Source organism: Centruroides sculpturatus, unplaced genomic scaffold (genome assembly GCF_000671375.1).
Source record: "Centruroides sculpturatus isolate CEXI.00-Female unplaced genomic scaffold, Cexi_2.0 scaffold2277, whole genome shotgun sequence".
Taxonomy (NCBI): domain Eukaryota; kingdom Metazoa; phylum Arthropoda; class Arachnida; order Scorpiones; family Buthidae; genus Centruroides; species Centruroides sculpturatus.
Window position 1 is genome coordinate 1 of NW_019386376.1, and position 54,222 is coordinate 54,222.

General features: G+C 37.7%; 7 protein-coding genes across 7 annotated transcripts; 1 reads left to right on the forward strand and 6 right to left on the reverse strand.

The window, feature by feature from the left end:
* Positions 1 to 10,352: 10,352 nt before the first annotated feature.
* Positions 10,353 to 11,744, reverse strand: LOC111614743. Its single transcript, XM_023356107.1, has one exon. It carries the CDS (start codon positions 11,742 to 11,744, stop codon positions 10,353 to 10,355), a length of 1,392 nt encoding a protein of 463 aa, XP_023211875.1.
* A 1,065-nt stretch (positions 11,745 to 12,809) lies between these two features.
* On the reverse strand, positions 12,810 to 13,577 carry LOC111614744. The gene has a single exon (XM_023356108.1). The coding sequence runs from the start codon at positions 13,575 to 13,577 to the stop codon at positions 12,810 to 12,812; it is 768 nt and encodes a 255-aa protein (XP_023211876.1).
* A 13,174-nt stretch (positions 13,578 to 26,751) lies between these two features.
* On the reverse strand, positions 26,752 to 28,955 carry LOC111614745. The gene has a single exon (XM_023356109.1). It carries the CDS (start codon positions 28,285 to 28,287, stop codon positions 26,752 to 26,754), a length of 1,536 nt encoding a protein of 511 aa, XP_023211877.1. The 5' UTR covers positions 28,288 to 28,955.
* Positions 28,956 to 32,968: 4,013 nt separating this feature from the next.
* Positions 32,969 to 34,216, reverse strand: LOC111614746. Its single transcript, XM_023356110.1, has one exon. The coding sequence runs from the start codon at positions 34,214 to 34,216 to the stop codon at positions 32,969 to 32,971; it is 1,248 nt and encodes a 415-aa protein (XP_023211878.1).
* A 5,434-nt stretch (positions 34,217 to 39,650) lies between these two features.
* On the reverse strand, positions 39,651 to 40,523 carry LOC111614748. The gene has a single exon (XM_023356111.1). The coding sequence runs from the start codon at positions 40,521 to 40,523 to the stop codon at positions 39,651 to 39,653; it is 873 nt and encodes a 290-aa protein (XP_023211879.1).
* Positions 40,524 to 47,814: 7,291 nt separating this feature from the next.
* Positions 47,815 to 49,919, reverse strand: LOC111614742. Its single transcript, XM_023356105.1, has one exon. The coding sequence runs from the start codon at positions 48,808 to 48,810 to the stop codon at positions 48,169 to 48,171; it is 642 nt and encodes a 213-aa protein (XP_023211873.1). The 5' UTR covers positions 48,811 to 49,919; the 3' UTR covers positions 47,815 to 48,168.
* Positions 49,920 to 52,407: 2,488 nt separating this feature from the next.
* LOC111614740 lies at positions 52,408 to 53,555 on the forward strand. Its single transcript, XM_023356104.1, has one exon. It carries the CDS (start codon positions 52,441 to 52,443, stop codon positions 53,515 to 53,517), a length of 1,077 nt encoding a protein of 358 aa, XP_023211872.1. The 5' UTR covers positions 52,408 to 52,440; the 3' UTR covers positions 53,518 to 53,555.
* Positions 53,556 to 54,222: the final 667 nt, after the last annotated feature.

Consider the following 54,222-nt stretch of genomic DNA (forward strand, 5'->3'; position numbering starts at 1 on the left):
ATACAAAATGATGAAATAATAAAAATATATAGGAATATTACGGACTAAATAATACTAGAATATACAAAATAAACCGTTATAAGTAGCAACACGACGAAATTAGTAACGAAAAATGGCAAAACAAACCGAAAATTTATAAGTAAAAATAAACAATTAAGTAAAATAATTAAGATTACTATAAAGAGCAAAATTAAAGCTATCAGACGGTATATTACACAAGGCTGTGCGACAAAAACGGCCCGAGAAAAGGCCGAAACTAACCGCCGAATTAGGGTCAACTAGAGTATTGACCCTGCCACGTGCTTAGGTCAATGACCTTTCACTTCTTTGTTCTCCAAAAATTTAAGAACGACCGTAGCTTTAAAACTATTATACATAACGGCACGAAAATTTAGACAAACATAGATATGTGTAATAAGAAAGAACTGCCCGAAGATTGAGAAGATCAACGGCCCGATCCGTAACAACTTTCGGTCGTTGTAAAACACGAACAAATCGACGGAGGAAAAAGCCGACTACGGCGTAAGAAAGCACGTGGAAAGGCGAAAAGAACGATATATGACACAACCACTTACGAGAAAAGACCACCCGGAAATGGCGGCCGGAAAACACAAAAATTCTGGAGCCCGTAACTCGTGAACCGCTAGTCCGATTTGGAAAATCTAGACATCATTCGATAGATGGTGACGAGACGATTCCAACGATGTATATTAATCCACAGATTGAGACACAGTAAGCCCGATGCGGCGATCCGAAGACAGAGCACACTCACACGTGTCTTAACAGTACCGCGACTCGGTTGCTATAGACATGCTACCAACAGAGGATGAAAACCCGGGACCACTCAGAGGTATTGCCCGGGTGTGAAAGGGGATAGTAAAGTTGAAGACTAGCAGTGGAAGGAGAAGGGGAAAGAAAAGCGAGAAAGGACAGGGGATGAAAGGGAAGTCTCAAGAGCGCCTGCATCGGGACTTTATTAACAGAAAAACCAAATACATAAACAGAAAAACAACAAGAACAATGAAAACACTAACGCGCGTACAAAATCGCAACTACTTGTTGCGAGTAACAGAAGAAAGGGTAGAATGACCCAATGAAAACCTCTCCAAACCGGAGAGTTACAAAGCAAATCTCTGTGAGTAACAATGCCGTACAAATACTTCAAAACCGACATATGAAAACAAAAAAAATTAAGCAATACATGGGTAACATGTCGAATACATTGCGTACTTAATTCTTATTTCTTCCTCCACTATATTTCTTGACATATTTTGCCCTAAACAATAGTTTTGTTCATATAACATTTCAATCATTTCTGTCTTTTCTATAGATTTTGACACTGACACTAGTTTGATCGTGGGCATTATTTTCTTCCTTTCTTGCGTTTCTAGTTCTTTTATTTGTTTCAGGCAATCTGTAAGTAAGCCCATGTCTTCGGAACTGCATACATCCACTGCTATTCCACCATTATTCACCTCTCTAACTCTTCGGACTCCGATCCCTAAGTCCTTCGGTTCGACATTTTTCATTAAAATTTCCCTAGTTTCCTTTGAAGTTTATTCTTTATTTTTACTATAGATTAAAACCGTGTTTTGCGGTGTCGGCGGTTGTAGGTTGACCTTCGGTTGGTTTTTCTCGAGTTTTAGTACATCACTATAAGTCTTTATTTCCTCTTTCTGTGTTTGTCGTTCAATCGGCGCGTCTTTTAATGCACTAATTTCTTTCTTTATTTTTGAAATTTCCTATATCGTTTTACTTGTACTTTCTTTCATCAACTCTTTGATATCTTGTTTTACTTTTTCACCTTGTCCTTCTACCTTAGAGTTTTTATTAGAGGCTATTTTTAACTCTTTAATTTCCTCTTTTATCTCTTGTATTGCTGCTAATGTTGTATCATTATAACATTTTATCATCTCTGTAAACTCCTCTTTGATTATCTCTTTCTCTTTTTCCCCATCTATATGTAATTTGTCTTTCATCGTTGTCTCTGCAAGGTGAATGATTCTAGTCATTTGCTCTATCATAAAATTTTTGTGTTCTTTAGTTGATAGTTTCCCTCCTGGATTCCATTTAATATGTTCTTTCACCTCTTCCACCATCTTAAAAGCTTCTTCCGAAAACTCGTCTATTATATTTTGTACTTCCGTTGTCATTATAAATATAAACTTATATCCAATTATATTTAAATACTAAGTTGGTTGCTATAGACATGCCTACCAACAGAGGATGAAAACCCGGGACCACTCAGAGGTATTGCCCGGGTGTGAAAGGGGATAGAAAAGTTGAAGACTAGCGGTGGAAGGAGAAGGGGAAAGAAAAGCGAGAAAGGACAGGGGATGAAAGGGAAGTCTCAAGAGCGCTTGCATTGGGACTTTATTAACAGAAAACAAATACATAAACAGAAATACAACAAAAACAATGAAAACACAAACGCGCATACAAAATCGCATTTACTTGTTGCGAGTTACAGAATAAGTAAGGGTAGAATGACCCAATGAAAATCTCTCCGAAAACCGGAGAGTTACAACGTATAACACCGAGAGAAACAATGCCGTACATATTTCAAAACCGACAATTGAGAGTAAAGAAATTAAGCAATACATGGGTAACATGTCGAATACATCGCCGAGGATTGTAGATCATCAGAAAAAGAACATATGCTGTAGCAACAGAGGAAGGCCACGACTTAGTGCCCGTTATTACTGATGTTTAATACCCCAATGTTCTGTATAAAAGTATATAGTTCTTTGAAGATCTTCTTATTACTTACCAGGATATCTGGACGACAGGGCCAATTATGGCCCTCAGTAAGAACCGTACGGAATAGCTGCATTCTTTGTTGGTCAAAAGTCTGACAATGAAATATGAGATGCAGATTGTCCTGGTTTGAGGTATTATCACAATCACAAGTCGGGGAGTCTCTATGGTGGAAGCGATGCAAATACGCCAAAAAGTTCCCATGTCCTGTAAACAATTGGCTGGAAATATGGTCGATTATAATGTACTTGTATTGTTGTCGTCGAAGAATATCAGGGAACAGCTGAAAAGTAACACATCCCGTAGTGTCCTCTTCCCAGCTGCGCTGCCATAATTGTGTAGAAGTGCTGTTGATAAGATGTTTAATTGCCTTCAATGGGAGATCGTGAAAGCATGGTTCCATGGTTCCCATTGCTGCCTGTTTGGCTCCTACGTCGGCTTCCTCGTTTCCTATGTTTCCCATATGAGCACGCACCCAACGGAATATAACAGTGCCTTGATTGTTGTTGATCTGTTGTATAATTTGACTACAAAGCTTACCATCCTTTGCCCCATTTGCAATGCAAAGGAGCGCGGATTTGCTATCTGCGTAAATGAAAACACGAGATTTAGATAAGCTCGCTGAAGTATTGATGTAACACAACGCCTTATAAATAGCAAGAAGCTCCGCTTGCATAATTGTACAGTACTTCTCAAGTTTAAAGATACACCTGTGAATAATATTCTGCTTGGTGCCATGCATATGGACAAAAGCAGCACCAACACCCTCGTTCATCTTAGAGCCATCTGTGTATATGGCGTGGCATGGGCCATGACTGTCACTATTCAGATTGAAGTCAATGTCGATCACAGTCCCAGGATGTCGGACTGGGGGAGTCACATTCCATATGTCAGTATTTAAGTCAAGATGAAAGAGATTGTCGACTCGCAGGTTTGGAAGATAACCTATTTGAGTGTATATAAGAAGCTCCCTAAAATCCTTCTCAGACATGTCTAGGTTAGCCAGATACCAAAGAGCCCGAGTGGCTCTGACCTTTATGTGGATAGGTGTTATGTTCGACAGTACTTGCATAGCTGAAGTTGGAGTAGTCCGGTATGCCTTGGTAATGTTTAGGAGGTTAATCCATTGCACTTTGAGTAGCGACCTCTTTATATGCACTTTTTCTGCAGCGTGTCCCCATATAGGTGCCCCATAGAGCAATATTGGCTCTACAGCCTGCGTGTAGATCGTGTTCAAATGCGTACTGTTGAGGCCCCAAGTCTTGCGAGCAATGAAACCAAGAAGGTTAGATAGCTTAGAAGCTCTGCTACATATATAGTCAATATGTTCGTTCCACTTTAGGCCCTGGTCTAATACAATGCCCAAATATTTTAATTTGTGTGTATACGGAATGCGAACATTAGCTATCTTGACAGACGGTGGCTTTTTTAGTTGAGCGCCTTTGCTCATCATCATGCAGGCAGATTTGCCTATATTAATCTCTAGTTTGTTAAACTTACTCCATTTATACACTTCTTGTAGGACCTTGTTTGCTTCAGCCTGTAGTTTTTCATTGTTTTTATCCGCAAGCATGACGAGTGTATCGTCAGCATATGCTTGGATACTCCATTTTGATTTGATATTGGGCATATTAAGCTTAAGTAGACCATCGTGCATGATAGCCCAAAGCCCCGGGCCAGAGCATGAACCCTGGGGACAGCCCCTATTCATTAGCTGAAGTAACGGTGTGTTAAGGTCGTAGATGCCCACCGTCCTGTCCCTCAGATAGTCTCTAAGCAGAAGGTAAAGATTCCTCGGACACGCAAATGTCTTCAATTGCTGAAAAAGCGCCGGCCACCATAGCGTGTTAAAGGCGTTCCAATAATCTATAGATATTAGCAGAACATGATGGTCCTTCTTCCATGCATTGCTAACGAACTGCATGGCACTGTGGAGTGCATGATTTGTGGATTTCTTGGGAATGAATCCAAATTGCTTACTATGAAGTAACTTCTTACTATATAAATGAAAATTGATCCTGTTAATTAACATGCGGTCTAAGACTTTGCCGAGGGAGGACAATAAGCTGATGGGACGAAAATCCGAAGCCGTGACATATTTTTCTTTGCCCACTTTGGGGATGAATTTGACCGAAGCTTCCTTCCAAATTTTTGGAAACTGAGATAGTAGTAAACACTTATTATAAGTAAAGTTGAAAGCAATTGGTATCGCCCTATATGCCTCCTTTATCATGCGAGCTGTAATCATGTCTGTACCAGGAGCTTTTTTGTTCTTTTGTGCGAATATCGCAGCTTCAACCTCCCTGAAGGTAAAAGGCTTGTCATCGTTTGTGTTAGGAGGAAGGGTGATGGACTGCCGTACCTCCCTTTGCTCCTCACTGTCATCATCCTGCTTATCTGCTGGAAAATGTGTGTCTAATAAGTGTTGATAGGTCTCCTGTAGACTAGACGTGCTGACACCATCTGCTTTTTTGAGAGTTGCTGGGATGATCACTTGTTTCCTTGGTCTAATCACTATTCTGTAAGGATCACTCCATGTAGTTTTATTACCGATATCCGTACAATAGGTACGCCAGGCCATAGTTCTGGCTTTGTTTATGTTAGTTTTATATTCATTAAAGTACCTAAGATACTCCCGTTTTTTTATTTCTTTAGTAGCATCATCTGTTGCTCGTCGGTAGCTCCTCAGATGCCTACGGACCTTCGATCTCTGAGCCTCCAACTCTGCGTTCCACCAAGGAGTATTGTTATGTCTGTACTGTTTAATGGTAGTAGACTCGTTAAAAGCAGAAATAATTGAGTTTGTAAGATGCTCAGCTAAGAGTTCTGCATCTACATTCTCAGAGAAGGTGAAATGAGTGGGTCTAGCCCAATTTAAGCTGAAGTATTCGTGAAACTGCTCCCAGTTGGTACTCTTGTAATAACCAATACCTCTATTCAAAGTATTGTCATTATGCTTGATAGATATTTTAATAAAACGATGATCACTCCCACCGTTCTCATCAATAGTATAACACTCATGTATAAGATGCTGAGCACTATCACTGGCTAAAACAAGATCGACCCAGCTTTCACCCCTTGTACAACTATATGTAGCAAGGGGGCTGGTGTTACAGGACACCATTTGCTTAGCAAAGATAAAGTCGCAGACCTTATGTCCTCTATCATCGTTGATCGGGCTGTGCCATATGGAGGACTTTGAATTAAAGTCCCCACAAATGACCCAGTGCTTACTACCTATTTTGACATCAATATCTTGCAAGTCATCCAGGAGTTCCTCAATTTCCTGAAACGGGGAGCAATACACCAATGAAAGATAAATATCCTTATCTTGAAGAGAGAGAAGTACTGTTGTAACCAGTGCCGTACTTAAGTCTGTGCAGAAATTAGCTTTTATGTTGGGATTCCTAATAAGGATACCCGTTTTAATAGTTGTACAGTCGACCCCCGTATAAGATCATTGATTATTCCGTTTTATATGAATTCCATGTTGTACGAGTCACTTAGATTTTACAAATACGTGTACCGGGCTGTGAACGGCTCACGTATTTGTAAAATTTAAGTGACTTGTACAACATGGAATTCATATAAAACGGAATAATCAATGATCTTATACGGGGGTCGACTGTANATTAAGTAAGGCTCCTGTATGCACACCAGATCCGCTGCCTGCTCGTCCACTATCTTTATAATCATGGTGGAGGCAGCCTTAGACCTCTGGGCATTGAAACTTAGCATAACTAAAGTATGACCTGAGCCAGATCTCTGTAAGTGGGAGTCTCCTTGCAAAGTGCCATGTTGGTAATTGTGGAACTGAGTGCGATTTCCGTTGAAATTAAATGCCATAATCAGTTTTTTGTACCGTTTGTGTTTTAATCCTCTGTAGGGTAGTGCATCGGCCACTAAACGCATTGTGATTTGTCAGTGTCTTCCTGCTAGGTGGTTGGTTCCTGTTAAATTTGTCACAGTTTATGCAGAAAGGTGGGTCATCCTTATGTGTACAGTCGACGTGTTTATGATTTTTTGTACAGCGACTACAAGCACATCGTCTGTGCAATCCTTCGCTTAATGCCCAAAACCGCAACAGCGGTAACATCTAAGAACCGGGATGTAATCATCCACGGTGATGTTAGCCCAGGAGAGGGCCACGTGACGGTGCTTGATGATAAGTGCTCTTAGTTCCGGCGTAACAGCCAAAACTATATGACGGCAGTTTGGTTTTGCCTTACCCCTATTGATGATAGTACTGATGCGGCAGGATTTTTGAAATTCCTCCCATTTGATCCTGTTAAACATGTCGTTTTGTCTGTACAGAGTATCAACAAGGATGCTTTCCTCAACAGAATTTGGCACGTGAAGCAGTATTAGCCTGGGCCTTCTTCCCTCAAAAGCAAAACACTTAATCTTATGTTTTATTTCAGGAATTTCCTGTATAGCTTCTTGTAACCTTGCACTTGCTTTGGTGTCCTGTACCCTAATACACAATCCATCTCCCTTCACTTTGCGAAAACCTTTCACACTAATGCCCAGTTCTTGAGGGCTAATCTCCCTCTTAATAGTATTAGCTATATCGTCTATATTGTAGTTCACTTCCGTATTAGGGTCCTCGTCAGCCTTAGGATAAACCATTACTGCACAACTGCTGCCGGTGCCTTCGTTGGCCAACTTATTCGAGAGGGATTTAGCTATGACTTTCGTGGTCTTACTGGCAGCTGGTGCTGCAGCTGCTATTTCCGTGTAAGACTTTGATCTATTCACAAGTGGGGGTGGGGGTGATAAAGCTTCCCCTGCTCCTGAAGACTATGTTAGCGTGGCCTGTACTGTGGCCGACCCACCCACTGAATGCAATGCATTCCTACGCATTTCACACAGTATACCATATAATTGGTGGAACGCCGCAAAAATTAATCCTACCCTCTCTTTTAACTCCTTGCGTTCCTCAGATTTTAATCCAGACCTATAGGAGTCCGGCAATAGATCCATAACGCACCNGTTGAAATTAAATGCCATAATCAGTTTTTTGTACCGTTTGTGTTTTAATCCTCTGTAGGGTAGTGCATCGGCCACTAAACGCATTGTGATTTGTCGGTGTCTTCCTGCTAGGTGGTTGGTTCCTGTTAAATTTGTCACAGTTTATGCAGAAGGGTAATCCTTATGTGTACAGTCGACGTGTTTATGATTTTTTGTACAGTGACTACAATGCACATCGTCTGTGCAATCCTTTGCTTGATGCCCAAAACCGCAACAGCGGTAACATCTAAGAACCGGGATGTAATCATCCACGGTGATGTTAGCCCAGGAGAGGGCCACGTGACGGTGCTTGATGATAAGTGCTCTTAGTTCCGGCGTAACAGCCAAAACTATATGACGGCAGTTTGGTTTTGCCTTACCCCTATTGATGATAGTACTGATGCGGCAGGATTTTTGAAATTCCTCCCATTTGATCCTGTTAAACATGTCGTTTTGTCTGTACAGAGTATCAACAAGGATGCTTTCCTCAACAGAATTTGGCACGTGAAGCAGTATTAGCCTGGGCCTTCTTCCCTCAAAAGCAAAACACTTAATCTTATGTTTTATTTCAGGAATTTCCTGTATAGCTTCTTGTAACCTTGCACTTGCTTTGGTGTCCTGAACCCTAATACACAATCCATCTCCCTTCACTTTGCGAAAACCTTTCACACTAATGCCCAGTTCTTGAGGGCTAATCTCCCTCTTAATAGTATTAGCTATATCGTCTATATTGTAGTTCACTTCCGTATTAGGGTCCTCGTCAGCCTTAGGATAAACCATTACTGCACAACTGCTGCCGGTGCCTTCGTTGGCCAACTTATTCGAGAGGGATTTAGCTATGACTTTCGTGGTCTTACTGGCAGCTGGTGCTGCAGCTGCTATTTCCGCGTAAGACTTTGGTCTATTCACAAGTGGGGGTGGGGGTGATAAAGCTTCCCCTGCTCCTGAAGACTATGTTAGCGTGGCCTGTACTGTGGCCGACCCACCCACTGAATGCAATGCATTCCTACGCATTTCACACAGTATACCATATAATTGGTGGAACGCCGCAAAAATTAATCCTACCCTCTCTTTTAACTCCTTGCGTTCCTCAGATTTTAATCCAGACCTATAGGAGTCCGGCAATAGATCCATAATGCACCTCATCTGAATACTGGCCTTGCCAAGAATTCTCTGCTCTTCTGGAAGAGCATCAGGGTCAAGTGACAGACATTTCGAGATGTCGTCCTCTGTAGCAATTTCCAATGTAATATTCGTAGGGGTTTCCGTGACTCTTATAAAATCCGTGTTACTCATTGTTAAACGTTGTGCAAAGAATAAATAATGATATTAAAAATCAATTAAAACTAATGCTAAATAAATTACATAAAATAACTTAAATTAATAAAATAAAAATTAATATCGATTAAATAACCAACCAAAAGCTGTGACGTAATAGGCACACGACCAACGACGGTTAAAAACCGTTAAAAAAAAGTCGTTGTACACAAAAGGTCAATGACCGTTACCTAGTAACCAGCAAGACCGGTGAAGTGGTGAACTAAGCTAAAAACTTAAATCGCTGTAAAATTAAAACTATTACAGATACGACCCTGAAAATTTGACAGAAAGTTACTGAAAGGACCCTGCCCACTACAAAGCAAACAAAATATACCGATGCCAAATCAAAAGCCCGATGTGGGCCGATTATTCCCGATAGCAAAATTTAGAAAAAACGGAATAACTCCGTAAATAATTGAGCCAGGACCCCCAAAATTTAACAGTGTACTCACAGTCTGTCCACCGACGAGACTCCGTCGATGAATCCGGAAAATCGGTCCCACTCTTCCGGAAAAACGGTCTTGAAAAACGGGAATTTCGATCGTCGATAACTTTTCAGAAAATAATCCGATCTCCAAAAAAGAGACACCAATGGGTTCCTCTCAGCTAGTGGAATCCAAAAATATATCACAACACTATGAAAAAAGTAAATCCATCGTAAAACTGCGCGCTATGCAGGAGCACAAAAACCAGTGACTATCCCAGTCAACGACGCGACGCCCTCGGTTGGTTGCTATAGACACTTAATACAGATCAGAAGGCTGTCTTTCGACTTAGCCCGTTAGAAAAGGAAAGAAGGAGGGGGGAGTATTGGGTAGGATTAAAGACTAGAAAAGTGTGAAGTGTGAAAGAAGAGTGGAAGGTAGGGGATCTCATGATTATCTTGCATCGGACCGTTTATTAGAAAAACAATTTACAAGGAGTACAGTGATTGGTATGAATATGCCACTGCATGGTGCACAATTACATAATGGTTACATAAGATGGTTACAATTGGTAACAGCATAATAAAAGAGAATAATGGTAGTTGATGAACAAAATAAAAATAAAAATAAAAATTACAGTAGTGCGTTGGTAACATATAAAATAAAATAAGGTACATAATAATTGATGGAACATTGAGAGATTAACAGTATGGAAAATAATTAAATAACTAAGGTAACAGTTAAACTAAGTAGGATCTATACATTTGAATATTATACAATGGTTAGGGTTTTTTTACATTAATTACATGGCGAACTTGGAGTCGGAGTGAAGAATTTCAGTCAGTTGTCAATTTCCGGTTTGTTGGGATGCGGAGAAAAGTTATTCTTAAATGCATCGCAGAGGTTTATAAATTTAATAAGCTGGTTATAGCTGTCTTTGTGGGCACACAGGTAGGTGAGGTCCGGTGGCCACGGTTGGCCGTGGGAGGTGCAGTAGAGTTTGAGTTCTTGCCTACTGGTGTCGTAGAATGGGCAATCCAGGAGAATGTGATAGATGTCTCCAGTAGCACTGTTGTCACATGTACACTTATCGTTCCTCCTTTTCCCTATCCTATGTAGATACGATGGGATGTTGCCGTGCCCGGTTAGGCATTGCGACAGATAGAAGGATGGGGTAATGTAGGAGTAATTCTGACGCTTTCGGATAGACGGAAGGAATCCGTGCGTCATACGACCTGTAGTGGAAGAATTCCAGTCCATTTCCCATATGTCTATACTCTTCTCATGGATGTGGTTGTTGATATAGCTGGGTGGAATTAGTTCGAAAGATGGATTCGTTATGATTTCAGCTGCTCTTTTGGCCAGGCAGTCCGCTCTGTCGTAACCTTGTATGTTTGAGTGGCCCGGTATCCAACTAAAGGTGATGTTTCTATACCGGTTTAAGTTGATGGCAAGGTGGTACAGCTTTATACCCGTGGCAGTAAGTTTCTTCGCTCCTCTAATGACACTAAGCACATATTTGCTATCTGTGAAGAAACCTATGCTGCCGGGAAAACGACGAAGATTTCTGGTGATGTGGGAGAGGGCCTTGTACATTGCCCACAGCTCCGCTTGATTATTCGTGCAGTGGGCGCTGAGTTTGTGGTACTGTTCGTGAATAGTCCTGTTTGTAGACATGTCGTAGATGACAAAAGCGGATCCTGTTCCTAATTCATTACTAGCACCATCCGTGTAGGCGTGCCAGTTGGCATTGTCTTCTGTCGGGTTGTTGATTTCACAAATTAGGTTGGATGAAGATGTTGCTGGATGGCTTTTACTTAGGTAGTCCTTGTAGTAGTGATCAATGCCGTGCCGACTTATAGTGTTAACTATTGTGCTGTTAGGTATTTGATTGTTATTAATTAGTTCCTGGATTTTGTCGTTAGTGAGGTCATGTATCCTACCATTCATGAGGTGCCATTTCCACATCCTCGTTTTAATCTTGATGTTTATAGGAACAAGGTTAGCAATAGTAAGAAGAGCGTCTGTGGGCGCTGTTCTGTAGGCTTTACAGATGCGAATGGCGAAGCCTCTCTGGATGGAGGCCAGTTTCCTGTGGTTGTGAACAATTGAGGCTCTGTTGCCCCATAGCTCAGTGGCATAGAGCAGCGCTGGCTCGATAGCACTGGTGTAAATGAGTTTGCAATGTTTAGAGGAGAGACCCCAACTATTCCTGGCAACATGGTTTATCATGTTTGCTTTTTGTTTGATCCTGTGGCAGATGACTTCAATGTGGTGATTCCAACTAAGCGTCAGATCGAGATAAACACCCAGGTATTTAATAGTTGGTTTTATTTTTATTTTATTGTTATTAATATAAATGCAGAGTGGCCTTTGGAGTTGTTTCCGGCGCGATCTCCTCGTGCAGACTAGGCCTTCGCATTTGCTATAGTTTATGGGGAGCTTGTTGTTAATACTCCACTTATTTATCTTTTCCAGAATGTCATTAGCAGACTAACACGCTAACAAGCAGGGCATGTTTGTCGAGGGCCCACGCGTTCCTTACAAACTGTAGAACATTGTCTATTGCTATAGTAGTAGAAGAACCGGGCCTGAACTTGTATTGGCTGCTATTAAAAGCTTTGGTACTTGCCAGATGCCAATTTATCTGGCCAATTATTAGGCCATCAAGTACCTTGCTTAAAGATGGGAGTAAACTGATAGGTCTGTAATCGCTTTCAGATTGCGGCGTGTTGACTTTTGGAATGAACATAATATTGGCAATTTTCCAGCCTTGCGGGAAATAGCTGTTATTGAGGCAAGCGTTGAAAAGTATTACGAACGCTATCGGGATTTCCTGGTAGGCATTTTTTATGGTCTCGGCAGTAAGGTTGTCTATACCTGGTGCTTTTTTGTTGGCTAGTGTGCATATGGCCTTAGAGACCTCTTGGAAGGAGAACCATTTGTCCGTGTAGCTCTGGTAAGACTTCTCGTTGGCTTTCCTAATGTCCTGGTGACTTTCCAAGTCATCGTAGGTGTTGTCGTTCGGAAAGTGGAAATTTAAAAGATTTGTGATATTTTTCTCAATGTCACTTGGTCAGTAGTGGTGGTTTTGCATAGAATATGAGGAATTTTAGAATTAGTCTTGTTTTTAAAAATGATTTTGTATTGTTTTCTCCAAGGATCTTTGTTATCTTTACTACAGAATTCCCTCCATGCCTGTGTTCTGGCGTTGTTTATATTCTTCTTGTAGAGGTTGAGATTATTGTAGTATTCCTTTCGCAGTTCTTCCTTTGTATCTGGATTACTCGTTTTAACCTAGTGCCTTGTAAGCCTACGGATTTTGCGCTTTTCTCTTTCCAAGTCACTGTTCCACCAATGTGTACGTTGCTTGTCAACTTTATTGGTGGTTGATGATAGATTTATATCCGAATTTAAGGAAGTGGTCAGGTGGTTGACGTAGTGGTCGATTTCTCTGGCCGTGTTCAGGGGACAGAACGTGTATGACCTCCAGTAGGCGGCAAAAGTGGTTTTAAATAGCTCCCAGTTGGTTTTTCTGTTATAGATGTTGTTTTTTGTGCTAATCGTTTGGCTGGTCCTTTCGATCTTTGTTAGGATGTACCTATGATCGCTAGCCAAGGTGGTAGTTAAGGTTTCACACATCTCAATTAAGCTGCCTAACCTCGTGGGCGCCAGGCAAACATCTGTCCATCCTCTAGCCCTGCTTGTCTCGAACGTGGGGATGTCCGAGGTGTTTAGCGAGATGCCATCGATTTTGTCTAGTATGTCTTGGATCAGTCTTCCGCGGTTGTCTTCCTCCTCGTTGTACCACAGGGCCAACTTTGCGTTGATGTCGCCCACTATTATGTATTTTGTGTCACCAAGCTTGTTCAGGACATTTTGTAGCTCTCCGATGCAATCGTCATCGTCGTCCTGTGGTGAGAAGTAGGCATTGATTATATGATCGATGGGCTCGTTATGGACAGCAGCTGTAGTAATACGATAGGAGCTAAGTTCTGGAATTAGGGCTATGTTTAAGTTGTTATTTCTTACTATAATGCCGCATTTTGGGGTTGCTATAGACATTGTTGTAAAGGGTGAGAGGGCTGTCTGTTTTTTGCCACAGACTTAGCCCTATGGAAAAGGAAGAGGGAGAAAAAGCATGAGATGTGAAGTATGAAAAACAGAAAGATAGGAAAGTTGTGAAAGAAGGCATGGGACCAGAGAGCGCCTGCATCGGGACTTTATTAACAAAACATAATACAATACAATAATACAATACACAATGAGAAACAAATAAACACAAAAGGTTACAAAAAATGTTATGTACAGAATGCAGACCATCTGGTCGCAGAATCAGAATAGGAATAATACAATCAATTGCTACAATACACAGAAATCTTGCATATGATTAATACAGCACCGGATGTAGCAATCCCACTCGCCTTGAGTGGGAAGGAGTAATGAAGGCGACAATCATAAAGTTTCAGTCAGATGGTCAATGTAGTCAGCAAGGAATGAAGAATCTCATCATGAGTATAAGAGATGATGATCACCATGCTCTTTATTTAAGAGCTGTCGGGTGCATCTGTCCAAATATGGGAGTTATTCAAAATCCCTGTTCTTTGTAGAAATTTTTTCACATCATTCCATAATTCCTTATCTTTAAAAAGATGCGATGGATTTGGGGGCCATCCAATATTGTTCAATAGACAATTGTGTATTAATTCAAGCCTGAATTGATCATAAATTTTGCAATGAAAAAGATAGTGGATAGCGTCGCCAACCTCATCGCATGTGCACTTGTTAGAGCTCTTTTTGCCAATTCTATGAAGAAAAGCAGGAAAATTCCTGTGTCCAGTTATTAATTGTGTAGTATCTTTATCAGGAGAGTAATGTTTATTTCTTTGTCTGTCTTGGATTTTAGGTATAAATTTGAAGCAATTCCTGCCTGTGTCTGAATTCTGCCATTCTTCTGCCAGATTTTATTGGCATAGTGCATGAGATGTTTTTTAACCATCGTTAAGGGAATTTCATCAAACTGGTGATAATCAGATTTCTTAGCCCCTAGCTTAGCCATCCTATCAGCTATTTCATTCCCGTCAATTCCTGTATGTGAGGGGAGCCAGCCTATATAAATTGTTCTTTTGCTGCCTAAGTTTTGAGCCGATGATATAGTACATCCGGCTAGTCGAGTAAGATTATTACAGTTATTCAAAAGATGTAATATCATTCTGCTATCTGTGAGTATTTTAATTGCTCCTTTAAAGTTGTCAATATTGTTAGTAATATATCGTATAGCCGTATACATAGCCCAGAGTTCAGCATCAGAGTTTGTGCAATAAGGGGCCAGATGTTGATAGTTTTGGTAAACAGTTCTATTATTTGTCTTCCTGATGGTGAAACCTGATCCTGTTCCTTCCCTTCCCTTGGATCCATCTGTATAAATGGCATAATTTGTTTTAATTTCAATCGATTCTTGTGGATCCCAAAGAATGGTATAGTTATTTCCTTCAGCTGGATGTGTTTGTAATTTTTGTTTATTAAGTTTTCTATTTATCTCTTTATTCTGTTGTTCTATGTTTGTGAAAATTTTCCTTTTAATACTGTCAAGAATCACTTTATTATCATTGTTGGAAGTCAAATACCAGTGCCATGTGCTTATTTTAGCTTGTATATGGAGAGGGCATGAATTTGCCATAACTTGGAGGGCATTAGAAGGTGATGTGCTATAAGCCTTTACTATTTTTATTGTAAATTTTCTCTGTAATGATAAAATTTTGTTTTTCATATGGATGTTGTTCAAAGCTTCGCTCCACACAGGGGCTGCGTACAAGATAGCCGGCTCAAATGCCATTTTATATAGGAATCTACAATTCCTATAATTCAATCCCCAGTTCTTTGCTGTTATCCATTTCAACTGATTTGCCTTCCTCTCCATGTTTTTACTCATTTCTCTTATATGACAATGCCAATTAAGTCTATCGTCAAAAATAATCCCTAGGTATTTTATTTGCTGCTCTATTTTTATTTTGTGATTATTAATATAGATACATGGTGGCCGCTGGATTCTGTTCCTCTTGTTTTTCCTTGTACAAAGCATTGCTATACATTTATCATTGTTTATTGGCAGCTTATTTCTTTTACTCCAGTTATTTATATCTTTAAGATATTTATTTGTGATGTTGGTAAGCTTATCTATGTTTTGGTGTGAAATCAAAAGGAGCAAGTCATCGGCAAATGCCTGTAAATGAACATTTTCAGTGTCTTGTATTGAGTTTAGTAAGTCATCAAATACCAGGTTCCACAACCCAGGGCCACTTCGTGAGCCCTGGGGGCACCCTCTATTACTTTCTCTTTCAATTTTTATGTTATTACTCATATACATTATTTCCCTTCCATGGAGGTAGCTCTTTATCAAGTTATAGAAATTTTTTGGACATTTCACCTTTTTTAGTTGATCCAATACACTTGGCCACCACAAGTGGTCAAAAGCCTTACAAAAATCAATGCTTACCAAGATGGTATGGTAGTTCTTTTCCCAAGCTTTGTATATTATTTCTTTTATTTTTAACATGGCATCAATTGTGGAGCGCCCTGGTTTGAATCCATATTGTTTTTCATTTTGCTGGTTGGTTTTATATAAATGCCAGTTTATTCTATTAATAATTAATCCATCCAGAAGTTTTCCCAATGTGGGAAGCAAGCTGATTGGTTGATAATTGTTTGGCGCACTCGGATTTTCAGTTTTGGGTATGAGTTTTATGTTCGCTACTTTCCATTTTGTAGGAAAGTATTCAGACGTAAGGCAGGTGTTTAATAAATGTAGATAAGCAGTAGGTATTTCTTTGAAGCTTTCCTTTAACATTTCAGCAGTGATTCCATCAATACCAGGCGATTTTTTATTCGCCATTGATTTAATAGCTTGTTGGATTTCTCTAGTCGTAAAGAGTTTATCATCTGTTGTATTTATATCAACTGCAATGTCTTCCCTTAGCTGCTTTTGCTCCTCCGTGTCACCATCATGTAGGTCCTCAGGAAAATGAAACTTTAATATATTTTTAATATTTTCTTTGATATCAAAATTGTCATTCATACCATTGGTGTTTGTTGTCATGATATCAGGGATTGTTGCTCTCTTTTCTTTTTTAATAACTATATAATAGGGAATTTCCCAGGGCCCTTTGCTGTTTGTTTCCGAGCAAAATTGCCTCCATGAGTCTCTCCTAGTTTTATTAATTAATTTTTTATAATCCTTTAAGGCTTGTTTGAATTCTTTCCTGATTTGTTCATTCAGGGTGTCATTATTATTTTTTAAATATTTTTTTCTTAATTTATTAACCCTCTGTTTTTGTTTAGTAAGCGGTTGCTATAGACATTTAAAATCAAAAGAGAATAGTAGAGCTGTCTACATTGTAGCCGTAGACTTAGCCCTGTAAGGAAGTTGAAATGAGATATAAGAAAAGTAAGAAAAAGGATGAAGAGGAAAAAAAGGGGGATAGGATAGTAGGAAAAAACAGCAACCAGGGGGCCTCCCATGGGACCCCTAAGCGCCTGCATCGGGTCCTATTTATTCCAAATAATTCAATTTTATACAGAATATAACATATATACATTAAAATTTACAGAAGGATGGAATAATACATTACCTCTTGCAATGTATTATTTAACAAAAGTGCTAAAAGAATATAATACTGTTCTTCAGTAACCAAAAATAAGAATACTCGAGTATACATACCAGAACATAGAAACATTAAGATTACAGTATATCAATGCAATATTGTACAAAACATTGTAACAGATTATAATATTGTTCTTCAGTGACCAAATATAAGAATACCTAAGTATTCCTAGTAACCCATATATATATTGTTACAATATTTCAATGGATTAATCTACATCATAACATGTTGACAGAATATAATACTGTTTTCCATTAATTAAATATAAGAATACTCCAGAATACAGTATATTAGCTATATACATTAAGACTACAATATGCATAATTGAACAAAAAAAAAAATATTAACAGAATATAATACTGTTCTTCATTGACGTATTATAAGAATACCCAAAATTCATAGTAGTACTTACATATATATGTTAATATTACAAGAAGTCAGAACTATAATCTACAGAATAACTAGTTAGCCGTATTTTACAAAATTTATCGGTAACAATATATGAGCATACATTTTAAACCTATAATCATTATATACAGCTCGTTCTCATTGACATTATATATCAACTAACACAGTATTCCTATATTCATCCATAGTATCATATATTCATTAACATGACCACTATTATATTATGTTTAACAATAATCAGTCTCTTGAAAAACCGTTTCATATAATTAATCTAGTAATTCTTCTTCTGTTTCTTCTTCTGTCTCTTCCTCCAGTTCGCTTTCTGTCTCACTATTATCGTTTTCTTCTTCTGTGTCGCTGTGTTGATTCTGCTGTGGAGTAGTCGTTAGCTTGCTCTGTTGTTCATATATGGCGTCCGGTAGTAGAGCCTTTGTGTTTACTACGAATTGTTCAAAACTTTTCCATAAGTTCTTATCTTCAAATAGGTCTCTGGGTTTCGGCGGCCAATGTATTCCCTGCTGGATACATTCCATATACAAAGGGTATCTCTGTCGATCATAGTGTGTGCACTCAAATATAAAATGTTTTGCGTCTCCCACACTTGTACCATCACAAGTACACTTATCACTGTTCTTCTTTTTAATGCGATGAAGATACGCTTGAAAATTTCCGTGATTTGTGATACATTGTGTAGTGTTTGAATTTGGAGTGTAATGTTTTAGTTTCAGTCTGGTATTAATTGATGGCATAAACTCATGGCACAGTCTTCCTGTTTTCGAAGCGTCCCATTCCTCCTGCCATATGTTATTTGCCCAGTTCTTTAATATTTTATTTAGTGCAGCTTTAGGCATCCTGTTATAAGTAATCTTGGTATTTGCTGCCCCTGCCCTTTTTGCAAGGGTATCGGCAAGTTCGTTCCCTTTTATATTTGTGTGTGCAGGTATCCAACTGAATTCAATTTTGATTAGTTTGCTGAGGTTGTGAGCTTCAATAATAATTTCCCTTCCTAAAGTTGTTGTTCTTTCCATTCTATTTAGTGTTTGCAAAGCTGTTCTGCTATCTGTTAAAAATTTTATTCGTCCTTTATATCTGTTGATGTTATCTTTTATATGTTTCACGGCTTTATATATTGCCCATAGCTCAGCTTGGGTTATACTACAATAGTCCTCAAGCTTTAAACTTGCTTGATAATATATTTTCTTGTTTGTTTGATTTAAGATACAGATGCCTGCTCCTACTCCTTGGTTATGTTTTGATCCATCTGTATATACAAGCCATTGGTAGTTTTTATCGGTGTTATGATTATATTCTAAACTTATTTCATAATTTCCTCTTCTTGCCGGGTGTATATGGAATTGTATTTTCCTTTCCGTTTTGTCAATTTCTGCCTTCTTGATTGTGTCCGGTATATTCCGATAGTCTCTGGGAATTATGTTTCTTCTTATCTCTTTTTCGATTTGTTCTTGTGTTTTTCTCCACATCTCAGTGTTGGTAGCTATCCAATTCCATGTAATTATTTTGGCCTTAATGTGGATAGGAATTAATCCTCCCATTACCATCATGGCATCTGTTGGCGCCGTACGATAAGCTTTGGTTACTGCTATCGCTACTTTCCTTTGGATCGTAAGTAGTTTTCTCTTAATGTGATGATTATTTAGCGCCTCCTGCCAAATTGGTACTGCATATAGTACTGCAGGTTCGATGGCCATTTTGTATATTAGTTTTTTATTTTTTGTATTCATACCCCAAAACTTACCAGCAATCCAGTTCAGTAAGTTTGCTCTTTGAGTCGTTTTGCCGCAAACCTCGTTTACATGCTGATGCCAATTAAGATTTGGATCTATTATGACCCCTAAGTATTTTAGCTCTTTAACTTGTTTCACTTTGTTGTTATTTATTCTAAGTGTTAACGTTCTTTTTAGCTGACCGTGTTTATTTTTTCTAGTGCACACTAGTGCCTCACACTTCGAGTAGTTAATAGGTAAACCTTGTTCTTCGCTCCATTTGTATATGTCTTTGAGTGTTTCGTTAGCCTTTTCTGTTAGCTTATCACAGTTTTTATCCGCTATTAATACCAATAAATCATCGGCGAATGCCTGTATTTTGCGGTCTGTATTTTCTGTTATAGTATAAAGGAGTTTATCAAAAACAATGTTCCATAATCCGGGCCCACTTCTTGACCCTTGCGGGCATCCTCTGTTTATTGGTTTCCTTAAGTGTATATTATTGGTATGATATTCGATGTATCTATTTGTGAGGTAGCTTTGAAGTAATTTTCTTACCGGTCTTGGGATTTTAACTTCATTCATCCTTTTTAATATTTCCGGCCAGCGTATATGATCAAATGCTTTTTTGTAATCTATTTTTATCAATAGTGCATGTTTGTTTAATTCCCATGCCTGGTATACGAACTTTTTGAGACTAAGTATTGAGTGTAGTGTTGAAGTATTCTCTCTAAACCCAAATTGATTTGGATGTCTGTTATTGTTGTTTTGTAAATTCCAGTTAATCCTTTTTATGAGAAGGCCATCTAATACCTTTCCCATTGTGTCTAATAAGCTGATGGGTCTATAATCCTTGATATTTTGTGGGTTTTCAGTTTTCGGTATAAACTTAACGTTTGCTATTTTCCATGCTCTAGGGAAATAGCCTTTTTTAAAACATTCATTGTAGAGATAAACGAAAACTATTGGAATTTCTTCAAAAGCGTTTTTTAACATTTCAGTGGTTATTTTATCTGGGCCGGGTGCTTTTTTGTTTCTCATTGTTGTGATTGCTATATTTATTTCCTTAAATGTGAAAATTTTTATGTCTTCTTGTGTACTTCCAACTGTATTTCTTTGTACTTCATCTTCCTGTTGTTCTGTGTCATCCTTCATTATTAGTGTTATGTTGTTGTTTTCATTACTTATATTATTATCAATATCCCTTGGGAAGTGAATTTTTAATAAGTTATTGATATTTTGTTCAATACTATAGTTACTGTTATCTTGGCTATCAAAAATATCAGGTATATGTGATTTTTTTCTTCCCCTGAATACCAGTTGATAGGGAATATCCCACGGCCCTTTTCCGTTTGCTTCTGTGCAAAATTGTCTCCACGCTTTTGTCCGGGCAGAGTTAATACTTTTTTTATAAGTTTTTAATAGTGTTTTGTATTTATCTCTAATTTTTTGTTTTTTGTCTTCCTGTTTAGTTCTGTTGTATTTTTTCCTTATTTTGTTTAAGTTTTTCTTCTGTCTGTCTAGGTTTATATTCCACCAGTGTGTTCTTTTTTGTTTACTTATTGTTTTCCTGCTTGAGTCTTCCATTGCTCTTTTCATATCTCTTGTAATATGTTCGATATATTTATCTATGTCTTCCTCTGTTGTTATACGGGGGAAGTCATGTTGCATCCAGTATTTATTAAATTTTTCTTTGTATATTCTCCAGTCCGTATATGTTACCATCCTGTCTGTGTTATGCTTAGTGATATTCATATGATTTATTTGTGTGAGTATGTACCTGTGGTCACTTCCAGTTATACTTAATAGCGTTTCACAAAATTCAATATTTTGGGCTAGTTCCTCTGTTACCAAGCACACATCAGTCCATCCCTTAGCCGTTTGAGTGTAGAATGTTGGGTGTTGTGTCATATTTACTGAGATGAGCTGAAATTCCTCCATTAATTCTTCTATTAGCTTTCCCCTTTTATCCTGTTTACTGTTATACCATACTTCTGATTTAGCGTTAATATCTCCTGCTAATATTATGTGTTTCCTCCCAATTTTTCTCAGAATATATTCTAGTTCTCTTGCAGCTTTGTTATCGTCCATATTAGGAGTCATGTATGCGTTTATTATAAAAATCGGCGTCTCATGTTGTATCACTACTGTAGTTATATATTCAGAAGATAAGTCCGGTATCATTGCTATATCCATGGTATTGTTAATGACCGCTGTACAACTTTTTGGTGTTTTACCATTACTCTTATTGATAACCTGCCATTGTCCCAATCTGACTATCTTATTATTGATAGTGTATGGTTCCTGAACCAGTACTAAGTCTGCGTTGACCTCTTCTGCCTTTCGCATTAATAATGAACTAGGGGCTTTTCCCCTCTGGGCATTTAACTGAAGTATGGTAAAGGTTTTATTTGCATCCCGTTTTTGTTTTTGTTTGTTTTTATCTTGATTCATTCTTTCCTTGTTATTTATTAACTCTTGTTTTCTGTTTTCAATGCTCATAATTTGTTCTTTCTATAATTTGTTCCTTTATTTTTAAATACAATGGGCACTGTTTACTATATGCATTGTGGTTAGTTGACTTTTTCTTTCCAGGAGGTAAATTTTTGTTTGCTTGGATGCAATTTATACATGTAGGTATATCATGTGTTTTCTGGCATTCTTTATAAGTGTGTCGTTTTGTGCATTGACTGCATGTTTGTTCTTTTTTGCAGTCTTTTGCATAGTGGTTAAAACCACAACATCTGTAACATCTCGTTACAGGTATGAAATCGTCTACCTTGGTTGTGGTCCATGATAACGCTATTTTTTGTTGATTTATTAGTATTTTTCTAATTTTTGGTGTCACACTGATCACTACATGTCTGCAGTTTTCTCTGCAGCTGTCTGTTCTTATTATTGTACTTATTCTGCAGTTTTTCATTATATCATTTACATCCATATCTCTCCAAATATTATTTTGTTGTCCCATTATTTTCACTAGATTATCCTCTTCTATACTATTTGGTACATTGAATAGGATGATTCTAGGTTTTTTTCCTGTGGATGTTTTGCAATTTATCAGTTGTCTTATTTCATCTATTTCTTCTATGGCCTGTTTAAGCCTATTTCCTTCTTCCTCACTTCCCACCCGTATACAAATACCATTCCCTCTTACTTTCCTGACTTGTTTTACTTTAACCTTAATTTGATGTGGTTCTATTTGATTTTTTATTTTTTCTTCTATATCTTTCATATTAATTTCAGAGCTTTCTGTATTGTTTGGATAGATTAATACCGCGCTGTTATCCCCTTCTGCATTTTTCTTATTTATCACTCTTGTAGTTTGACTTTGCATCACTTGTAAATTTGTCTTCACTATGTCTGCGTATGTTTGTTGGTTCTCCATTCCATTTGTGCTTCGTTCCTTTCCCCTAGTTTCATTTATTTCTTCAGAAGGTTGATATATTCTTTTTTCCTGTTTATCTTTCTCTTTCCGCATTTCCTGCACTATCCCAAACATTTGATTTACTGCTGCGTATAATTGCATCGCTCTTTCTTTTATTTCTTTACGTTCCTCTGTTTTTATATTTGTGCGATATGGATTTGGTAGTAAGTTCAGTATTTTCCTAAGTTGAGTTTTTGCCTCACTTAGAATTTCTTCTTCTGTTGAAATCTCATTTATTCCATTATTATCTCCCATCATGCTCTCTTCCTCCGTCTCCTGAGTCAATTCGTCCAGTATTGTGTTTTCCATTCCCACTGTCTCCATTTGACCTTAAAATCTCTATTAAAACCACCCTCTAAAACCTCAATCAATTACCTAATTCCCCCTATTACTAGCCTAGTAACAACCACTATATCTAGAAGGGTAGTTTTTTGTGTAATAGCGGCTCTGTGCCACGCAGTACTGTCCCACAAAGACAGCTCTTTGCAGAGCAGTACGAAAAGATAGATAAATTTATTTAAACACTATAATTTAACACTATAAAATAACTATGATAATTTATTACAGGAATACAAAGTAGTCTAATTATAATAACGGTAATATATTTTATAAGATCGGTTACGGTAATCGATGACGTAATTAGCTAGCCAGGTGTTCAACTTAAAAACATCTGGCGTCTAAGTACAACAATGCTGTCTGGCTTATGTCTGAGTCATCGTCTGGATTGACCATCTGGCGTCTAGACATTGACCATCTGTCGTATTAAAGTTAATATGACGTAATCTATTAGCTAAGATGCCGTTAGAAAAAGCCGTTACTAATGCTAAAAGTAATGGACGGCCGTTATAACCCGTTACAGTGGTTTAAGTTGATTGGATGAAACTAAAATCCTTATAATTTGAAATCTATTAATCCTACCCTTACCAAATTTTTACACCCCTTAACTAGTACGCTAATCTGTACGTCCCACCCAATTTTTACCCCCCTAGCTAACTTTACCCCCCCGCTATTGAATTCTAAAATCCCGAAATTCGGACCCTTCTAACTCCTTCCCTGTCGGTCCTAGCTATTTAAGTAAGGTATCAAACTCACCCTCTTTTGATGCTCTTTCTGATGGTATACATAAAACTTAATTAATCACTTTTTCTGCAAAGATGAAAAAACGATTTTTCAGGAGCTGAAATTTTTTCCAACCGTTCTCTACGCTGCCTCTACGGAAAAGCTGGCTGCCTGACAGTAATTAAATGCCTTTTTATCACTCAATTACAATAAGAAGTGATTGATGGACTTTGGTTGGTGTTGATTTAATGGAGTGATCCAGTGTTGGTCTGCACTGTGGAATATTGCTTATTGGTTTACCTATCCTGCTGCTAACTGTTATAGATATTTAAGTTTTGGTGGTTGCGTTGAGGGCTGAGTCTTGATGATTCTGTTGTTTGGATCTGTTTGGAAGAATGGGATAAGTTGGAGTGAATTTGAGTTAATTTGTAAACTAAGGATCGAAATCAATTTGGAGATTTTGAGGTAAAAGTTTGTGACAAATTTCAAGGGCAATTAATTTTAAGTTAATTTAAAATTAAAGGATTGAATTATTTTCTCATTGAAATTGAATTTAAAACCAAATTAAAACCTGAATTTCAGATTAAAACTTAACATTAAATTTAACTTAAAATTGTCTTCTCATAAGTTTCTAAGAAATGGATCTTACATTTCACCTTATTTACTGTTTCCACTTTATTAATTATTTCCATTTTGCTAAATAAAGGATGCTAAGTGTCTGATTTGATTTCCTGTTTCTCTGCTTTGTTGGGTTTTGTTTGTATTCTTTGACCCTGTCTCTTACTCATTTACTTTAGTTGTGTATTTTATTATTAACCTATTTATATTTGAATAGACTACTTATTTTGTGCACTATATTGCTGTATTTCTGTCTTTTATCTTTCTATTTATTTAATTATTTATTTGTTTATTTATTTATTTAAATTTTATTTAATTTTCACTTATTTATTTATTTTCCTAATTTATTTATTTATTTCTTATTTATATATTTATTTATTTTTGTTTTGTTTTATTTACCCATTTTTGGTTCTTTGTCTGTTTTGTTTATAATTTGTCTATTGTTTTATTTTATTGTTTTGTTGTTGTTGTTGTATTGTTGTTTTGTTTTGTTTTTGTTTTCTGTTTTTGTTTGCTTGTTTGTTTGTATTTTTGTTTATTTGTTTTTTCTTTTTTTATAATTTTGTATTTTTATTTATTTTACATTTTAATTTATCATTTTTATATTAATCATTCATTTTAAATCATCTATTATTTNTATTATATAAAAACAATTGTAAATGCTAATAACGAGTAAAATTGCCATTAAGTCCGACCCTACTGAAGATACGACTCCCATTATCTCTTCACCCCCTTGACCTTTAACCACCAAAATTTAACAGCATTAATCGAACTAGTAAACGAACCTTCCTATAAAATTTCAGAAATTTTCGATAAAAAGTACAAGAGTTATTAAGCTATAAACAGGGTGAACAAAATCGCGCTCCCCCCACACACAGAAATTACCCCCCGAACTTTTTTGCATTTCTCGACGTTTCAAGGTGTACTAAGTCTAAAAATATAAAAATCTTGATGATCATTCTTTTGACCTAACGCCATACTTTCTCTTCTGTTATATATAACAGCCGGAAAAGTAATAAATATATTAAAAAATAAATAAGTTTTGATTATTTCAAGAACGGCCATTTTTCCTTTTTCCGTCAGTAAATAAATATATAGTTTAAATTTTAATGTTTTTCCTTCGTAAATCCATATTAATATACAAAATATCTTTTATTGAAATGGGATTTATACATATTTATTACATTTATTACTATGCTTATCGACAAATCTTCCAGAAAGAATGTATATAAAATATAAATTGTAATTTTAAAATTACTTTCCTTTTCGTACTATAACAATTATTATTAAGGAAAAATATAGCAATTTTTTATTTATTTTATTATTTTATTTATCTATATTTACATTTTGTTTTATATATTTAATATTTTATTTTATTGTTTTTTTGTTTTATTGTTATTATTTTATTATTATTTTATATATTTATATATTTATATTTCCTTAATTTTATTTCCCACCTTTTATTTTCCATTTAATACTTTATTTTATTTTCTTATTTGTTTGTTTATTTCTTTATTGTATCTATTGTCTTAATCTAAAATTGTATTATTTAATTTTATATTTATTTATTTATTGTATTTATTTATTTATTTTATTATTATATTGTTATTTATTTTAGTTTATTTGTTTCATTTTATTTTATGTAGTCTATTTATTTGTTTTATTTTGTCTTGTTGTATTATTAATTATTTCCACTTCTGTTTTCTATTTAAGAATCTTATGATTTCATTATTTATATATTATACTTCAATATATTTACCCTCCCATCATTCCTATTGTTTGTGTTCTTGTGTTTATTGTTTTATCTTATTTATTTTATTTATCTGTTCCATTTGTTCTAAATTTGGTCTGTTATTTTGTTTTACTTAGTTTTGTTTTGTTCTGTCCTACTTTACTTGTTGTCTACCTGATTTTGCTATTGTTTATGTGTGCCTGTTGGTGTCTGCCTGCTTGTTTTTTTTATTTCCTGAAATTGGTTTGATGGTGGTGGTTTTTATTAATTCGGCTTGTTCTCTATTTGTGAGTTTGAGTAAGAGCTTGTTTGTGCTAGATGTTGGTCTGGTGCAGATTCTGAAATGGGTTTGTCTTCAGGTTTTGTACTGCTGAAGAATAGTAAACTATGAATTTTGACCTCTGCTTGTGCTTTTGCCAGAGGCTTAAAATGAGTATAATTTAATAGAAATAAAAGTAATTAAAATAGACATTTAAAATTAACAATGTAAATAAACAAATTAAATAAATAAAATAAAATAAAATTAAGTTAAAATTCAAAGAAAGTATTAAAAGAACAATTTGTACTATATTAAAATGAGTATATAGCTGCCAAATTTTACAGTTTGGAACTATTCTACTTCTTCAATTTGAACACCTGCTGAGGTTTCTCCTTCCTCTTGAGCAGATGTAGATCCTTCGGACTTGGTGCTGCCTGGTGCTGGGAGTGCTTTTGGTTTACTCAGTTGCCCTTTGCCAAAGATTTCAACTTGCAGAGCATTACCAACAATTCCAGCTGCATATTCATATGGTGACTTTTTAGTCAGTAATAGTTGATGAAACAAATGGAGGCTTCTATATATGTTATTGCCTTCCCCTAGATTGGCTATTTCTTCGACTAGGAAAAGGTCGGTCACAATTCTGAGTGTTTCTTCTACATCAATTTTCATGTTGATGCTGTTTCTCCAGCTAGCGGACTGTTTGATCACTGTATTTGCATAGTTGGTCACACAAATACTACCCAGTACTGGTATCATATCATCTAATCTTGAGTAGGTACAAATGAATGGTGGTGTGTATATGTTGGTTAGAGTTGTAGTGAACTCAGTGAATCTTCTTATAAGTTCACTTCTGTTTCTTCGAACGAGTTCTTCTCTTTTTTCTGTGCCAATGGGTGCTAGTCCTAACTGATAAAGGAACCTGTTGACAACTTTGAATCCATTTCTGCTGTTTACACCTAACTTTCGTAACCAGTAATAGGAGTTAAATATAATATCAGCTGATGCAATCTGTTGCTGGAAAATGCTTGCACCTTGGTTGCCTACTCCTGCTATTAGAAGTTTTGCTTCCTTGATGGCTGTTTCAAGGATAGGATCATCTGTTGCAACTATTTTATTAATGTACTCTGGATCTTTCTTTTGTGTCTGATTTGCTATGGTAGTAGCTAAAAGGAGGAATCCTTTCCCTTTGAAATTGGCTTCATCCTCTTTTTTATACCTTATAGCTTCCTTTCTAAAAGTTGCTTGTCTTTTATCAAATGGGACACGGCCTTGGTATTCCTGAGTTGGGTCTGCTAACCAGGTAACAAAAGCTTCCATGTATGCTGGACTGGGTCTCCTGACATTGCCATCCACAGCTAAACGCTCAGCTCGCTGTTCAATCATGATAGCCAGCATTCTCATTAAAGTTGCAAGAACAGCTTGACCTACTCTAAGAGTGGTTTTGGTGTGTCCTTCTATTGCAAAGAATTCTGCATGATTAAGTTCATTCTTTAGAGAATCCCGAAATTTGTTTACAGCATTTTGGTATACTCTTAGTGCAGTTTCCGTGCCCATTTCACCATGTGTGAATTCTTCATATATTTCATTTATGGGCTTGATGATTTCATTACTCATTGCTTTTAGTGCTGCATCAAAGAAGGTTTTGCTATGAAGCCACAACATACCTGCCATAGGTGCTGCATTACTAGAAGCCTCATTAAAGTACTGTCCTAATATGGCTGACTTTTCTCGATATGATTTGCCTTGCATTTTTTGGATGAAAGGTCCTCCTCTTGGTACAGTTAATAGTAGTGAAGGATAGAATGTTATCGTATCAGTAGCACCAAATTTCCTTGCTTCGACGACAGCTTCTTCATAACTTCTAATAGGGATATCTTTATCAACCATTTTGAAGAATGATTTCCAGATGTCACAAATTTTATAGAATATGACAGCTAGGGTGAGAATCTTGGCTTTGCAAAAATTCACTAATATGTATCTTTGTTGATATTTCTTGGGTTTTATCGTAAGCCTTTAAAAGTGTCGGCAGCCTGTGTTTCTTCGAGAGTCTGGTTCCCTTGCTATAGACATCGTGGGAATTGGTGACGGGCCGCACTCAGAGGTATAGCCCCGAAACCAGAAAAGGAAAGAAGGAGAGATAGTTATGCGAAGGGTATAGGTGAAGGTGAATGAAAGGTTGATAGGAAAGTTTGAAGGTTAGGAGCTCATGGGCGCCTTGCATCGGCATTTATTAATAAAATAGCAAAATACAAGTACAGATAGCAGTGAAGATGACATAGCAAGCGATACATAGAAATGTGGCGCGACAATGGTATACTTTACAGTATGGAAATTGTGACACAGACAAGAACAGACAGGCAAATTGTTGCCTAGTATACAATATTGAAATGATGTAGAAGTGTCGAGAATAACAGAAACATGCCCCAGGGAATGGGAGCTTTACAAGATGAATGGCGCGACAATTAAATAGGGTAAGAATACTGGCAAAAGATGTAAATGCGACGAAAGCACGGGACAATAAGTTACATCGTTAATTGGCGCGACAATTAGATAAGATAATAAATGATAAACATAGCGCGCGACAGACTTGTCGAATTCTCATATGGTGTAAGCCATTGATACCGTTGAAGGAGGTAACATAAGCTGAAGTAATCGCGAGACAAACAAATTGCTTCACCATATGGCGCGACAATTGATTAAAATAAAAATTAAAATGATTGAAATTAGGAAATAATTAACAAAATAATGAATATGCATATAATAAAATAACCGCGAAACACACTTGGTGATTAATATATACAGTGTCGACACGCGAGAAGAATTATAGACTCCTTGAGCAGGAGCCAATTACCTGAAGGAGCCGGTTGCCTTTAGGGTGAGAGTAGAGAGTCCACTTTGGGGCGGTTAGTCCAATATTTTTATCTCGGTGGCGAACTTCTTAAGAGTCTTGTAATACTTTGCGTTGTCGATTAGGCTGTGGTTCTGGCATGGCCATAACTCGTTGTTGTCTTGCACTGTCCTGATTAAGATATTTCTGGGCGTCCTAAAGTTCGGGCAGTTCCAGATGATATGGTTTGGGTCTTCTTCCTCACCAAGGACACAAGAGCACCTGCCATCAGTTTTGTTCAGGAACCTCCGCAGATAGCCGCGGAAGTTGCCATGGCCGGTGATTAACTGAGTGATTTGGTAGGTGGTTACGAAGTGCTTGTAGCTGCTCCTATTCCGGACGCTCGGAATGAAGCTGTGAGTAAGCCTACCGGTGGGACTAGTGTCCCACCTATTTTGCCATGTGGACCAAGAGTAGTTCCTGATGGCGTTTTTCAGCCAGATGAACGGGATACACTCGAAAGAATAATTACCTTTATGAGTGTGAGCAGTACAAGCCAGTAGGTCGGCCCTCTCGTTGCCGTAGACCCCACTGTGGCCACGAATCCAAGCAAAATTGATATTGATGTCCCTATAGAGCGAGAGAAGAAGACTCACGCTGTTATGGATAATGCTGTGCTTAACATTGAAGTTTTTTAGCTGCAGCAGAGCCACCCGGCTGTCGCTGTATATTGTAACGTCCTTAATCTTGTAAATGGTCGTGTTCCTCTGGATCCACTGCAGAGCCCTGTATATGGCCAGGGACTCTGCCTGATTAGACGTGCAGTGTTTGGCCAGTTTGTGGCTTGCCTGGTAAATGTTCTTGCCGTTGTTGGTGACAATAAAGGCACAACCCACCCCCTCCACAGACCGTGAGCCGTCTGTGTAGATGCTGAGCCCAGCATGGGTCGTGGGGCCTTCCAGGAAGAAGTGATCGTCCAGGGAGATGTTGGGGTGGTAAGTCGTTTGCTGATAGTTGTAGTCCAGTTCGTGGTTATTGAGGTAATCCGTGATATTACTTAAGTCCGTGTTATCCACAAGATTACCCATAAGCTTGTTTAGGTCGTTGGTAGTAAATATCCTCTTAGCATGCTTTAGTTGTTGGTGGACCCAATATTTTTCCCTTATAATAAGATCAATTGGGATCAAATTGGCGATAGCTAATAGAGCATCCGTGGGGGCGGTCCTATAAGCCTTAGTCATAGAGATCAGAGCAAGTCTTTGGGCGGAAAGGAGTTTCCTTTTAACGTGTACTTTGGCAACCGAGGTCCCCCAGACCTCTGAGCCATAAGTCAAGATTGGCTCAATCACTGAGACATACAAGAGACGGCAGGCCCTGCTACCGTAGCCCCAGTGATTTCTCGCAATGGAGGACAGGGAGTGTAACACGGTAACTGCCTTCTCATATACATAGTGAGTCTGGTGCTTCCACGTTAGCCTATTATCAAGTATCACCCCCAGATACTTGATACTGTCGCAGTTCTTGATCCGTTTTCCGTCCATCTTGATGATGGGTCCTTTCTGTAGTGGGGTGGACCTAGGAAAAATAATGCAGTTACTTTTGTCGTAGTTAACCTTTAGCTTCATCCGGTGACACCACTGAGAGATAACACGTAAGATGTCGTTGGCTCTGGCTTGTAGAACTTCTTGATTTTTATGGGAGAGTGCCACAACCGTGTCATCTGCATAGCCCTGTAGGCTGCAGATGTTGTCACCAGGGAAGGTAGAGCTTAGCTTGAGGAGACTGTCATACATAATATTCCACAGGAAAGGGCCAGATTTGGACCCCTGTGGACAGCCCCTGTTGATGTTGTTGTAAAAATGTGACTGGCTGTTATTAATGACAGTTATTTTCCTGTTGTTTAGATAATCTTTAACCAAGGCAAAGATGTTTTTCGGGCACGCAGTTTCCTTGACGCTGCAGAGGATCGCCGGCCACCATGCATGGTCGAAGGCACCCTTGAAGTCTATCGAGACCACCATGGTGTGCTCGCCTCTGTGTTTGGCATCCTTGATATAGTTGACTAATGTGTCCAATGCCGTTATCGTGCTCTTACCTTTCCTGAAGCCGTGCTGATTGTCACTTAAGCATTTATTGTGCTCACAGTGATACGTTAGTCTCTTAACCATGAGGCCATCTAGGATTTTTCCCAGGACCGGGAGGAGAGAGATTGGCCGATACCCAGTGGAATCAGTTTGGCTATTGTTTTTAGGAATAAGCTTAATGGATGCAATTTTCCATGTGTTGGGGAAGTATGCCATTTGCAGGCATCTGTTATAAATGACGCTGAAGGTTGATGGGATGGCCTCATAGGCCTTCCTAGCCATAATTGGGGTGATATTGTCAGGGCCGGGGGCCTTCCGAAGTTTGAGTCTCTTAAATTCAGCCGCTATCTCCTGATTTGTGAAATTGCTGTCATTATCGGTGTTGGGTAAAGTGAGGCTTTCTTCTCTGATTTTAATGTGGTCACTGTTATCGGTGGACGGGTCATCTTCAGGGAATAGGTCCTTAAGGATACGATGATAGGTATCTTCTATAGTAGTGTTAGGATTGTTTATGTTACTATCTGAGTTGTTAGGTATCCTACAGTTTTTGACCTTGCCCCTGGCTATATAGAACGGGGTAGACCAGGGTTTCTCATTCCCCAGATTTGTACAGAACTCTCTCCAGGAATCTGTCCGGGCCTTACAGATTGATGTTTTATACTCCCGGAACAAAGTTAAGTAGTTCTGACGGAGAGCTTCTCGCCTTTCTTGGTCAGACTCACGCCTGAATCTGTTCCTCGCTTTCCGCAAGGCCTTTCTTTTGGTGGTCAGCTGACTGTTCCACCATGGGGCGGATTGCTTGGACGTGTAGACCTTAGTGTTGTTTTGGTAAGCCGCGAGGATGAGCTTTTGCAGCTTGTCAATAGCGTCTTCAAGTGCGGTTTTGTCCATGTCCATTATCGGGCCAGATATCCAATTTGAACGGATTTGATCTTGAAAAAGCTTCCAGTTGGTCTTATGTCGGGTACAAAGTTGTTTGTCCACCCTAACGGCCCTGAGTATGGTCTCGATGTACCGATGATCGCTGGCAGATTGCACGTTGAGAGTGGTGCACATTACCCCGTAGGGGATGAGATGACGGTTTGCCAGGCAGATGTCGACCCAGCTTTCCCCAGTTGAAGACGAGTAGGTAGCGAGGGTGCTGGTATTCATGGACCGAAGGTCCAAACTATTAACCATCTCCATAACCTTGTACCCCCTCGGGTCCTCCACTGGGCTATGCCAGACCTGAGACTTGGCATTGAAGTCGCCAGCGACCATAACCGGTATCCCACTAAGTTGCTCTATAGTGTCTTGAAGCATTTCCAGGGGGTGTGTAATATCTTCGGAGGGTGGGCAGTAAAATGAGATGATTGCAATGGCAGTCGTGTCCATTTTGGTAATTATTGTGGTGTGGTACTTGCTTGTGTGTTGGGTTAGCTGATGGGCGTTGATACTTCTGTTAACCATAATAATGCCGGTCAGGGGGTTATCATTAGGGTCCGAGTACTTGAAAATGTTGAGTTTACCGAATAGGGCAATTTCCCTGTTGTAACAATAAGGTTCTTGCACAACGAGAATGTCTGTGCCATGGGTGTTAACCATGTGCATCGCTTCGGTAGAGGCAGCCTTTGAACGTTGCAGATTGATCTGTAACAGCTTGAGATTCGTTTGTTGATTATTCGTACCCATAGTTTGTTTGTTTTATAATCTGTTCTCTTAACTTGATTGTATGCGGGCATTTCGGGTCGAAGGCATTATGGTTTGTGGGCTGCCGTTTTTCAGGGGGCAAGTCCTTATTAGCCATCTTGCAAGTTACACAACATGAGGGCTGCTCTCTTCTAGTACACTCGTTGTATTTGTGCGATTTTGAGCAGTGGCTGCAGTACTGTTTAGATGAACATTCCCGGGCGAGATGATTGTACCCGCAGCATTGATAGCAGCGGGTAATATGAACATAGTCATCAATGAGAATGTTAGCCCATAAGAGGGAAACGTATTTCTCCTTTATGAGAAGATTCCTTATATGCGGTGAGGTGGAAAGCACTACGTGCCTACAATTTTCTTTAGTGTTACCTCTTGTGAGGGTGGTGCTTACCCTGGTTGAAGCCTCAAAGTCTTCTTTGCTTAATCCATTTAATGTGTCATTCTGCTGGTATATCGTGTTGACTATGTTGTCATCTTCAACCGAGTTCGGGACGTTCAGTAAGATAACCCTCGGCCGCCTGCCCTCTGAGACTCTTGTTTTGACTTGTGGCTGTACCGCCGGTAGCCCTTGCACAGCTTGTTCCAATATGATGGCATCCCTCCTACTGCTTGTGCGGAAGCAGAGGCCATCACCTTTCACCCGCTTAATAGCTGTAACCTTTATTTTTAGTTTATCAGGTTGCACTCCTTTTATAATTTCCTTGTGTATTTTCCCCATGTTAGTGGTTCCGCTGTCTGTTTCCTTTGGATAGACCATAAGGGCGTAGCTGCTGCTACTTCCCTCGTTCTGGATCTTTCTACTTAAAGATCTGTTTATAGTTTTCGTCGTAGTGCTCTGGTGTATGTTTGTTTTGAGTATTTCCGAGTAAGTTGGTGTTTGCACGGTTTGAACTGGCTTACACTGACACATTATGCTTGGCGTGTTGCTTTGGGTGGCTCTGAGTTCAACCAGACTTCCGTATAATTTATTTATCGTGGCGAACATTGAAGTCACCCTCTCCTTGATCTCAGCCTTTTCCGGTACGGTGGGGTTTGATTTACTAGGTTGTGGTAGGAGGTCCATAATCCTCTGAAGGTGTTGGTTCGATTCAGCTAATAGCTGAGCTTCCAAAGTATTGTAGGTTTCTTCTGCTGAAGTGAACCTGGTCGGCGTGTTGGACCGTGGGTTATCCTCACACTCTGTAGCTGAGGAGTCTATATCACCTTCCATGTCTTCCATTACACATATTTGTAAATCTATAAACTAGGTTATACTAATAAATACTAAATATACTTATACTAGCGGTAATCCGATGAAAATATAGCAAGAAAAGCCCGAAAATTAAAATTAATAACAAATATAAAATTTTTAGCTATAAGACTTATATTACCAAAAGAACTAAATTTAACAGTTTAAACGATATAAAGTACAAAGCGATGCGGCTATTACAGCCCGAGAAATAATCGAAAAAAGCCGCCGAATTAGGGTCGACTAGGATAGTGACCCGACCACGTGCTAGAGGTCAATGACCTTAAACCTCTTTGTTCTACAGAAACCTTAAAATTATCGTAACTTTAAAATTAATGCACGTATCGGCCCGAAACTTTATACCCATAAAAACTGGGTAGACAGCTAAGAACTGCCCGAACGTGAAAATGATCCGTAGCCCGAGAGGCCCGCAGAACGGCCCGATCGAGTACAACTTTCGGTCGGGATAATCCGCAAACTAATCGACCGATCGAAAAACGGTCGACGGCGGATAAAACAGCGTGAAACGCCGAAAAGAATGATATATGACTTAATGGGCTACTCGCGGAAACCACGCGGAAAAAGACGGCGGAAATCCGGAAACTTCCGGCGGCCGTAACTCGAAAACGCGTGGGCCGAATTAAATAGAATAAACGCTAATCAAGAGCTTACGTTACGACGATTCTAACGATGTAACACACTTGGACGATTAATCCGTAGAACCGCCGATGGAACGATCGAAAAACGGAGCGAAGTGCAGCACGTCTTCACTGGTCAGCGACTCGACGCCCTCTCCCTTGCTATAGACAGTGTTAAGAAAGGAAGAAACGAGGCCGAACTCAGAGGTATAGCCCGTTATAGGTGTAGAAGTTGAAGAAGGAGTAAAGTAGCCAAGAAGGGGTTAGAGAGAAGGGGAAGTAAAGTAAGATTGGATAGAAGAAATATAGTCAACCAGGGTCATGGGACCCATGGGCGTCCTGCATCGGCATTTATTAAAAGAGAATACAATGGGTTACATGGAAAACATAAACAAATAATACAAACAAATACATGATGATTATACATGAGTAGAGTCTACACATTAATACAGAAGTATATAGTAATACAGTTGTTAAAAGCTGTGACGTAATTACAAAAGCGAACAGAGGATGCTGAAAGACATACGTCTGAAAAAATCGCGTTTACAGGGAACAGCATGGGAGCGTCGATGATCCAGAAGACAAATATATTATATACGTAATAATGTTGAAACATGAGATACCGAAATAAACAATGATTTACATTAAGATTATCACATAGAGTGTGATAACACTACAAATAATTAACATTAGACAGGACAAATAATTAGTAGGTGCTGTTCGACAAATGTTGGTGAGATCGCAGATAACACTGCGAGTAATACATAGGGTTACATGAGATACCAACAAATACAAATAACAATAATTATGTAATGACATGAATAGCGATAACAATAATTACCTAGAAATAGAGTAAGCAATTACAATGAGCATGGCGAAATTACAGTAGGAAACAGAAGATGCTGTTCGACAAATGTCATGGGTAACTGCGAGATACAATGGAGAACAGCATGCAGCATTGAAGAACCATATAGTAGAACACCAGCCTGTCAGTACAGGCACAAGAAAACAGCAGATACATAAGGCTGAGTGGCAGAGAATGTGGAACACCAGAGCTAGGGACGGATAGACAATCTCGATAGTCCAGAGTCCGCTACCAAGAGATTGTTCCCGGTTAATCTAGCTTTTTAATACTAGCAGCAAACTGCTTGAGAGCGTTGAAATTCGTCTTATCCTCGGTGAATGCCTTGAGTTCACAGGGCCAGTGGATACCGTTGTTGTTGATTACTTGAGCAAGTGTCTTTCTCTGTGTCCTGTAGAAGGGACATAAGAAAATGATATGGTGTGCGTCTTCGTCTTCATTCATATCACAATTGCAGAGCCCATTTGATTTATGAAGGAACCTCTTTAGGTAAGAGTTCAAGTTCCCGTGCCCCGTCAGTAGCTGCGTGACTTGGAAGGAGGGGAAGAGGGGGTGACTGAGACTATCCGTTGGTGAAGGATAGAATCTGTGGGTCAGCCTACCAGTTGTGCAATTGTCCCACCTTATTTTCCATGTTTTCAAAATTATGTCATGCGTCAGTTTGCGAAGACGTCTATTGCTGATTTTATGGTAGCTGAAGTTGGTGGCCCTGGTAGGGGCAATACGAGCGAGAAGGTCTGCCCTGTCGTTCCCTGCGTTCCCAGAGTGCCCCTTGACCCATTGTATAGCGACCCTGATGTTTATTCTTTGTAGATCCTGTAATTTGTTTATGCTGTCCTTTACGATAGGAAGCGTGTTATTGGCATTAATGATTTGCTGGATTGCTGTCCGACTATCACTGAGAATGCAGAAGTTATGGTTGAGCCACTTATGTTGATTATTTACTATCCAGTTGATGGCATTGTAAATGGCGTAGGACTCCGCCTGATTAATGGTACAGTGAGAGGCAAGGTTCCTGCTCCACTGATGGAGACAATGATTTCCTTTGTGAACTACCATGGCGCAGCCCACCCCAAGTTCGGAGTAGGACCCGTCAGTGAAAATGCTAATTGTCCGATTATCACTGTGATAGTTCCCGGAAGGGTCAATGAAGGTTAGGCTAGGATGAATTGGCTGATGCGTGAAGCACTTATCTATACCGTTGGTATTCACTAGATTAGCGAGTGTACAAAAGTCCGTATTGTATACTTCTTTGGCAACCGTAGTGCAGAATTGTTCCATGTTAATGAGGTTGTTGGCTAGCTTGCAGAGATTATATTTGATATAATTTTCTTTGATCTTGAGATCGATTGGCAGAGTACGGTTGATGACCAAGAGGGCCTCCGTTGGTGCAGTCTTATAAGATTTAGCTATGTTAATTGCTAGGAGCCTTTGAATTGAGAGAAGCTTTCTCTTTATATGGACTTTGTTGACAGAAGAGCCCCAGATTTCAGAGCCGTAGGTAATGATGGGTTCCACCACAGCGGTGTAGAGTGTTCTGCTGGTGGAAGGGCCATAGCCCCAGTGGTTTCTGCTGATGCTTTTCAGAGCCTGAGTGACTTTCATAGCCTTCTCGTAAATGTAATGTGTGTGGTCTGTCCAGTTCAATTTTTGATCTATTACTATGCCCAGGTATTTAACTGCGGAGGAATTTTTAATCTTTTTATTATTTATTTTAATACTTGGCCCTTTTTTTAGTATATTTTCTTTAGGGAAAACGATGGCGTGGCATTTGTCGTGATTTATCAGAAGTTTATTTTTGTTGCACCAATCAGAAATTTTGGAAAGAGTCTGGTTGACTCTGTCTTGAAGAACCTCATGATTGACATGGCTAAGCAAGATAACCGTATCGTCGGCGTACCCCTGGATAAGAGCCTGATGCTCACTAGGCAGATTGTATTGCATATTAAGAAGACTGTTATATAGAATATTCCAGAGGTACGGACCTGACCTGGAACCCTGAGGGCAGCCCCTGTTAATATTCTTGTGGTGGTAAGTGTTGTTGCCAGAATCAATCTGGATACTCCTGTTTTGAAGGTAGCTTGCTGTCAGCCAGTATAAATTTTGGGGGCACTTGTCATTCCTTAAGTTATGTAATATTGCAGGCCACCATGCGTGGTCAAACGCCCCCTTGAAGTCTATTGCCACCATGATACTATGCTTGCCCTCATCCTTAGCTTTGTGAATTAGGGTTATAAGGTTGTCAATAGCACCAACCGTACTTTTGCCCTTCCTAAAGCCGTGTTGTCTGTCGCTCATGATGTTGTTGTACTCGTAGTGGTAAACAATGCGGTTGATGAGGAGAGCGTCGAGGACTTTTCCTATCATCGGGAGTAGTGAGATGGGCCTGAAGTCTGACGCCGTAATAGGGTTGTTCTCCTTATTCTTTGGTATTAATTTAATCGAGGCTTTTTTCCATGCATTTGGAAAATAATGGATGTCTAAGCATTTATTTAAAAGAGTGCAAAAGGATGTGGGAATTGCCTTAAAGGCAATCGTGGCCATTTTAGCTGTGATTTTGTCGGGGCCTGGCGCTTTCCTCAATTTTAATTTACGGAATTCATTGGCAATCTCGGTAGTGGTGAAAGGGGTGTCGTTTGTGGTGTAATAGTCCTTCTCAATGCTGACCCTGATATTCTGATGGTATTGGTCGTCAGTGTCGTGGTAGTCATCGGGAAAGAGTTCGTGGATAATATGACGGTAGGTGTCAGAAACAGAGCTCGTATAATCTGTGTTGTTTATTTTAATAGTAGGCGGAATCTGCAGTTTTTTCTTTTTACTATTAACCACGTAGTAAGGAGTACCCCAGGGATTCTCATTACCAACCTTGGTACAGAAGTCTTTCCAGGCTTGTGTCCTTGCCTTGTTGATAGAGGTTTTGTAGTTTTTGAATAGGGTCAGATATTCAGTACGAATTTCTTGTTTCTTATTGTGATCAGTTTCTTTTCTAAGTTTCTTTTTGGTTTTCCTTAAAATGGTCCTTTGCTTGTTAAGATCTTGGTTCCACCAAGGGGCAGAACGTTTAACAGTCTTGACAGTGGTGGACTGATAGTAAGCTTGGTGTATGACCAATTGTAGGTTGTTTACGATGTTATCGATTCCTGCAGAGTCGGTGATATTTATTATGTCCTCTGTGTTCCAATTAATCTGAATAAGGTGATAAAAAAGATCCCAGTTAGTACGCTGAGATATACAGTATTTGGGGGTAGGGGTCACTTGATCTATCTTCGTTTCTATATAATTGTGGTCACTTGCCGTGTGAATATCTAGGGTATTACAAGTAAGATTAATTCTGGTGATTATACTATTGCCAAGACAAATATCGATCCAACTGTCTCCGTTGGAGGAGGAAAAAGTTGGCAGGGTGCTAGTGTTCAGCGAGGTCAGCTGATGTTGTGTTGCGAATTCCTCAACCTGGTAGCCCCTCGGGTCCTCAACCGGGCTGTGCCAAGTGTGCGATTTTGCGTTAAAGTCCCCAGTGATTAGGATTGGAGCATGATGTAATTGTTGGATGGTAGTAGCTAGAAGATCCAATGGGTGAGCAAGGTCATCAGTTGGGGAACAGTAAAAAGAAATGAATATGTAGGTGGAACTGTTAAGGTTGACACTGATTGTAGTAAAGTAGTTGTTGCTATGTTGAGTTAGGTGCTGGACGTCGAGGCTGTCGTTTATAATGACAAAGCCAGTTTTAGGTGGACTGTTGTGCTCTTGCGAGTAGATGGTACGGAAGTTTCCAAACATGGCGATATTATTGTTGAGGACGTAGGGCTCCTGGATAGACATCAAGTCTAAATTCCTGTTTGTGGCCTGATAAAAGGCATCGGTTGTTGCTGCCTTGCATTTTTGTAAATTAATTTGGATAAGCCTCAAATCTTTTTGCTTCAGACTACACCCCATAATTAGTTTGTCGGATGGTTTGAGCTTTCATTCTGATGGTCTGAGCTTTCATTCTGATGGTCTGTGGACACTGTGGATTGAAGGCATTGTGAGTTGTGTCGTATCTGTCATATTCCGGTAATTCCTTGTTGACAGTTCTACAGTTCGTGCATTGAGGTGGATCTTCTAGTTTTCTGCAGTCACTAAATTTATGAGTTTTCCCACAGTGACTGCATCTTTGTTTATTGGGGCAGTTGGTGGAAAGATGATTGTATCCACAACATTGGTAACAACGTACCAATGGGATATAATCGTTGACATAAATTTTTGCCCATTCTAGAGCAATATGTTTCGTTTTAACCAGAATGTTTCTGAACTTAGGTGATGTTGAGATTACTATGTGGCGACAGTTTTCTTTATTATTATTCCTGAATAGCACAGTGCTGATTCTTGTGGCACTGGCAAATTCTTCTATGGTCGTGTTTTGAAAAATGTCATTTTGATTATAAATCATGGGTATGATGTCTGCTTCTTCTACAGTAATTGGGACGTTAGTGAGAATAATACGTGGCCTACGACCTTCGGAGAATTTACTGTGTATTTTCCCGGCTATATCTGGATGTTTTTTGATAGCCTCAGATAGTATTTCAGCTTCCTTTTGGCTATCGGTCCTGAAGCATATTCCGTCACCTTTAACTTGGCGCACTGATTTAACCTTAATTTTTAATTCGTGTGGCTTAATCCTTTTCTTGATCTCAGTTTCAATGTGTTTCATGTTGGTATGTAGCCCTTCTTCGTTAGGTTTTGGGTAGAGTAAAAGGGCAAAGCTGCCTCCGGTACCTTCAATACCGACTTTGTTTTTTAGTGATTTATTGATGGCCATTGTGGTGGAGCTGGGCTTAATGTTAATTTTTGTTGCTTCAGCGTAAGAGACAGGTTGTGCTAAGGGAGCAACAGTGGGTGGGGCAGGGTGCAGAGCAGATTTAGACCTTACTTCCTTTAGTATTCCGTGAAACTGTCCGAGGCACGAGAAGAGCCGGGTGACACGATCACGGACCTCCTTTCTCTCTTCGGTCCTTATGTTGTTGCTATATTTCTCAGGCAGCAAGTCCAGTATCTTAAGGACGTGTTGGTTGGCTTCTTTCAGTATGGTATCTTCAAGCGAAGTGACATTACCTTACAATTTTGGATAGAAGCATCCGCAGGATGAGACATTAAGTTTTGAGTTGACATGATTATAATTAGCGAAAAACCAACCTTAATAGCGTAGTAAGAGATATAATGTTAATATGAGCCCGCGGCAAGTGGCCCTGACCCAGGAGACAAATCCTGGCACTGACAGAAGTGATAAACACCCGAAGAGAAAATAAAGAAAATTACTGTTAATTAAATACTAAGACCCACTGAGATAAAAAGAGAAAAATTAAAGCAGCCGAACGATATATGACACGATACAGAGCGACAAGAACGACCCGAAAAATAGCCGAAATAAACCGCCGGATTAGGGTCGAGTATGATGTTGACCCGGCCACGTGCTAAGGTCAACGACCTTTTACCTCTTTGTTCACCGAAAGTTTTAAAACTAGCGTAACTTTATAACTAATAATCATACCGACCCATAAATTTATACACACTTAGATAGATTCATTAGCTAAGAAATGCCCGAAAATGNTGTTGACCCGGCCACGTGCTAAGGTCAACGACCTTTTACCTCTTTGTTCACCGAAAGTTTTAAAACTAGCGTAACTTTATAACTAATAATCATACCGACCCATAAATTTATACACACTTAGATAGATTCATTAGCTAAGAAATGCCCGAAAATGAAGAACGACGGAGGCCCGAGAAGCCCGCAGAACGGCCCGAACGGGGCCAACTTTCGGTCTCAATAAAACACGAACAAGACTACGGAAAGAAAAACGGACGACGGCGATAGATAGCCCTTAAAAACCCGAATAGAATGATATGCGACTTTACCACTTACCGGTGGAAACCACCCGGAAATGGCGGCCGGAAAATCCAAAACTTCCGAGGTCCATAACTCGTGTTCCGCTGGTCAGATCCGGAAAATTCCGACGTCAAACGATAGCTGGCGTCTAGACGTTTCCAGCGATGTATAATAATCCACTGATTAAATGACGGTANCTTTTTGCGAAATCAGGAATTACCTAAACATACATTTTCAAATTTAACATTTTTATTTATGTCGTTTAAGACAAACATTTTATTACTTTTTTTTTGTATATAGGATCATAATGTTAAATCAAGCAAGCAAACAAAATTTATATTATTTATACACATACTTATATACATGTATAGCCCACATATATATGTATACACACATATATATCTGCATATGTGTATAGCTGGCGTCTAGACGTTTCCAGCGATGTATAATAATCCACTGATTAAATGACGGTATCCACGATGCGGCGATCGGAAAACAGAGCACACACACACACGTCTCAACAGCTTCGCGACTCGTCGCCCTCGGTTCAGGCAGCAAAGACAAGTGTTTTATAAAGGTAAACTGTTTATTCCGGACGATAATGCTTACATAATTTTTTTGGCAAAGGTCCTTAAGTTCAGAACTTTGGGTTGTCTTCGTAAGTTGTTTTAGGTGTTGATCTGGTCCTACGCTGGAGGGGCCCCGTGACTGCGTCGAGTGAGAAGTTCGAGATCTGAAGTGACGGCACACAAAAGACGAAAAGAAGCAAGACAGCTGTCGACAAATGAACACAACAGGTAGTGTAGGTGGAAAAGTCTTGGTGGAAGTCTTAGTGGAAGTTTCAGTGGAAGTCTTGTTGTCCTTGAAATTGATGCTTTTATAGGGTTTTCGCGATTGGCTTGTTACTAATTGGATAGATCTTACATCACTGTTTTCCAATTGGTCATCCACCTGTCTCCAGGTGTAAATAGAGCTTTGTAAAGCTCGTGGGAAAGGTCGGCTGGAGATGGTTTATCCGACACCATCTTTTCGAATCTGATCGCGTTTAATTGTTGACTATGACACGTACGCTCATTTTGATATTTTTTCTAGTTTCGTTTTACTTTCTAAACTGCGTCTTAACTTTTTAAATTTTTATTTTTTGTTTTCTAAAATTTTGTTTTTCTCGTTATTCTATATGAGCACTAATGTCAAAGTCTGCTATTGTCGATTCGACACTTATATAATTTGTTTTCTTGACAATTTAACTTAACAAATTTTTACATTTCTCTCTTTTTTCGGGGGGGGGGCTATTTTCGAGGCTTCACAGGGCTCCACCCCAAAGGAAAATGTCACTTGGGGCCAGCGACATTTTTCTGGCAGCCTCGGAAACTGTCTGTTCGCTTCCTTCTTGAAATATAAGATCACAATAACAATCGTTTTTCGCTTTCTATTTTTTTTTCTCGCGCGTGTTTGGTTTCGCGTTACATCGAAATGTGCTTCATCGTCACATCATGTAAGCGTTACAAGATCAATTGGTTGATACTTCGCGTAACATTTCTTGTCTTTTGTATAGGCACAAGTTTTTTCTTTTTCTCGTTTTTGTTTTTGCAACTATTTCGTTACATATGTTGTTCCTCTATATATTTTTTTTTCTTTTTGCGAAATCAGGAATTACCTAAACATACATTTTCAAATTTAACATTTTTATTTATGTCGTTTAAGACAAACATTTTATTACTTTTTTTTTGTATATAGGATCATAAATTTTGTTTGCTTGCTTGATTTAACATTATATTATTTATACACATACTTATATACATGTATAGCCCACATATATATGTATACACACATATATATCTGCATATGTAGTCACATATTAAAAAACATAGCAAGCAAATGGAAAGAAGATAGTCGTACATTTTCCTTTTTTTTTTTTCTTTACTTTCTTTTATTGGGTATGTCGTCTGTTAATTCTTTCTTTCCCTTTGGGATTGTTCAATCTATCTCTCTCTCGGGGAAGTTCTTTTTGGTTTTCCTTTCCTCTCTCTCTCTCTCTCTCTCTCTCGGGGAATTTTGTTTTCCTGGCTGGGTTTTTCTCTTTCTCTCTCTTCCGCCCATTGATGGGCACGAGCTTCTGCCATCTTATTTACCAGCTGAACTTCTTCCCTTAGAGTTTTGTCCTCGATTTTGGCTTCCAACGGTATGGCGACGATTGCTGGAGGCCGCGAGGGGTCATCATTTTGTGCTCTTACTTGGAGGATTGCCTTTTGTACCAGTGAAGGAGATAAGGTACAAAGATTTTCTGAAGATTCGGAAGAGCTTTGTGAGGATTCAAACTGGACGTAATCTGGCTTTCAATACCATCTTGACAAGTCCAGATCATCCATGGCGTCTAGGGGAAAATAGAAAACGACTTATTGTTAACCTTTTTGTTTTAATTTTTTTTTCGTTTTTTTTTCGAATTTAGTTTATTTCTCTTTTCTAGGAACAAAATTTTTTTACGATTTACAGTCAATTGAAATCTTTCATATCAAGATAAAAGAATGGGCGTGTAAACTTTCATAAAATAAATTTTTTTTCTGTTTAGTTGTGTCCCCCATTTTTTTCCTTTAAAAATTTCACTTAAAACTACTTGGGGTTCTGGAGGGAATGATTGTGATAGTTACTGTCAACATTCCGTTTTCTAGCATACGTTCTAACATGGTCAAAGGCAATGTCCAACAATCTCCTGTTGATATAATGTGTTGTGTATTTCCCATCACACTTTTGGGTATCGATTCCCAAAGCATGCGTCTACCTTTCCCTATTATTTCAATTCTTCTGATGAAACGTGTAGCATCTCTTATATTTCCTACTATTCGAATTATAATATAAATGGTGTATGAATTATTTTCTCCTTTGGTTTTAATCACTTGTATGATGAAATGTCGATAATAACAATACAGCCGGGTTGTCCAGTTAAATTCACGATATAAATTTGAACCAACAATGATCATACGAACAGTGTCACGCTTAAGATTTATCATGGTAGAATGTCGTTCTGTAATATGGCCGATTATTTGTTGATAAGTACCTTCCCATCGACATGCTTCCAAAGATGGACATGAGCAAGTTTTAAACGGACAATATCGTTCATGGACTTGTCTATCTTGCAAAAGTCGGCTTTCATTGCATCCATTATCTCGGTACTTACATGGAAAAGCAATTTTTTCTGACAGTCATTCTAGAACTAAGTTTCTACTTCTATCCATTACTCCTCTACAGACTGGACATCGTTGAACTCTTTCTCTGCACTTTGAATAGACGAAGTGCCCTGCTTGACATTGGTGTATCGGGGGATTCAAGTACTCGTAACACATGGGACATTCAAATATGGCAACTATCGTTGGGTCCTTTATTTAGTTAGTTGTTGAAGTTTGTCCTATGTACACTAAGATAGTGGTTGCCGCAGTTCGTCGGCCTTTCGCCGTACTTGTGGTTCTAAATGAAAGGAAAAAAGCAATTGAATGAAATTTTCTTTCTGCCTAACGAATGCTTGAGGAGTCTGGATCCTTTAATCCATTGAGGAGTTTGGATCCCTTCACGCTAGCTCTACATTCATCTCATTTGCGTGGGGATTGTTTTTACTTTGACGAGGGATGTGACTGATTCCTCCTGGTCGGGTAATGCTAACATAATTTTTCCTGATTGTCGTTTTTCGGTCTGGGTCCTCGGTAGGAATCTTATCGGCATTAATTCTATTAATTTGGTCAGAGTTGATTTCGTTTGTTCTATATTTTGACTTCCAGTATCTATTACTGCCTTTATACTTATGTTACCAATTACTATAGTTTTAAACAATTTCGGTTTTATAGTAACGTCTAAAGTGGCAACTTCGTTTTTGAATTTGACCTTGGGCATTCAGAAGCCTTATGGCCAAATGCTTTTCACTGGAAACACTTTAAACCTTTATCTCTATAAATACAATACTTAAAAATATGATTTTTCAAACCACAATTATAACAAATTCTATTACCACGATTATCAACACAACTATCCTGCCTTGTCATTTTTATTCTCATTTTCGCATTTTGCATTAGATCTATAATTTTTGTACCTTGGTTTGTTTTTATCAAAAGTGTTATTATTTCTATTGTAAGAATCATGTTTAGGCTTCACTCTATCAAAAGCACCTTTACTCTTAACAGAATCACTTTTTATTACTTCATAAACTTTGTGTTTTTTTTTTTTAAATACCGACAAGTCTACATTTGTATAAAATTTGTTTTCATGTTTACCATAAATCTCTTTAATCACATAATGAATTAAAGCACTGTCATCTATTTTTTTGAAATTACACAACTCTTTCATCTTTAAATAATATTCCCGAACGGATTCAGAGTCCTGCATTGCACACTTAAGCTTAGTTCACACTGAGCGAATAGCGAAAGCGAATGTGAAAAGAAAAAAGCGATTTTTATTCGCTTAGCGAAATTGACCCTACAACCAAAAGCGAAAAGCGATTGCGAATTTTAAACAGCCAATCATTTGCAAGCGAGTGAAAACGTCTTCTCGAAAAACAAAATGGCTGCTTCCAATATTCCATCGTTAACCACGTTTGTTTATTTATTGAGAAAGAAAAATAAGTCAAAAAGAAAATGATGCTGGGTGAGAGAAATATCAAAATCCGTAATTACAACATGTAATCTATTGTGTGAGAAAGTTTCTGTAGTTGTCTTGAAAACAACAAGAACCACATGACAACTAGCGGGAATACGATTGGTGCGAAATTTTTTAGCTAGCGAAAAAGCTTGACAGTTCAGAACTTCGAAGCAATTCGCGAAATGGTAAAATTCGCCGGAAACGACGTCATGTCTGATGTGTTATTCGCTCTGTTTTTCGCTTTCGCTAGCGAATCATGTTCAGTGTGAACAAAGCTTTACTCTAAAGCTCATGCAATGTAGCTCACTTAATTTCAAAACAGAATTTATCGATCAAAGCTTGTTTTAGTGGATTTCAAAACACACAAATCAGTTAGAATTCTCTTCGTTACTTCTGCCTTATTGTCTTCAAAATATATGTTTAAAATGTTAAAAATCGTAATTAGCTCGTTCAAGGAAAAGTTACTTTCTATATTTTTAAATTTCTTATTAAAATCATCACTGTCTAAAGCAAATGTAAATCTATTGAAATTTCTTATTTACTTTCGGCTTGACCAATCGCTGTCGGTGTCAAAAATGAATTTATGAAGAATTCTTCTGTGTTTTGAAACCATGTCGTATCTTTGTTTTATAAACGCAATGTATTGTAAAAACAATCACTTGGCACTATTCATTCTTTTATTTCAATATTTGTCGATACGTGTTTTTACACACGTTTCGGGTTTCATTTCGCTTTTCTTCAGTGAACTAAAACATATAAAACCAATTTTACATACACCATAACCCAATATATGAATTTAAAAAATTGTGAATTATACAAGTAGCACATAACATACCTTTAAAATCACAAATTTTATCTTTAGATGTGTATTATTACAAGTGGGAATCATACAATTGTGAGATTAGCAGTAGGTCACTGGTTAATCCCCAAATGACCACTTACTCTGCACAGGCTGGTAAAACCCGATCTCGGGGGTCGTTGGATGGCTAGGAGGGCAAATCGAGTGGGGAGTGCGGCGGTAAGTCAACAGGCATCCTTAAATGACAGGAGACAGCTTCAACAAAAATAACAAACATTTATTCATTGGCTAAGCTATGATACATAAGGTGATAACAATATATAAGTTAAATGCGGTTAGATACAACTCAGAATTAATGCGGCTAACATACTAGTAGTATATATATGAGAGACTCTGGGATAATTTGGTTAACTTCGCGAGGTTTATAACTTTTATTCCAGAAACTCTCACGATTTTGAGGGAAAGACGTCGAGCAGGGGCTAAAATCGTGCAAAATCGCAGAATCTCTCGACCGATTCCGAGATAATTACCATCCCAGAAACTCTCATAGGAGTCGAAACCACACCCATTTTCGATGCCCCTTCGGTTATACTTCTCCGCGAGATTTGAACGAGAGTTTCTGGAATAAATCGCTCCGTTATAAGAGTAATTTTTAAGTACGAATATATTTTTTTAACGGTTCTATGTATATATATATTTTTCTTTATATATAAGAGAACTATTATTATTTTTCTTTATATATAAGAGAACTATTATTATTTTTGTATAAGCGAACTAATATTTTATTTTTTTTATTAACGACGATTTTTTGCGAGTGGCGCCATCTGTTAAGAAATATATTATTTTAAATATTTTTTTAATATATTTTCGAAATTAGATGTTAAAAGAAATAACAAATAACATGTACCGTCACTAATCGGATCATGCTATTTGCTATTTCGATATTTATCGATTTTTTAACGGTATTTATTGTGTCGCGACGGTGATTAAATAAACGACACGATTTTTTCTTTTTTCTCTCTTTTATTGGAATAAAGAATAAGGGGTTACAATGATATATATTAATTTGAAGATTATACAAAAAACATAAGAGTATAAATTTTATTAATTATATTTAAAAAATAAAGATTATGTTAAAATTATTTTTTAGAAAAAAAATTATAACTTTTCGCATATTTTCGATAAAACATAAATCAGAGTAAAATGATAATTATTCGATACAAATTTGTTTGATAAATGTTTCTGATTAGCAATGACAATACACCAATTAAGTTTATGCTTGTAATCTTCCATAAATTTTTCGGATAATTCTTGGTGCTTCGAAATAAGGTCCCAATCCACAACGTTATCAAGTTCTCTAATAATTTCTTCGTGCAATTGTTGATATTGACAAATAAGCTTCATATTCAGGAAATGTTTAAAAGTTAATATGAAATTTTGACTCAGTTTTTGATATTGAGATACGAGATTCCAGTTTAGACGATCGTGATATTGAGTCAAAAAGGATTCTGATAGCTGTTGATAACGACAAACATCGTCCCAGTTAACTCGTTGAACATATCTGTGTATAAAATCGGAGGAGAAGCGTTTGTTTTTCCAAATTTTATTCCAATTTAATTTATGTTGGAAATCTCTAATAAATTCGTCACTAAGATTAGTTTTTTCAGAAATAATGTCCCAATCGACTTTATCTTCAAGTCGTCTTATTACTTCTTCGCTTAAATTTAATCTAGAAAAATCTTTCCAATCAAAATTCGGGCCTACTTCGCGAGCTATCATCTCTGCGTTGTTTCCGTTCATTATGATATGAAAATAGTCCTTCTTCTTCTTTCGATAGTAATACGAATAATGATTAGTTTTATTGTTTGTCTCGCTTTTATATAATTTTTTTATGACGCAATCGCTTGGTTTTGGTTTTGTTTTAGGTCAGCGAACTTTAAAAATGACGTAATCGCTTTTATGACGCAATCGCGTTTTTCCCCAATAAACCGGTTTTAGTTAAATGAACCTAAAAATATTATTAAATAAAACAAGACACGAAATTTAAAAAAATATATATTTATTGGTTTTCACTTTTATACTCGAAATACATTTTCGGAATATTATTTTCGGGTCCACAATGAGGATTATGTTTTTCCGAATCGATGAAACATTCTTCAAAATTGTTAAAGGTTTTGCTAGATTCCGATAGAATTTCTAAGCTTTGATGATGATAAGATTCCTTCGATGTAAGCAGCCATCGGAAATGTTTCACCTTGGGTATAAATCGTGGTAGGTAATCCACGCAATATAGAATTTTAATGGATGGTGGAAAGTTTTGCGATTTAGCCGAGTGTTCTGCCAATTCGATGCTTGAGAAGCTACCATTAGAGAAAGCGTAGGGAACTAATAATTTTTCGTTGATTGGAAAAAATGCTCTCCAACCGAACGACGACACGCATGTACTTGACTCTCCCATTTTTCTAATGAATTAATTTTTGAATTCGCTATCTAGTTTTTTTATTATGTTTTTCGCTCATGCGCACTAGTAGTTTTGTGTTATTTTAATACGCGCATGCGCACTAGTCGTTTTGTGTTGTTTTAATACGCAATGATTTTGGTTTTAAACGTTATTTTTACATCATGTCTCGTAATATATTAATCGCTTTCGCTATTATAACCTGTTTAGAATTATTTGCGTTAACGATTGGTTTTTCAGTGTTATTATGTAGATCGGATTTTAAGGAAATTGATATAAAAAATACTACTTGCGAATATTCTTTACATTTAGATAGAAACGTTTATTTACATAAATGTACGAATGCTGGAAGAGTTGTATATGATATTCGAAAATTTACGAGCGAAGGACTACCTCATAAATATATCGGTGTGCAATTATTAAAGAAAGAATTTAACTTACTTTGTACGAAATGCGTTTAAAACATCCGTCGAGTTGTATTGTCGTCGGTCCGTCTCAATCTGGAAAAACTTCTTTAGTTCGAAAAATGCTGCGTGAAAATATCTACGAAAAACCGTTAAAAAGAGTTATGTGGTGTTATTCAATGTTTCAGCCGTGGTTCGTGGAAGAGAAAAATATTCGTTTTAAATGCGGTATTCCCGAAAACATCGAAAATTTGGATTTAATAATTATAGATGATTTAATGCATTCTTTAACCGAAAAAATTGCCGAATTATTTACCGTTCAATCCCATCATAAAAATATAAGTGTTATATTGATAATGCAAAATTTATTTCCTCGTAATAAAGTAATGAGAGATATAAGTTTAAATACTCATTATTTAATATTATTTAAGAATAACAGAGATGAAAGTCAAATCAACTGTCTCGCTCGTCAAGCGTTTATAGGTAGAACGAAATACTTTAAAGATGCATATTTAACCGCGACATCCAAACCGTACGGTTATTTATTAATCGATTTCCACCCGTCCACGGATAAGGAATTGTGTTTGAGGGATTCGTGTTTTCCCGACAACCAAGGCGTGTATTGGGTTTATATTCCACAAAAATGACGAATATTAAAAAAAATTATCATTTGTTAAATGTGCTTGCAAAGACAACACCCGCTCAGAGAAAGGCTTTGTTAAAAGAAGCTTCCCCCGATCAAATAAAAGTCATATGCGAAATTTGCGACAACACGCTTAAAGGCCGTTTGCCCGTTAATGTGAACAAGTTAAAAAAATATAAAGGATGTATACGGAAACTCGCAAATAAAAAAATAGCTCTCCAAGCAAAAAAGAAGATTTTGGTAAATCAATCTGGAGGATTTTTAGACGCAATTTTAGGTCCAATAATATCATTAGCTAAAAAACTTTTTGGATTCTAATGGCTCAACGAATGGCGCTACTACCACCTGAATTGATACCTAAATATCAATTACAAAAACCGGAAATACGGTTACACGATAATATTCAAGATTTATTAGAAGAAAGTACTTTGACGGATGATTTGAAAGTTAAACTATTAAGTCAATTGATTTCGAGATTTAAACAAACTATCCATGCACCGAAAGAACCGATTCGAGTTTCTTTAACATCGCAACCAACCGAAGAATCTCAACAACAATTGCCCGAACCGACAAAACCATCGTCTATCGAAGATCAGATAACAGTCTCGATACCGCTAGCATATCAAAAGTATGTTCCGCATATCATTCAATTATTAAAATCTTACCAATACGATTGGAACGAAAAAGGAGAATTAGTGGTGAATAACGAACCAATAATAAACAGTCACATAGTAGATTTAATGTCCTATCTTATGCGAACGAGAAAATCGACCATTGTACCCCCGGGTTTTGACACCTTTTGGAATGGAATTATCAAAGCGAATATACCCAAAGAATGGATTGGAAATAAAGCATTGTCGACTCGATTAAAAATAGGAGAATCCCCCGTACTTCGTTTTCGATCACCATCGATTCCATCGCCTCCGATTCGATTGATTAGTGTTAGGAAAAAAACTGGCGGAGCATCTGCTACAAAAATTCCTAAACGAGTTGCGTCGTCTAAAAGAAAGCATATTTCATGGAAAGATTATTGAGATCTATTTATTACACTCCATCTCACCCCGCATCGTTTGGTGGCGTAACAAGCCTAGTAAAAGCGACAAAGTTGCCGAGAAAAACTGTCGAAAAATGGCTATCGACTCAAGATACGTATACTCTACATAAACCAGTACGAATAAATTATACGCGTCGTAAAACTAAAGCTCTATATCAAGGAGAATTATTTCAATCCGATCTGATGGATGTTCGACAATTTTCGAAAGTCAATAATGGAATAAAATATTTATTATCAACTATCGATGCATTTTCTAAATATGCGTATGTAATTCCAGTTAAAGACAAAAAACCGGAAACGATAAAAAAAGCGTTTCAAAAAATATTTAGAAAAATAATTCCTCGGTTTATCCATACCGATAAGGGTAAGGAGTTCATGAATTCTGTTATTAAGGATTTATTTAAAAAACATCAAATAAATCATTATTATACTCATTCGGAAACGAAAGCATCGATAGTGGAACGATTTAATAAGACCTTAAAAAATAAAATTTATCGTCTTATTACTTATCGAAATTCCAATAAATATATTGATAAATTAAACGATTTGGTACGAGCGTATAATAATAGCACGCATCGAAGTATAGGAATGTCTCCGGCAGAGGTTAAACCCAAACATCATTCGCAAATTTTTAATCGACTTTATGGTAAAACGAAAACTAAAATAAAATATAAATTTAAAATCGATGATAGAGTTAGAGTTTCTAAAAAACGAAAAACTTTTACGAGAGGTTATTTACCCGGATGGAGTAAGGAAATTTTCATTATAAAAGAACAACATCCTACCAATCCAGTTACTTATATCCTGAAAGATTATAACAACAACACGATTAAAGGACGCTTTTATAACGAAGAATTGCAGAAAGTAAAAAATGGATAATTTTTATGTGACTCTAATAAGCACCGCGAGTATGGATTTTTTTCCAAAAAATACTCAATCCTCCTTCACATCGAAAATTAATCCACCGATAAATTTAACAGGATCTTGGGAAGTGGGTTTATCCCAAATAATAATACCACGTTCGTGGTTTAATATCACTAGTGAAAATAACAAATACGTCATTACTACTAAGGAAATGAAATTGATTAAAATAAGAGCCGAAGATTTATCTACTCTAATTCCGTTACAACCTATGCAAGGAAACAACTCGAGTCATATATTCGAAAATATTACGAATAATTTGAAAGCTTTGAAAAAGGATCATTTTATTAATTTTTCTTTTAACAAAGAGGATAGCACTGTAAAAATTTACGTCGCTAATGATTGCGAATTGCGTTTACTTCCAGATAGTGGTGGCATATTTCTCTCTATGCTGAATTTAGATAATCAAAATCCGTTCATTATACAGGGAGAAGAAGAACTAACATTTCGATATACTCCGTCTTTACAAGATTTTAGTGGAGAATTTTTTACTTTAATCGAGAAAAATAGGTATGTAGAAGAAATAAGAACCGAAAATGTTGAAAATATATTACAAATACCGAGAGGATTATACGGAACAAAAGATTTTCTTAAAGCATTTCAGATAATAAGTTTTAAATCGCTTCCGGATAAAAAGCTACTATTGAAAATTCCACGGGGATCTTCAGTCAAATTTAATAAACAATTAAAAGATATATTAGGATTTGATCAATTAGAATATCCCGAAGGAGAATTTATAGGGACGTATCCTTTAGAATTAAACGCTGGAATAACGGAAATATTTGTATATTCTAATATAATAGAATCTCATCATGTAGGGGATACTTCGGCTCCGTTGTTTCGAGTAATTCCCCTCATGGGAGAAAAAGAACAACAAATTGATAAAATTTATAACACTCCATTATTTTTTCCCGTTCGAACCAATCACATCGAGACTATATCTATAGATCTGCGCTCATCCACGGGTGAAAACATAATTTTTACTTCTGGAAAATCGCTTTTGGTATTATGTTTTAGACGAGTATAAAAATCCATTTTCACAAAAGAATCATTTATTTAATAAAATGAAGCTTAAACCAGAGGACTGTATCGCTTATTATCGATCGCAGGCGGGAGGATTTTTTTATCCCGATTCTATATATCCGCACACCCGTTATTTTACCCCTCAATCGGGATACGGACAATACTTTAAAGGTCGTCCGATCCAAAGAGGATACGGATTTTTTGGAGACGTGTTCAGACAAGCAATTCCAATATTAAAAGATGCGGGAAAATATATTGGAAAGAAAGCGTTAAATATGGCAAAAGATATCGGATCCGATTTACTCAGCGGGAAATCGTTAAAAGATTCCGCCCTAACACGTATAAAAGAACTAGGTGAAGGAGTGAGAGATGACGTCATTCAAAAAGTTCAAAGCGGGTCGGGTAAAAAACGAAAACGTCGAAGAAAAAGCGTAAAACAAAAGAATATTAAGAAGAGGAAGGAAGTCGATATTTTTTCTTAAGAATAAATGGACCCCTCATCCTGTCCATGTTTGAAGTCCGAGCTCGCTTTTTTCGCAACAATCCCCACACAATTGTCTATAGATCATACTACTCCGACTATCCTTTTCCCCATAGCCTCCATAAGTAACCAGACATCTCCTATAGAATTTTTAATTCCCGGTTCGGGTGAAAGCTTAATAGATTTGAGCAGTATTTCGATTAATGCTCAATTATCCGTTACTAAACG

Bases quoted from the DNA above. Each gene is read 5' to 3' on its own strand.
- LOC111614740 (XM_023356104.1), top strand. From the start codon at position 52,441: ATGGATAATTTTTATGTGACTCTAATAAGCACCGCGAGTATGGATTTT.
- LOC111614745 (XM_023356109.1), bottom strand. From the start codon at position 28,287: ATGGTTGATAAAGATATCCCTATTAGAAGTTATGAAGAAGCTGTCGTC.
- LOC111614746 (XM_023356110.1), bottom strand. From the start codon at position 34,216: ATGGAAGACATGGAAGGTGATATAGACTCCTCAGCTACAGAGTGTGAG.
- LOC111614743 (XM_023356107.1), bottom strand. From the start codon at position 11,744: ATGATAAACCATGTTGCCAGGAATAGTTGGGGTCTCTCCTCTAAACAT.
- LOC111614748 (XM_023356111.1), bottom strand. From the start codon at position 40,523: ATGGCCATCAATAAATCACTAAAAAACAAAGTCGGTATTGAAGGTACC.
- LOC111614744 (XM_023356108.1), bottom strand. From the start codon at position 13,577: ATGTCTATAGCAACCCCAAAATGCGGCATTATAGTAAGAAATAACAAC.
- LOC111614742 (XM_023356105.1), bottom strand. From the start codon at position 48,810: ATGAACGGAAACAACGCAGAGATGATAGCTCGCGAAGTAGGCCCGAAT.